Source organism: Strongylocentrotus purpuratus, unplaced genomic scaffold, assembly GCF_000002235.5.
Source record: "Strongylocentrotus purpuratus isolate Spur 01 unplaced genomic scaffold, Spur_5.0 spur5_contig_863, whole genome shotgun sequence".
Classification (NCBI taxonomy): domain Eukaryota; kingdom Metazoa; phylum Echinodermata; class Echinoidea; order Camarodonta; family Strongylocentrotidae; genus Strongylocentrotus; species Strongylocentrotus purpuratus.
The window spans coordinates 290394-362482 of NW_022145572.1; positions in this window are offsets into that span (position 1 = coordinate 290394).

Below are 72089 nucleotides of genomic sequence, written 5' to 3' on the forward strand. Positions count from 1 at the left end.
GCTGGGTTTTTTTTTTGGGGGGGGGGGGGTAACAAGAAGAATCTAAATGACTGGAAAAGTTCAAAAGTTCAAAAGTTTTAGGAAGTACATTAAAAAGTCCTAGTAAGAAACATATCATGTAAGATGTTCAATCTTTTTAGTCAAATTCTCTCCAAAAATTAAAAAAAATTACAATATGAACAATCTATAACTTCAGTGATAACCTTGACTACATAAAAAGCAGATGGTACTCAAATTGGGACAGTATATGAGCCATCAAAAGGCGCAAGAAAAAGTCTCTTTATAGTAGCAATGCACACATTTTTATTATTTGTGGCAAATTATGAACGCTTCTACCCAAAAAATTGATTGATTTAAAAAATGAGATGTCTTTGATGGATTTTTCAACAATGCCTCATCATCATTAAGCCGACTTCCTGAGTTCTAAACTAGAATAAGTACAACTGTCTTTTTGATTTTTGATAAATACCACATTTGCTGTGTTGACCCGAATCTTTAGCCATGCAGGATATTTCCATTGAGATGACGGAAGCATGAACAGTTCTTATTATTAACATCATATAGTTAGAATTTTGAATATGACTTGTTCTCTAAGATAAAAATGGGGTTTCCCGACGATACTTACCGGTAGTATGAATTCAAAGGGTTTATTATGGGAGAGCGCGCTCCAAAAATTGTGGTCAAAGAGTGACTTCAGAGAATACTAATTGACCTTCGGAGCACTTTTATGAATTCATAAAAAAAATATGCTCAGTCACATATGTTTCTCTCTCTCTCTCTCTCTCTCTTTCTCTTTCTCTTTCTCTCTTTCTTTCTCTCTCTCTCTTCTTGTGATCTGGGGCAGATAATTTGCTGGCCTTCTTTCTCAGCTGGCATATGAAATTTGTTGTTCCAAAAACCTAGAATACAACCCTGAAAATGTCAACAAAGTTCACAAGGACTGGTTCAAATCGAGAGGAAAAAATCATGGAAACACGCAAAATGAACCCTCTTTTGGCTCACTTTTATGATTAACGGAGGAAATGACGGATGAACAGCACTCCCCCCCCCCCCCCACCCTCACCCCTCGTTAACATACAGATTTGACACGAAAGTACATACAATAAGCACTTTTTTGAGACTCCATGAATTGGCAGAAAATGTGATCATAGTATACTATACAGAGAATGTACACAAATCTTGCAAATAGCTTTTTAAGGACGGAAAATTTGCATGCCGTGGAAAATAATTAACATTGAATGTGACCTGCACTTCTTGTTGGCAATTTCGACCCAACATTTGTTTCTAGTCACAAGAAAAGTGGTTATTAACTAGTCGAAACAAAAAGTTTCGTGTCTAGAAAATGTATGGACCTACAGGAGCCTATAAAGAGCAAAAAGGACATTAATTCACAATCCTTAAAAATAGAATTTATGCCCTTCTAGCGCTCAGCAAATGTTTTGTTCTTATCACATTTTTTTTTCTCGAACAAAATTTATCCTTGAATTATTTATTGTTCACCATCATAGTTTGATATCAGATTGATGTGTGGATTCCTCATTTATGAATTAACGCTCTTTTAGCTATCACCAGATATGTCCATTATCAGTTTTTGTCCAAATAAAATTTCTCCTAAACCATTCATTGTTTCACCGTTAACAATGTGAAATACATTAAATAAATGTTCAAAGGAAATAAGGGAAGCATTTTTGTAATTAAACAATCACTTTCGGAAGTGTACTTGAAAATCAAGGATGTAAAAACAATGTAGTAATACTGGTCTTAATCTGACACCATAATCAGATGTTTTAATTGGAGGGCATTAATTGGATTAATACAAATTAAGGAAAAGTCCTTGACTTCTAGATCACATTCGTTTGAATGAATGAAAAGGATGCTTTGGCAATTGAGCTATCTTGATGGGGATCTTTTGAACAGAATTAACTAAATAAGTTATTATTTCCTTACACAGGGATCATATATCATCTGCATAACAATACATTCGGTTTTAATTCCGAATATATGCTCTTCGTTAACCACATTTGTTATCTACGGCTAAGGGTTCATCTTTATTGTTGATGCTTTTAATGATGGAAGTTTGTGATATTGACATGGTTTATACTGATACATAAGTAAGCAATATCTATGCATTCATACACGAGAGACTAACAGAATATGGGTTTTTTAGTTAAGAAAGAAAGGAAAGACATGTCATGCATACAAAATAATATGTATTTTTTACAAAAATGCCAAGAAGACAAGTTTTGTATCTTATCTCTCGACAAAAGAGTCTACTTTTTCCTTTGGCTGGTGTAAAGATTTTGTTCTTTGTTTCCCAGTTTATTTGCAACTAATAATTATGTGTCTTTGCCAGAAGGGTGTCATTTATGAAACAGTTCAACACGCACATACAGATTCAATCTGCTCAGCTATGTAAATCCAAAGAGAAGATGTCATGCGTGTCTTCGTACGCCCATGTTAAATGTGATTATGCCTATAACAATTTGATTTAGCGTGATGAGTTTTTTTTAACATGATTGTCGCAAAACACAATGGCTTGATTAACCCGCTGCACCTGTGTAATACTGAGAAAGAAATACTGTGCAAATATTTTCACAGATTTGTTTATTCCATCCTACCAAATGTAGTGTGAAATTCATGGTAAGTTGATGTACTGCAAAAAAACAATTATGTCCGCAGCTTGTGCGATTATCAAACAAGAAGATATTCAATGGCAGTTTGCTTTGTGATTCGACTTGGTTGTTACTTGTGGTTTCATAACATTGCAAGGACAAAAACAGACAGGGAGAGTTCAATGTATTCAAATATCCAAGAAAACATGTTTTTCTGACACTTTTCTCCATTTTAACCTTTTTTCAAAAGGAATGATGATGATTAATGGTCAAAATATGATTTCATCTTCTTTTCTTTTCTCTTCAAAATACTAAACATGACTGTTTTTATGTTTTTGCTTTAACTTTAAAGCCTCATCTAAATGTGAAAAACAAATACATGTAGAAATGTTGTGTTATAACTTTACGGCTTTACGATTATGTGATCACACTTTTCTCACCACTTAGAAATACATCAACATTGATAATTTAAAGTGATCAACGGTGGAAGCTCAATATTTTTCTTTTCTTTTCTTTTCTTTTTCTCTCTCCCTTTATTACTATTACCATTATTAACATGATTGGTAAAAAAAAATGTTGTATGGTAAAATATAGATTTATGGGTGACCTCGATCAAGAAGTGTGATGGAACGGCCTTGTTATAAATCGTTTAGAACAAGAAATACAAAACAATCATGCACTTTTCTCCCACACAAGTACATTTGTGCAGTGTTTATTCATACAAAATGTATCCCATAATGGCCATTTCGCTTTGTGAAAATGATGCATGTATCTGTAAGTGTATTTCTATACGAATATCCCAAAATCGTTGAGAATGAGAAATACAAAACAATCATGCACTTTTCTCATAAGCAAGTACATTTGTGCAGTGTTTATTCATACAAAATGTATCCCATAACGGCCATTTTGCTTTGTGAAAATGATGCATGCATCTGTATGTGTATTTCTATACGAATATCCCAAAATCGATGAGAATGAGAAATACAAAACGATCATGCACTTTTATTCTGAGCAAGTACATTTGTGCAGTATTTATTCATACAAAATGTATCCCATAACGGCCATTTTGCTTTGTGATAATAATGCATGTATCTGTATGTGTATTTCTATACGAATATCCCAAAATCGTTGAGAATGAGAAATACAAAACAATCATGCACTTTTCTCCTAAGCAAGTACATTTATGCAGGGTTTATTCATACAAAAAGTTTTTCTATACCAATGTCCCTCTTGTGTAAACATGGCTTTTGTTCTAGCATGGACTTACCTGTATGTGTGAACCAGGCGGCAGAGGCAGAAAGATGTCCAGAGTAATGACATCAACGCACCAAGATGAGTAAGGATGGAAAAAAGAAGGAAAGGAAAAAAGAAAGAAAGACAAGGAAGTACATTAATATTAATATCAATACCAGATTATGAAAAACAATAGATTGATTATTATGACATTCTCTTAAAGGGGAAGTCCACCCTGATATTAAGTTGGTTTGAAAAGGAGCAAAAAATGAGAGGAACATGCAGGTCAGTGAAAGTTTGAGTAAAGTCTGATTAAAAAATAAGGGAGTTGTGAATTTTTTAAAGTTATCATCAGTGAAAAATAAGTTGGCAATACTGTGACGTATATTACGAGGTCCTCTCCAATTTAAAAATAGACATTTCTATTTTTTTAATACAGAGCAAATAAGAGGGAACCTCGTAAGATACGTTACAGAGTTACCAATTTGTGTCTGATTGAGAAAAAAAATCTTAACTTCCTTATTTTTAATCTGATTTCACTCAAACTTTCACGGACTTGTGCCTCTCATTTTTTTGCTTCTATTAAAACCAACTTAATAGCAAGATGGACTTCCCCTTTCATGACCACAATGTTTGTGTTCTAAAATAGAATGGATACTAGACAATTGGACAACAGGTTCAGAAATTTCACGTAATGGATGGCAAAGAGCTAGAAAAATATTGTACAGTTTACAGAGAGGTCAATTTGTCTACCGATAGGACTTTGACTTTGATGTAAAACATGAGAGTCAACCCTCTGTGGCTCTGAAAAAATATTAAATGATGTCATTGTCTTTGCTTATATGTCACATGCTGCAGTTTTATTTCATAGATCTTAAATTAGAATAAGTTAAATTATTCAAGCGTGTTATATGTCACTCTTAAATAGCTTATGTTGATCTGAAAGCCAGAGGTCACACACTCGATGCAAAATGGTCTAAAACATCTTTACAGCGACTAATATAAGGGAAATAATGAACTGAATACTGTCCCCTGATTCCCCAACATGGCAAGTAAACAAGAATTTTACATACTGGAGCGAGACAAAAATGGGGGTGCCCCCTCCCCCCCCCCCCAAACCCATCCCATTCAATCCCCTTTTGTTCGACATGAACTCTTCATCCTAATCAAGGTAACTATTTCTGTTTCCAAGATGACATGGTGAGAAAACAGAGTTCCTACAGAAAAACAAAACAAAAGTGGGGGTGACCCCCCCCCCCCACCCCTTCCTCAACCATCCATCCATCCCAATTTTCAATCAACCTTCACCTACCATAATGAGCTGTGTCAGACATGAACCCTTCATCATAATCAAGCTCACTTTGTCTGTTTCCAAGACGAGCCTCGTTAATAATAACCTACAAGGCCTTGACCTTAGTCGGCCGGGGGAATGCGTATTGTCAATAGTCATTTAATTTGCTACTCCCTGCCGTGTCCCCTGTACGGAACCACCCCCATCCCCGATATTCCTTGCCCTTTTGAAGGTTCCCTAGGAATGCGATGATAACTAAAAACAAAAGCACTCGCATACCAACTATTATATATTATGAGTTCAAATATTCCAAAATAAAAGGAATGTTTTTTAGTAGTAGTAGTAGTAGTAGTAGTAGCAGTAGTAGTAAGTGTAATAAGTGGATATCGCATGTTTCACTGCCCAGTCTGATCTAACTTCAACCAAACTGATGTATGTGTCAAAGAGCTATGCAAAAAGCATGGCCCAGATAGTTGTTAAATGCTAGGCCTACATTTAAGCATCTCTCAAGTTTCTCAAATCTTTCTTTTTCACTTGCTCGACTGAATTTAAAAAAAATGTTGTTCACTAAAGGGTTGTTCATGTCAGATGCGGTAAACTGCCAAAAAAAAATCGCCACGGTTTTCTTTCTTTATCATTGCCAGTAATCCACTTAAGTTCTTTTAGTAATACCTTTTATGTTGAGCGTCATTACATGAGTGAAATATATTAATTGTCGTACCCCTGAATATATATAAACTTTCTTATTTACTTTAGGAACTTCACTGGTATGTATAACAATCAAGTTAAGGAGCACTTGTTACTAAGTTTAGTTCAATAGTGTATCATCAAAAAATGCATTAAACAATGCATTACAGAACATTAAATGCTCAGTCACGATCACACTATTTGAGGCCTCGTAACATATGTCTAGGGCATGCCTCTTTCCACTCCCCTTCTTCCAATGCCCCCCGACCCCCTCCCCGACCCCGACCTGCTTGCCTAGACCATGCCGAGCTAATAATATTTTTGGCACTGATCTATTGTTTCTAGCCTTCCTACGATCGACACTTCATGCATCAGCCGTGATCCGATTGCCAGTTTTTGTCCTGTCAATTGGAAACGCGATACGACACAAATAAATCGCGAAGTGCAAGGAAAATCATCAGTCGACCTTGCCATCGTTAACTCGCGCTAATCCCCATCCTGCTCAGATCAGTCCAAGTGGCGGAATCGGAACAAAAAGGGAGATAAGCAATCCCGACGATCGCTTGATCCCCATCTATTTTCGCGACATCGGGTCGTAGGGGGTTCGTGAAACGGGATATTTCCTGATGCGCCTACGACTCGGGCTATTAAGCCGCTGCTCTTCTCCTTCCACATGAACAGGAAAACAAAGAGTTGAAGCGGGGTCTTTTGTCTAATTGATGCTTATTTAGGGGGAGGCGATTAGTGTGTGCAGGAAACCCAACCCAGTGTACAACAATTTGATATGTTTCGCCATGAGAGACTAACCGCAAAAATGTCTGGTTTATCCTAATCCCCTCTCTGGGTTTAATCTTCTTTCTCAACTTCCATTTCAATAGACGTCAGTAAAAATAGACTCTTCCAGCAGACGATTTTATTCATAAGCTATATTACACAAAAATGCACACTAACAACACAATATGAACTTTCACAGCACTGTAGATACTTCTCTATTGCTAGGCACACTATTCACATCACTCCAGCTTATATAATCAAAATAAAAATCCAAACAATCTTTCATAAAGTTAGCAATAATATCTGCGACTTACAAGAAAAGAATGTTACTAAAAAAGAATATTGCAAGGTCACTTCGCATAAGTGATTTCTTGATGGATTTCTGCTTACAATGTTGCATTCAATTGCAACTTCAAAAATAATTAAAAATGTAAGATATAACTATTTGCCATGGGTTGAAACTCAAGTTGTGTTTGATTTTCTGGGGTTGCGTTTAATCAGAACCTTTTATGCAATCGGAAGATGCAAGGCTGACTTTATTACAAGAGATGAAAGAGGAACATGAAAATAAAGAGAAAGAGAGAGAAGGAGAGAGAGAGAAGGAGAGCGAGAGAAGGAGAGAGAGAGAGAGAGAGAGAGAGAGAGAGAGCGAGCGAAATGGAGATCCAGGTCAACTATATCGATTGAAGATTAAAAATGATTTTAACAGAAGGCTTAAAATGGAGGCAAATAACAAAGAAGCAAATAAGAAAGAAAAGAGAAAGAGAGAGCGAAAGAGAGAGTGAGAGAGAGTGAGAGAGAGAGAGAGAGCAAAATGAAGATCCAGGTCAACTTTATTGATTGAAAATATAAAAAAAAGAAGATTTCTACAGCAGCTACACAGAGCCTAAAACAGAGGCAAAATATAACAAGGAAGCAATTAAGAGAGAGAGAGGGAGAGAGAGAGGAGGGAGAGAGAGGAGGGAGGGGGAGGGAGGGAGGGGGGAGGGTTACAAGCAACTTCAAGGTTTTTTGATACATATTACCCTACCACTTATAAATACAGATGATAAAAAAGCGGAAAAATAAATTTCTAGAATGCTATAAAAAAAATTATTAAAAAACACCTTTATAAAGTTCACCAATTGGACAGATAAAAGTACATCTCTCCCACCATTCGTTTCCCATCTATAGTGCAATTGACCTGCCCCCGAAATCGCTAACAGATTTCGGCTTCATTTAACGATTCATTTGAAAACAGATTTTCTCAGACAATGGGTATATAACATTTGTGCTTGTGCTTCAAGGTCCATCGTCTATTGTCCGCTGTGTGCCAAGTACACAAAGCACAGGCAAGACCTTGAGAACATAATTCAGAAGAAGAAAAAAGTGGAGAAGTGCACTTCTGAATGAGTAACACATATAACCTCCCTGCTAAACATCTTTTCCGGAAAGGCCTCGTTTATTATTTCAATCTTTCGCTCGGTGTTGTCGAGTTCTGCTCGGTTTCTGAGGCTAAAAAGAGACTTCCCTTAATTGTCGATTGTCAGGCAAGGGCGAAACCTTGCCACTGGCCTTGGCCCCCTCTTCTCTATTTTGCTGCCGAGGGGTCGTGACCCCTCGCGAGGTCAGACGAGAGCTTAGCAAAGTGAGAGGTCAGTGCTCTGCAACTTTTCCTGTTTCAGCTGAAGAAGAAATCTTGTCCTTTCTCTTGCTTTAACCCTTTTCCTTGCTTACGGTTGCCCTGAACAAATTTTGTATGATGAGAATAGTAACTTTTGTCTGCTTTGAGCATGTAGGCATTAAATTTGTGAAACAATTAAATTAATTAAATGAAGTAATGCCATCTAGACTCTCAGCACACAGATTCTCTCTTCCTATTCATACAAGAACAAAGTGTAAAACTGAACATCTGAGCCCCTCCTTGTATTTTTAAAGAGTTGCGATTGATCCGAATCAATCCCAAGTCCTCTAATCAATCACAAGTTTACAGTCCCCTATCTCTTATGGACAAAGATGCGCTTGTTGTCAAATTTGTATAAGACGAATCCCTGGTCACTCTGGTATAAAAAAACAGAATATAGTTATAATTGCGAATGATTAAATTTGAGATTGATCAAATCAACGATAAATGAATTATAATATTTTTCAATTTTTTTCTTCTGATGAGATGAAAACTTTTACGCACTATTTTTCATATAGCATACTGTTGACATACAAGAAGTCATCTTTCATATTTTTTCTAATTATCAAAGGTCCTTGACTCTTTGGGGCATTTCTCTAATTTACAAAGAATTTTTGGAAACTCATCAACTCAAGTGTTTTTCACATATTCAATTTTAAATTACATCTCTTTCTTTCTTTCTTCCTCCACCCCCCCCCCCCCCCCCCCCTCTCTCCCTCTAACTCTTTTTCCTTCCACTTCTCATTTTCTCTGTCTTTGTCAATATCTCTCTTTCTCTCCATCCGTTCTCTCTCTCTCCTCTCTTCTCTCTCTTACTCTTCTTTTCTCTCCATACTCCTCCAACTCTCCATCTAACCCCGTCTCTCTGCCTCTCTCTTTTTTTCTACCTCCATCTTCATTTCTTCAAATTTTTGAGAAAATACTTCAGATGGACAAGCCCATGATGGACTCGTTAAATATTGGTCCCATAATAACTAAGGGCCAAAGTCTATGGAAAACGTGTCATATCAAAATAAAATTGTATCATGTCAAAGTTATTGTACAGGACTAACAGGTTGATTTCGCTAAAATAAAGAAAGTTACTTCACAATACACTCGAATATATCTGCAAAAAGAAATTAAAGGAGAAAATAATTACCGGTAGCAACAAGTGAGAGACATCTCACTTGAGAGTTAAGGAGGACATGCTCACCTTCAAAATCAAATCAAAGAAAGTAATAGCAGCAAATCGTTTCCTGATTTTCCACTCAAGTTTTCAAGCAGTATCACCTTCAATGCATGTTTCCTTGAAAAGATGTTTAATTCTTATTTCAACGTATTCTTAATATTCTTAGCATTGAACAATACAAAGGGAAGCAATAACTATTTCACTATCCAAGGGTCAAGCTGTGCGCAGAGTGTCATATAATTTTCAATCTTGAGAGGACATAATAAAGAGATTAGTTTTTTAAAACTTTCATAAGATGGTTCATCTATAAAATGAGGTTAATTTGTGTGAAAATCACATAATAGTGCTTGTAAAATGTGCAGCTTATATTCTTGCCCCCCCCCCCCTAAAAAACACAATCTTTTGTTCAAATCTATATCATGTTTGTGATCAAGGAAACATTGATATTTGTTGAACTCCAAATAAGTACATCCTTACACAGACAATCTGTATGAGGTGTTTTAAAATACCATAAAGATGATAAGATGGAAGAACATTGAGGTTCAGAATGAAGGAAGTCCCAAAACAACTCACTACCCCAGAGGTTCCGAGGCAAGCCTAATTATAAGGTCAAGATGATTCGATTTAGACCTGCAGAAAACTGAGACAGGCCGCCGTCCGTCCGACCATTCTCTCTTTAACATTTGCTGTGCAAAATTGTGTTGACTCACAGATCTGGTGTCCAAGGTCGCAAAATTTAAAGCTCCCTCGTTGCTCCCAATCAACCCCATCCTTCTCTGTCCCTCTCTCCTCTTCTTTTTCTTCCTCTCCAAACCATCCTCCTCCTCCTTCCATTCTCACATTCATTCCATCAAACAAACTTATAAACACTATCATGAAACAAGCACTGGGCTCAAATATTCTTTTCCTTTCTAAAATTATATTTATTGATGCTTCCATCACTCTATCTGCATTTAGGCAGAAGAAGGTTAACTCATAAACTCTCACATAAAGTGAATGCATCTCTGACTCTCAATGGATGATTTAAAGAACCTAATAGGCCTAGCTGATTATTGCCTCTCTGTTTTTAAAGTTTTGGGGAGGGATATATCATTCTCCTCCCTGGCCCCACCCCTTCCTCTCCCCTTCTCACTACCCCTCCCCCTTCCTCTGGCATACATCACCTAAAAGGTCTGTTAGGAGCTGTTAGTTTAAAAAGGTAGCGTGCAAGCGGGACGAGGGCGACGTAATGATAAAATAGAGATCGCAGCCTTGAATTAGTAGTGTGCAAACGCTCAAGGACTCTCCGGAAAAAAAGTTCATCGCTCCGGTTATGCTCTCCAGATCGGCCCTCCTGTATTTTCGTGCGATGTTGAAGCGATCGAGAGCCAAATGTGATAGTCTTTCAATCTTGGAGATAAAGTTTGGAAGTGCTCATGCAGTTATACACTGTAAAAGAAACTGTGTGTAAACGATTGGGAATAATTGGTTGACTATGTAGCACGTAAGAATTTTTGTAATGAACAAAATGAAAATCAAGTTGGCTGGATCTTGCTAAAGATCACGTACACTGCAGTACTGCACACAAAAATGGGTACCTGGGACTGCCTGCAAATGTTTGGTGAAAATTTTCAGCAATTTCTCATTATACTTCAAAACATGAGGGCATTTTGAAGAGCAATCCATTTCCAAGGACATTTCTAGACTATAATGATATTTATACAAACGAACAAAGAGTGAGAATAAAAGCTCACAAGTTGATTTCTCATCCTTTCCAAGAACGCAACCTTCTCTTAACGCTTCATAAGCTGAAGTTAGCACACTCAGACACTAAACAATGACGACAAGCAAAAGCAATTTAGAACCAATGTCAAACACGAGTCAAGTCTATTGTGATGAGAACAAAATGATGAAAAACTTTTTTGTACTTTTTCCGAAGCACTCATATTACTCAGTCATATTCAAACTATCTATTCAAACTTGCACACCAAAATTTCTGATTAAATCTCCTTACTTCTTACAATGCCACCGTTTTGCTGACTTTTTCCCATAATGCATCACGTGAAATCGGTTTAACGGTGGCATCGCTAGATGGCGCTGTGAATTGTGAATCCAGCGCATTAGGATTAGGGTATTGAGATAAGTAACGTGGAGTATATTGACGACCGAGGATGGGAGACTAGAGTCAGCGATTAATTAATCACATCTATTTATAGGAATTTCTTTCTCTTTCACTAGTTTTATCAGCTCAGCTTCAATTGACATTTCTGGAAACCATCATGAGACCTTGAAGTTCTCCTGGAAAATAAATAGAACGCATCGTCTCCCGAGGGTTGATTACTTGTTTTTGTTAACCTTTAATGACGTGATAATTATATTTACGGCTCTTAGGCTAAATGGCTACGATGAATGTCAAATTAAAATAATCAAATATTCATAGTTTTCTGGGAATAGGAATTAAGGCTAGCAACATGTATTTCAGGTTTGGGGTTAATGTATTACTTTTTTTGTGTGCTGAAAAGTTGCTTGAAAATCATGACTCTGTCACAAATTTGATTTGAGTCCGGTTCCTTGTTTCAAGCATAACTTACATTCGAGGCTAGCTTTCAAGGAAATGATTTTGGCTGTGTACACGGTATTACACTTTTCTGTTTAATAAAGGATGACAAACTAAATCCTGGATGTCCAAACATACAATAGTCAAACCTGGCAACAAAGGCCATGCAAGGTAAACAACTACCTGTAGAGTTGGCCACTACAGACAAGTGGCCTTACTTAGGCATCCACGATTCAGTTTTATCGATCATGATGTATTCAGATGTCACTTTGTGAAACATTTGGATTTTCTAACTAGATCAAGAGAGACATGATTTGGAATGTGTCTCTTGAGATATCCTTTCACATTTCCTGATTTGGACGCGAGGTAAGAAATTATCAGGAAAAGAGGCACGCTACACGCACTCTGCCGGGGTCAGTCGCTGGAATCCCAAGCCAAATTGGCAACAAGTGCATTGCCAAGTTAGAGTGTGATTATCCGAAAGAGATATCCCACTCTCCAAAATGAGTTGATGGGACTATTGGATTTCCAAGGCTTGTGAGCTCTACAAGATTATTTTTTCTTTCTTCTTTCTGGATATCCTTTACACCCATCAGCATTTTGAAGTGCTCAGTTGCAAAGACCTGGAAAAATTGCAGACAAAATGATATTGAAAGCTGATTATATGTCAGGAATTTTCGGATACAGCAATTTTCCTAAAATATAGTTTTTAAATAATATAGAAAATTAATACAGCTGTGGTTTCAGACGCGGAATTACTTTGTGAAAGTTATAATTTGATTTGCGGAATGAGCAAACGCCAACATTTTTTAGGAGTTTTTTAAGGAGTTTTTCCAGAGAGTGTTGGGCAGTGTATATGGGCCTTGTATCGATGAAAGGAAGCATATACTTTGGGAGATAACCCATTAAATTTACCCCATTTCCCTAGGAATCCTAAAAATGTCACATTACTAGTAACAATAAAATGAAGTCAAATTCTCTTACTATCTCCTGCACAAAAGAGCAATAACAAGTTAGGGGAGCCTTCCAAAGTTGCGACTGTGCCCGGACGCGTCGGGGCGCGATGAATAGAACAGTGGCGTCCCAAGAGACGCATTGAGGCGCAAAGGGGCGCGAAGGGGCGCAATAGTCACCCTCACCTGATTCTTGCATATGAAAAGAAACCGTCTATTGTTAGTATAAACCCGCTCTATTCTTCTTGCGCCCTTTTGCGCCCCACCAGGCGATGGAAGATTATCTCTCCCGTCATTGTTCTCGCTCGTGATGCGCGGTACAGCTTAAACTTGATATACAGAAAGTATTTGTCGGCCAAAGCCTGTCTTCCCCTCCTCCGATTTTCGTTCTGATAAACTTTCCATTGTTTGTAAAAAAAAATGATGTATTCTTCTCGCGTCGCGATCTATTCTTCTCGCGCCGTTTTGCGTCGTAACGGGCGGGGTATTACCTTTCCAATCATTGTGGCGAAGCTTTGCGATGTACATTACTACAGCACAGCATGAACTTCTCTGGTGGGATCGTCTTTGTTTTGGGGGGCAATCAACACACTCGTTCATCTTGATCAGAATACATTATGATTTATTTTTGTTGGGTTTAATACGCCTCCTTTTAATTTTTGTGACGACTGTATGAAATGTGAAATAAAGATGACTATGTACGATTAATGGTTGTTTAATTGCGAGCTTAATTGTCCCCAACAACAAAAAATAAAAGACGAATGATGTGAACGACTACATGTATGCGGTTATAGTCGGCAAATTCATTACTGTTTGGGTCGCTTGTGTATGTTTGTAATTTGAATGATTATCAACATATTTGTATAATTCCCACATCGCGATATGATTCTAGCGTCGTATAATGGACAAAGGAATTATCTTTCTCTCTCGTCATTCATATTCACGCTACGCGTTGCACATCGCCACAGCCTGAGCTTGGAAGAATTTATATTTTGTCAGTCTAATCCTTTTTTTTTCTCCTCCCATGACTTGGTTCTAATAAATTGAAGGTTTGCTTATTAGGGATAAGAAGGATAACATCAAACAAACGATTTACTCAAGATGACGCTCTTTTCATTTCACCTCGCTGTTTGATAAAGTAGAGTTTTACGGAGCGAATACAAAAGAAAAGTTCGCTCTAAGGCCAAATAAAAGTTTTTTTTATTAGTGTCCTGTTTTTTCGAAAACTAGGAAGGAGGAGGCCCTCTCTTTTTTTTTCTTTTTCTTTCAAAATGGCCGCTCAAAATGGCCGCTCGGTACATTTTCCCTGACAGTCGGGCTATTTTTCAAAATGGCCGCCGACATCTTTTAACTTTTTAAACAAATCAGTAATAGATCCATTTTAGTATTGTTTTTCATATTATTTAACCAAAAATAAAAAATAGGAGGCGGCCCCCAAAAAGGAAGCAGGCGGGGACGCTAAACATGTATATTTTGTTAAGTGGCCTCAGGGAAAAAAAAACATAAAATGCCGTGGCAGGATTTCACGCCCGAGATATGCCTTCGAAAATTGCCCGTCCAAAATGCGTTTTAAATCATAATAATTCCATAGCTCTTTTTAAAAGTGGAATAAATAGAAAAAAGAGATTATAAAACATGTGTGTCATGAAGATGTAAACAAAAAAGTGTAGCCTGATGGTGATAAAGTTGAGCAGCAATTGGAAATGCAATACAAAACATTAATCAGTTCATGATGATAATTAATCATTCGACACAACATTCGAATCATTTATTCGTAGATTTTTATAATTAAGTGGCGAAAGTGAAATTTTGAAATCTTAATGCACAGATACAAAAAACATACCAAACATGTTTTGATTCTTATTCTAAAAAAAAAAAACCGGCAAATTTTAAACGATCTTTTTAAAAGGAGGGAGGCGCTATAGCCCAGTGGTAGAGCAGAGCAGCTCGTAACCGGGAGCTCCCTGGTTAGAAACCAAGTCGATATGCTATTGTAAGGCATAACTCAACATTACATTTCGTTCGGAGAGGATCTTAAACCCGCCGGTCCCCTGTTTGCCTAATTCAGAGCGTACACATGCTTCATATAGCAGTCAGGAAAAAAAAAGCGAACGGTACAGGAAGCTACCTTTTATGGATAGGCCTAAATTGAAGGTTTGGCTTAACTAGGGAGAAGAAGGATAACATCAAACAATAGATCTACTCATGATGACGCTCTTTTCATTTCACCTCGCTGTAAGATAAAGTAGAGTTCTATGGAGCGAATACAAAAGAAAAGTTCGCTCTAAAGGTAAAAACATAGAATGCCGTGGCAGGATTTCACGCGACTATTGTTTGATCGCTATAATTGTCCGACTTGCTATAGATTCTTGTTTAGCAACACATATGTGTGTGTGTGAGAGAGGGGGGCGGCGAAGTGAACGGCCGGACCAAAATGGCAGAGGTCAATCAGGAGGGCTCCGCTCGCTAGTTATAAGGACCGCTAATTCATTGGACAACTATTCATGAAGACCGCTATTCGTAATTTGAGAACATGGTCATTATGTATAAGGGTCATGAATTCGTAATACGACATCCCCCCCTCCCCAAAACTAAATAAATAAATAGAAAACATGAATAGATTAATAAACTTAACTAATGATACAATAACAAATAATGCCCGGTAATTGGGAATAGCCGCCTATGAGCGGAACAATGGGCGCAACAACTATTAGCTGCTCAAAGAGCTGTCTTTTGTCATTGCGTTGCAAAGACAAAGTGCTTTTAAAAGTTACATGTACTATAATATCCGTATGCTATATAACACCCAATGTGAACATGACGTGTTCAGGCCTTATAACTATATACAGTGCACGTTAAAACAAAAGACTTTACTAGCGCTAGCTAACAAATATGAAACGTCAAAACGTCACGAACATTGAAGATAACAAATTGTTAAGACAAAATACCACCAATAAAGTTTCTTCGCGAAGAAATATTCGATCGAATTTCATGTTTGGAACAGATAGGCGATTTCGAATTGTTCAATCTACCGAAACGTTTTGATGATGCAGGCTCCCGACAATACGACTATCATTAAAATATCTTTAATTTGCAGATGTTTGTTTGTTTTGTATGACATATTTATAAACGCCCTATAATCTTATTTCAAGCAGAATCATTCAATCGCTTTGATTATAAGTATCATTTTTAAAGCACGGGTATTTAAATACAATAGCTGATTTTGCGAAGATTTAGAGAACCTACGTTTCTATTCTTTAAATCGATCTTGCATGAGAAAGAACAGAGTGATGATATAGATATATGACCTATTTTGATCGGATGACAGAACAAAATAAATGTAATATGAAACAAATAATGTGTCAAAACATACAGAAGGAATACAATTATACATATCGTTTTTGTTTTGTTCGTGAAGACATTAATATAATACAAGTAGTGAACACATTAATGAACAGAAATGAACAATCATAACAACGTCAACGCCTACACAACTTCGATATTTGGGAGGAAAATAACAATCAGAACAACAATCTAAATCAATGTCTTGTACGTAAAATAATAATAAAACATATCAGTAGCCAAAGTGAAAATTTTAGAGTCAAATCTTTCAAGACGAGAGCGGACACACACGCGGGGATTACATGAATAACTAATGCGTAGGAACGGACGCGAAAGCTTTTCAAATTCACAAATTCACAATTCACAAAAAGCGCTTCGCCTTTAAGCGCACCCCCCCCCCCCCCCCCCCCCCCACCCCCGGATGAGTGTTATGTAGGGTACGCATATGCATTTTCCCTCCTTTTGAAAACAGTCCCCTAAGTCCGGTGTGTAAAGTCAATACGGTCCGGATTTGTGTGTACTAGACGAGCCGGACTTTGGTGCGTGAAAAGTACCCCTTTACCAGACAGTAACAATGAGTCTCCAAACAATAGCCAGATTTGATATTCATATTGTGAGCATGTGCTTAGTTAAATCGGGATTCCCTGGTTATATTGAAGACGTCGGCTAATATCTGTTTGCCCAGTATTTCTCGCTGATTGTTTGACCAACATTAAATTGCTATTGTCCAGCTGACTTTTCTAAAGGCTTTTCTACCCTCGGCGCTAAAGGGATTGCGGAAAATTTCAACACTATTTGTGTTTCTTGATGACCCAGTAGAAGAAGAATAAGGGCTACCCTGCCCCCCCCCCCCCCCCGAAAAAAATGTCCCAAAACAACGCAATCATTATTAATTCCGTTTACTACTTGATACCAACACGTGCATGATGGATCCCCCGGATGGATCCTTATTTAGACAGTGAGACAGTTCTGTTACGAGAAGCAATTCAACCAATTGCCATGGCTTGTATATGTTCTAGAACGCACTACGCTCTTTCGATAACACGTGGCCCCTATTCAGCACTATATATACGTATTTTAGTTATTCTTAACAATGACCTAGATCTAAAACTGGCCGCGGATGTAACCCCCCCCCCCCCCTTCGTCGCAAAGAAATATTCGATAAAATTCTTTGACACAGAATGATAAACTAATTTATTCTTGAGATATGTTTGGGGTGAAATTTCAAACATCATTTCCTGGTAACTCTCTTTTTTTTAATGCATGCTCTATTCTTACGATTTAGGCATAATTTACTATGTTGATTTGCAATTGATAATCTCCCTGGGAGTTTTGCGATATCCCCGATGATACGGGTACAGTGTATTTAATTTTCTTCGTAACATTAGTGTTTTGCAAAGAAAGAACATTCTGAAAATGAGCGTCTTCCTTCTAACGAAACATATTGATGATGTTCCCGACAATACGGATATCATTTGCATTAAAAAAATCGTAATACAGATAAAACGCTTTTTAAATCCAATTCAAGGAGAAACTATGACATTCTTGATTAAGTATCATTTTCAACATCACGGATTTTAAAATACGTTCTCTAATTTTAAGAAGATTCAAAGGATCTATGTATTGAAATAACAGACTGATGATATAATTATATGATTTATAATGATCATACGACAGAACTGTTTACAAGATGCAACAAAAATTGTTTTAAAAAAAAACAAGAAAATCGAAACATGCGATAACATCGCTATAAGGAAATATAAAATTACAATTAAAGTGTCAAAACATGCACGAGGAAAACAATGTCAGAGAGAGTGGGGTAAGTATAAAAATAAATTTGTTTTTTTCGTGAACAAATCAATTTGTATTAAAATTGATACAGTATATTGAACACAATCATGAACAGAACAGGAGGAGATGAAAAATGAACAATCATGCCAACGTTAACGCCTACAGAACTCCGATTTCGAGAGGAAAATAAACAATCAGAACAAACATTGTAACCAATGTCATGTACGTAAAATAATATTAAAACAAATCAGTAGCCAAAGTAATGCTTTTCAGAGTCAAATCTCGCAAGACGAGAGCGACACACAAGCGGGCACTACATGAATAACTAATGCGCCGGACCGGGCGCGAAAGGGCGCGAAAGCTATTCAAAGTTTAAGCTCCCATTCACAAATGTCAAGTGCTTCACCGGGGCGCGCCCCGGCGGGGTAATTTCGTAACAATGAGACTCCAAACAATAGCCAGATTTTAATGAGCTGGCAACCAACTGAAGTCCTCTCCTATCCGACGCAAAAAGGCGCTAATGGGCGCATAAAGGCGCCTCCTTTGTTCTCATATCCTGCTCTGCGCCCCGACGCGTCGCGACACAGTCGCAACTTTGGAAGGCTCCCCTTATTTGGCTTCTACCCCAGGATTTTCAAACTTGTAAACATAAAGTCTATATTCTAACAGAAATTTGCCAATAAAAAATATCACTTCAACACAAAAGATGTTATGCTGTTCCGACTACAAAGACCATGTAAGATATTTTTTAAGCTACCGGTACCGAGAAGCAATACTGGATTGCAATAATTTGACCAGTAGAGGGCCTGTTTCTTTGTGCTGTCAATTTCTTCATCATTCTATTAAACTAATTGTTTGGTTTCAAATTGGATTGTGTGTTTCCCCACATCCCCCAAGAATTCTTGTTTTTAAAACAAAATTTGGAATATTTAAGACTACTAGTCTTACCTTTATCTTTCCATCCCGTATATTAAACTTTGAAAGACTACACGGTAGACATTGTTTTGAACTTACACAAATAAGCACAGATAAGCACCTTAATATTGAGGGAAAGCCAAAACCATAACAAATTTACCAGCTTTATTTTCTGACCTTTATTTCAAATTCATTCACATTTCCACATTTGCCATTACAGAAAATTTCAATGTAGTTTTAAGCTATCCTTGCCTTACCTTCTAGTCCATAAAATTAATCAAATTTTGTAAACATGTAAATAAATTTATATAAACGTATAAGTATGATGAAGGTCTCTTGTTGTATGGCGAAGCATACGCACGTGGACGTGGCCTAGCTCGGCATCAAACAAAAATGTTCATATTTTCCCCTGCCATTCTCTTTCTCTTTTCCTTTCCCTCATAGTGACAGACATTTCTGGGTCGTTTCAAGGACGAGGTCGACTTGAAAAGCCTGGCACACAAAAATGATTTGAAAAATATGAAAGATAAATAGAAAAAGAGAGAAAAATTCATGTTGACTGGCTAAATTGGCAAAGCACCTGACGGCCACGTCGCTGTTGTCGCAGATAGACGGAGAACTGAGGGGGGCGGGGCGGGGCGATCAGAGGGGAACATTAAACAGCCTTGACCCAAATAATATGAAAAAAAGCACTCCTGTTCTATCTTTTAGTTGACATCATTAGGTATTGGGATGGAAACATAATGGGCGAATTTGACATAGATAGGGGGGGGGGAGAGAGAGAGAGAGAGAGAGAGAGGGAGAGGGGATATTTAAAGTCAAATAGTACACATTGTGTCCCATAGATATAAAATGATCTTTTCTTTCTGTCTACCTGTGACAGCTAGAGGGGGAATCGTCATCGATTATCACAGAAAATGATAAGAATTTTAGAAATCCAGAAATTAAGGACAAGGGCAAAGCCATTAAAGTGATTGATTCCTACGAACTGATCGTCTAAACTAGTACGTATTTGAGAGAAGAAAAACAACTTTATAAAAAAAAAAAATATATACAATGCCCCTATGAAATACAAAATAAAGAGGTTTTTGAACTTTAACTCTTCAGGGAAAATGTCGGTGATCTGAAGGCTGCTAAAGCCAGCATAACAATTAGTTTGATTTTTATAGCAGTAAATAAAACCTTTTCTGATTGTCATACTTTTCTTTTGAGCGTGACAGTGAACTTGACAGAGAAGGGGTGAAGGACAGGATAGGCCTAACCCACTCCTAAAAAAAGCCCTGACCCCTGGCCTAAATTCTAGGATCGGCCCTATCAAAGTTTTGGGGGCTCTGATCCGCTCCCACTTTTGTTTACAGAGCTACGCCAAGTTGTAAACATTCCCATAGAAAGAAGGAAAAGAAATGAACAGGAAGTGAGGAATAGAAGGGAAATTCATTTTTCTGTTGGACCATTCAAGGTTGAGAGGGTTACAACGTGTGAACCTGACCTACAAAGAGAGAGAGAGATATATATATAGAGAGAGAGAGAGAGAGAGAGAGAGAGAGAGAGAGAGAGATAAAGAGAGAGAGAGAGACAGCAACATAGAAAGACAGACAGACAAATAGAGAGAAAGAGAGAGAGAGAGAAAAAGAGAGAGAGGGAGAGAGAAACAGCAACAGAGAAAGACAGACAGACAGAAAGAGAGAAAGTGAGTGACAGACAGACAGATAGAGAGAGAGAGAGTGAGAGAGAGAGAGATAGACAGATAGCTAGATAGAGAGAAAGAGAGAGAGAGATAGACAGATAGATAGAGAGAAAGAGAGAAAGAGTGAGAGAGAGAGAAATAGAGAGATAGACAGACAGACAGACAGAGAGATAGAGAGAGAGAGAGTGAGTGAGAGAGAGAGAGAGAGAGAAAGCAAGGCTCTATACTAACTTTGCGCAAGAGATCCGGATAGAAATTTTAGGGCTTCTATGCCATGTGTCCTGCGTGGATTTTCACCTTTCGGGGGTTCGAGTTTAAATTTGGGGCCCCATGTGTATGCATCTGACCCCTTTGAGTCAAACATTGATAGAGAGAGAGAGAGAGAGAGAGGGGGGGGGGGGGAGGCAGTCGGAATCAAGAGATGGAAAAGTGATGATGGAAAGAGGGACCTTAACAGTTAAAGGATGAGGGCTAAAGATGAAGATAAAAAGGGAAGGGGAAGAAAGGGAGAAGGAAAGAAGAGTAAGCTAAGAATTCCAGGTGCTTTACAACGTTTTTTTAAAACAATAATTTATTGTATCTATAATCCCTTTAACACTTTATTATTCGATTGACTCTGTGCCAGAAAAATAGAAATGAAGGACTTTAACCCCATCCAGAAAGCAGGTTGCAATTGTGAACCAATCATTTTTTTTAAACCTCCTTTTTCTCTCTATCCCTCTCTCTCTCTCTTTCCCTCCCTTTCTCTCTCTTTCTCTCTCTCTTTTCTCCAAGCCCATTGACTACTCTTTTCTAACAATATATCTCACAAAAACCAGACAAAGATTCAGAACAATGAATCCCACCTTCGATTAAAAAACATAATAATAGTTCTTACTATGCTGCCATTTTCATACAAAAGAAAAGCCTAGATTTGTATTCAAACCAAAAGTCACAATTGTATCTCTCGCCTTGAAAAGTACTCAATAAAGTCTGATTCTCTGCTCCCATTGTGTTAATGCTTGTAGATTTGGAATCAAGCTTTTCATCTTGTGACTTTTTTTGAGATAAACCAACATTTATCACCCTCAAAATCACAATTGTATTTCTAGCCCTGACAAGTTGACAGCTTGTAGTTTTCCTACATGTTTGAGTTATTGTTCTATTGTGTGATTATGCTTGTCAATTTGAAAATGCAGCTACCGGTATTCATTTTTTGGCGATATTCATGGTTAAACCTTGACTTTTCACCTCCCGAAATCGTCTCTGTCCTTGAAAATCAATAACTAGAAAGATGTCTGCTGTATTGTGTCTATAATGTCTGCAAATATAGATCTAAACTTTACAGCTCATGTGAAATTAAACAAATATTTTTCAGCCCCGAAATCATAATCCATCTCTAGCCTTGAAAAGATGATAGGACTATTCAATGTCTGAATTCCAGATGCTATTGTGTGCTAATGCTTGTAAGTTTTGAAAGAAAGTTATTCAACTTGTAATATCTGGAACACCCTTGGGGATTTTGGAAACAGACATGTGATTAATTTGCAAGCACCAGAGTGGATAAACACTACTTGCTACTACTACTACTACTACTACTTCTACTACTACTACTACTACTACTACTATACTACTGCTACTGCTTCTACAGCTACTACTACTATCAACCTATACCAAGTCATTTGGGAATGCATAGAGATGTTATAAAATAATTTCTATACAAGAAATAATCTATTATTACTTTGCTAAGCAAGACGTAGGCAACAAGAAAAAAAATAGGCAAAACTCTCAAGTCTAGCTTGAAATGGCGAGGCCGGTCGTAGATGATGTAGAGAAAGATAAAAAGGAGAAGCAGTAAAGACGAAAAAGAACTAAAGTGTTTCAAGCACGGACCATTAAATATGGATGAGGAAGTACAAGGCCATGCATGATGCTCCAACGAGTCGGCCTTGAAACAAATATGGGTCGACCCAGATAAATAAATGAGTTCTCTGAATTTAATCTCTCCTTCTCTCTCTATCTCTCTCTCTCTTTCAGATTAATAAATGAGTTTTCAGACTTTAAAGGTATCGTTTGACAATGGTAAATCTGAGATGCACAGCGTGTTATCAGTGTCTGTGATATGGTGTAATATTGAAGCCCTAAACAAATCGCGCTTCAAAGCGATCAAGAAGTGCCTCAAAAAAAGTAAAAATCCTTGAGTGATCGAGTGACCGGTTTTACCATACTCATTTTCCCCAGTAGACTGTAGTGTTATGAAAACCGTTAGGGAAATGCAAAATTTGGTTTCGATTTCCAATCATAAATATCTTGATAATCAGACAGACGATCGGCTTGTAAAAGTCATGGGGTTCCTGACTGACCTAAAGGTTTATAATTATCATTGCAGCATGAGCTAAGTCCAGGATTTTGTTTCAGAATCTGAGACAAAGTTACCGGATCCCTTTAATCTCTCTTTCTCTCTGTTTCTTCCAGCATATGTTATCAATGCTTATTAGAGAACACAGAAGACATACATGTATCAAACATTGGGCATACAAGGGGCACTCGTTAAGAGGACATATTTTTAGGGGAGGGGGTGGGGGCTTAGACGAAATCAGTAGCGAGGACACCAAGATATTTAGTACAGACAAACATCAAGTGATATAATATAATACTGATGTGTTAGCAATTTTCAAAAACCCTTTTTCTAGTTACTGTTAAAACATTTATATCTAATCAAAGTTGTAGAATGACATCAGGTAATAAATTTTGGATTTTTTTTCTTTCTGATTGCTGCTCTAAAATTCAAATCCAATCGCAATAAAGTGGCATCCCAAAAGCTATATGTCAATCACAAAAAAAAAGGATGGGGAACTTCCATAATAATTGGTTTAAAAAGTGGAGTGCAATAATTTAAAATATTTAATGGAAAAAAAGACAAAAACACATCATTAATTCATGTTGATATGTTTTTTTTCTGAAATTGTTACAGAGAAGACATTAACCAACTACTGATATTAGAATCCCTTTTGGCAAGAATGCTTTTTCTCAGTAGCTGTTCTAGAGGGGGAGAGGGGCTTGGGGTGCTAAAGAGGCCCCCCCCCCCTTCCCCCAAAAAAATAATTCTCCTGGCCACCCAATTTTTCCTCTTAACAAATAAATTTAAGCGATGCACATGTGGAAGGCAGAAATTTCTTTAGTGTTGGAAATTACCACGGAGCAGTTGCTGCAGGATAAGTGTTGAACAGCCCCCAACCATGATGCTATGCAACACTGGGGAGTTCTGTCTTGATCAACGGTGCCTCAGCACTCAAGAGGTTAAATCCAATCCTGGCATTACCCCAGTATGAATCATTAATTAACCCTCCGGCTCCCATCCCCACCACTCCACGGCAAAATCAGGTCAACATCAACAACAACAACAACTCTTTGGGAGTTTAAAAAAATCCCTCCATTCAGGGCATTCTCTGCGTGCGTCCTTGCAGGCAGGGTATCTATGATTTATTAGGAAAATGAGACATTAATTTGGTACAGGGAGCCATTCTTTGGGGTGAAAAGAAACATTAACCTGGAAAGGTAATACACTCTGACCCAATTAGATTGAATGGTATTGATTTTTGAACTGTATTGATATTTGTCTTCTCTGTTCGCTGGGAGAGCTTGGGGGGGATCGAGTAAGGGTAGAGATTGACGTACGCAAACCTTTACAGCAGACAAGCTGTGTTTTGCTTCAGATCAAGGGAAATTACTGATTTCTACACATATCCCGAGATGTAGAAGTTTTATAATTAAAGCATGCCGAGTGTTTAACCCATTAGCAACTAGAGATTTTGTAAAAATGGCCTATTCCTCACTGGAAGGTGTTGCAATATTGCTCTCATTTTGACATTGTCCTGCACAATATAAAACATAAGCTATTTTTTTATGCAGAATCCAACTGTTAATGCATGTACAACATTATCCCATAGACCCCATAAACCGGATACTACGGCGTGTTGTCTGTTACCAGTGAGTAAAAGGAGGGGCATGCAGTTTCGGATGGTTTAGTTGCTAAAGGGTTAAGGACGAGTCTTGAAACCTGAACCTAAATGTCATCATCAGACATTGGATCTGATTGAATTTGATCACAGTAGATAACTAAATGAAAGGTCCATAAACAATTTTGACCTTGTCTGAGGTTTAACACTTACAAAAATAGCACAAAATAGAGTCAACAGACACTGATATAACTAGAGGTTTTGAGTCTGTTACCTTGGTTCAAGGTTTAACTATATGGTCCATGGTTTAATACCACAGAGCAAACAATTGATGCCAGATGGAATACAAGTACCTAATTTGTTTGAGGTTCTACCCAGCATAGCAACAGACGTGTGTATGTTGTTGTTTTTTCCCTAAATGGAATACAATGATTGGGCGCATATGCCTCAAGTAGTTTGTTTCTACGCCAGCACTCAAGGGCAGACAATTGAACACTGTTGTCAACAATGAGTTCAAACGCTTAATCTCGCATGCTTGCATCTGTGGGAAGAAATCATTTACAAGAAATTGTTGGAGCTTGCAAGGACGGGTAATAGCCACAAAAATACCCCACAAAAAGTACAAACAATGAGTCACATCCTACAGCTCATACATTCCACAACATTGTTCTCAGTATTCTTCTTGTTTGAGCATTAACCCAACATAGCAACAGGCACATACAGTTGTACTTCATTTAATATTTTATTTTTTCTCAGTCTAGTGTATGCATAATCTTTTATTTCTGTATATGTAATCTAGTAGAACCTACCTGCCACAAGCCTAGCTTTTAAGTAGGTTCACTTTTCAATTCCATATTTAAAGACTGTTATTCATTACTATGATTCAGGATTATCTATTTCCATAATACCTAAAGAAATGTTAATGTTTTGTAAAAAATAAGACAATCAATCAATCATTACAGAACATATTCTCATTAGGACCTTGACACACTTTCCATCCAGCTATTTTAGGGCAAAACGTTATTCAATTCTCTAAAAGAAGACAAAAAAAGTTGATCAAAAAATGTGGGTAGGATTAATTTACAAGAGAAGTAGTTCGAGCTTGAAAGGGCATATACAACCACGTGACTACGACAACAAAACAATCCCAGACAACCGCTGTAAGAAATTCCCACATAAAACAAAAGTACATAACTATTGAGTCATGCACTTTGCAGCTTACTAAAAATTATACGTCCCACGATATATTTGATTCCCGACTCTCCTTTCAAGTTCTCCTTGAATGTTATGGGTTTGTTGTTCTCGCGGTCTATCGTTTCCTTTTGTTTTGAGGAAGTTAAACTTAAAGAGGGGTTCTTATGAGTGTCGCGGAGTCCTTGGAGCTGATACATGACTGGGTTCTGATATGTTCTCACGCACGGTATTTATTCTTTGCTACACCGCAGCATCGAGCAAGCGCTGTCGATGTTATTTTGAAACGTAAAAACTATTGACTTGTGACTTGAACCTGAGGGAGAGGGATCAAGGTCTAGCATGTTTCATTAATCAGAGGATGTTTCTATTTCAATGATTTTTATTTTTCCTTGAATAATAAAACCAATGCCATCCTTGACAGAAACGCAGTCATATGTGCGGGGGAAAGAGAGGGAGAGAGGGAGAGAGAGAGAGAGAGAGGGAGGGAGAGAGGGAGAGAGAGAGAGAGAGAGAGAGGGAGATGATGATCAGTGCAGCACAATTAGCCTCAAGGTCTCGCCTCTTCGATGCCCTGTTCTGCTAATATTTATTTTGTTCTTTTTATAATTACCCTGGCCTTGCGTGTAAATCTACCATGCATTATGGCAAACGCATTCTCTGTATGCCGCTTTCCTTTTGTTTCCTTCTTTCTGCGCGTCAGGCTGAAATTGCTCCATGAATATTTGATGCCTGTTAAGATAATAAATCGGCTTTTTCTTCTTTAACGGCACAGAAGGTCATAACACAGCAACAGCATGGAGAGTTTGAGTCTCCCTCTAGTGACGACGAGCATGTTTTTTTAGTATGTGATGTAGTGGTGGGATGTGGGGTATTCCTCAGGCAAACATGCACACATGTGAGGCAGTATGAGTCTGCCCCACCCTCAGTGGCAGGAGGGCACAAGTGACAGATAGAATTTGATGAAAATTTGTTTGAAAGAATATGCCTTTAAAATGACATATTATGGATAATTATACCATGGTTAGACATTGCTGTATTGACTTTTGAGAATGTCTGAATTTTGTTCAGGGCAGTTTGAAAGTACTGATGGGAGGAGAGGCGTTCTGTGGTCTCAAGAAAAAGGGGGGGGGATCAGAAATATGTACATTCTGCTACTTTGTAAAGATGATGAAAATGATGATAGTGGTCATCGAGAGCAAATGAATGATTGAGGAGTAATTGAAATTAATAAATGAAAGCACTTAATGCTGGGAAAAGCTTTGTAACAACATAAAGTAGAAATTTGCATGTTCTGTCACTTGATTCCTTCTGCCCCTGAAGAATAATATTATGAAAATGATGATGATGATGATCAGTGATAGCAAAGTAGCACGTGATTGATGTCGGTTAGCCACACGATCAAGGCCAATAATACCCAAGGTGAACGCGGTGAGGGGGTGGGGGCACGGTGAGGGGGTTGCGGGACAATGAGAGGGGTGGGGGCGGGCTGAATAGCAATCGTGTCATGCTAGAGATAATGTGTACTTTCATGGGGTGCGTTGACACTTGACAGCCTTATGCAAGTCAAGTGCACTGATCTTCCTTTCCATAGCAATAATAAATCCTTCTTCCTAGTGAGAACAAGCACTTGGGGGAACATTCCCTTCCTGGCCGCCCCCCCCCCCCCAAAAAAAAAAAGTTTCCTACCAAATAAGACTCACCTGATCATGTGATAGATGAAAATGGCAAGATGAGGGATTGAGGCAACATGAAAGGAAAACAAGAAAAGAAAAAATTGGTTAAGGTTATATTAATTTGTACATCTTGCTATTACAATCATAAAATCAACAAATCACCACAATCATCTCGTACCATACCAACAAATAATATTCCTGAAGTAATGACTAACTATTAATAATTTTTGTTTTAATTACAATTATGTAATTAAAGCACTATGGTGCTTTTTGTTTTATCACTCATTAATTATTAATATTATCATTAATGACCTAAAAGTTCATTATATGTGCAAGTCATTTACATAAAAATATATACATACATACATCATACATATGTAATAATATAGCGCTTAGAGGCTTTGGTGGAAAGCGCTTTATAAGCACAGTTATATCATTATTATATCATAATTATATATGTATACATATTTTACAGCAGGGAAGTCACATACAGCCACACAAAGGCCTGCCTTGCAAAGGTGCTAGAGACCTTTAGAGAAATGTGGATAACTAATTTGGTTCTCCATCATTCATCTGTCATTATTCCTTTGTCAGCAGTTACCATTGAACCCTTTCCCTCCTGCATTCCATCATCCCAATAGGTCTCAACAAAGGGACCAACCCGTTTCTCCAGGCGTCGGGTTAATTTTTTTAAGAATAAAAAAAAATCATGAATTTCATAACCATAATATTTTTGCTGACGCATAACCATGTCCTTGGATAAGAAAGAGGTAAAGATGATGACTACACTACAAACAAATATTTTATTGAAAAATGAAAATAGTCGAGCATGAATAGAATTAGGCCACACGCACTGCTGAAGACAATGATTTTATTGTTTGTAAATACTTTATACGGTCTGATGGAGATATGTAATGGTTCGATACCATTCCATGATGGTACGAAATGTTGGTGTTTGAAATGGAATGAATTCAGGGGGTCAACCATCAAAATTGTTTTCTAGCTATGTGGGTTTTTGGTTTTTTTCTTCTTCAAAGGCTTGGTTATGCTTGCCTGACATAGCATCAGCAACTACCTGTTATTAATTCTAACATCATAAACCATGATGTGCTCACTGCAATAATGAAAAGGTTAACAAAGTATGTTTCCAGAATGGCCCTTTCAATGAAAAAATATTTAAAGTGATATTTATTTACAGGTAAATTGAATCGTTGGTAACCAATTATTTCAATAAGAAACATCCAAAGATTGGAATATACTATCATTAAAACTTGTCCATTTTATGTCATAGATGTGCTCGATGCAATTTTGAATAGGGTAACTACTGTTAAGTAGGTTTCCACAATAATGGCACTTAAAACAAAAAATATTGAAACTAATATTAATTAACAGGTAAAATCATATCATTGGTAAACCAATCCAAAGATTGGAATGTACTATCATCAAACTTGTCCATTTTATATCATACTGCATAGATGTGCTCCCTGCAATATTGAAAAGGTCAACAGTCACTGTATGTTTCCACAATGGCAGTTTAGTTTATGAAAATATTCAGACAGATTACAAAAAAAGAGGGAGAGGCTTTCCAACGGCCTTGGCTCTGTCATTGATTGATATGAGAATCTTGCCTCGTAGTCGAAGATGATACGGTTGACCCAATTAGAGTCTGCGGGATAAGGCAATATAATTATGTAATATTGAATGGCCTTGACTGGGACGGTACACAAAGATATAATAGCGGACAAGTTTTGTATTGGGCATGACGCACGAGTCGAAGAGTGGGTGAAATATCGTCAAAATGTTTGTGATATCGTCTGTTGAGAGCGAATTCCTCTCATTTTTTCTGCTTCTATTAAAACCAACTTAATATCAGGGTGGACTTCCCCTTTAAAAATGAATGTATCGTCTGCTCAGAGCAAGAAGGGAATTATATCTTGTGTTGCGACACCCTTCTGTCTCTCAGCAGACGGTACATCCTTGTATGGCAATATATACCCTTGTATTTATAAATAATTAAGTAAACATATGAGTAAAGATATAACTGAATAAAAAAGACGAAAATAGATCATTCATGGACAGGTTATCCAAATAAATCAAACCACAAAAATATCAAATCTGGCTAATGTTTTTGACTTTTCAAAAAAGCCCCTGAAAACAAATATCAGAAATTACAATAAATCAATAAATATACAAAAGAACAAAGAAATGATATATAATTGATTGACAGGTTATGAAACGAACTGACACCACAAAAATGTCAATACTGGTTAATTCTTTTTTTAAAATTTTCATAGGACAAGCAAGGCTACACCTTCAGGCATGTAAATTGAAATCAACAAGCATATGACGAGAAACGAGGGGACGACCCCTTTATTTTCTCATTTTCATATCTTTTTTGCACACCTATATGTACTTTCTCACTTCTGTTTTGTCTCTCCCACCTCCATGAAAAAGTACCGCGCTTAATAATAAGGGAAATTGTATAATGCGACTGAGTCAATGCCCTACCAAGGTCGCGGATGAATAATGTCCCGCTCGGTTCAGAGCCGAAGCGTGACCTTTTTTTCTTGTTTAAAGTGGAGAGTAATGAGTTTGCTTTAATGATCATCTTCGATATTGAACAGCCTAAGCTGTGGAGAAAACAGTGGCCTTGAACAAGAACTCTACAGGGTGAGCCAAGAAAAATTGGATTGTGCTGTTTACTATGAAAAGGGATGGAGTGAGTGCACTTTTGGTGAATGATAGATGAGTATGAAAATTGGCACGATTGGGATGATGGGAAAATAGGCCAAGGATTCTTTCTCGTCTCCTCCTGCATTTTGATAATGTATTTAAAAACTAATTTTCACTGTCACTGTCTGTTTCTCCACCTCCCCCTGTTACTCTGTCTCTCTCTATCTCTCTCCCTCCCTCTCTCACTTCTTTTTGTCTATTCCCTTCCCTTCCACTCTCTTCCCCTCCTCCTTTCTTCCTCTTCCTCTTCTCTCCTCTCTCTTTCTCTCCCTCTCTTCCCTCCTCTCTTTCTCTCACTCTCTCTCTCTCTCTCTCTCTCTCTCCCTCCCTCTCTCACTTCTTTTTCTCTATCCCCTCCCCTTCCACTCTCTTCCCCTCCTCCTTTCTTCCTCTTCCTCTTCTCTCCTCTCTCTTTCTCTCCCTCTCTTCCCCTCCTCCTTTCTTCTCTCCTCTCTCGCTCTCTCTCCCCTCTTTCTCTTCTCACCCCCTCCCCCTTTCTCTCCTCTTACCCCTTTCCCACTCTCCAACTCTCTCTCTCCAGTCTCTCTCCAACCCTCCCCCTTCCCCCTTCCCCTCTCCCCCTCCCACTACCCCTCTCTCTCCAACTCTTCTATTGATACACCCTGTAAGTGCTCTCCCTCCCGCAGGTTTGTATCCTTGACTATGAGTTGTCTATCAGAGACAGATTGCTGGATATTAGCTCGAGTCCTTGAGCTTCTTCGTCTCATTCTACTTTAATCAGGACATTATTTTTAGAGATTGGCTCAAACTCCCTTACCCAACATTCATCTATAAATCTAAAACAGAACAAAAAATGGAAAGAGAGAGAGATAAGAAAAATTGAGTTCATGCAGCTCTTGGCTCTAGCAGTTTCATTAAAGTGACTCAGTAAGAATACCTCAGATTCTGAAACAAAATCCTGGATTTAGCTCATGCTGCAATCATAATTATAAACTTTTAGGTCAGGAATCCCATGACTTTTACAAGCCGATCGCCTGTCTGATTATCAAAATATTTATGATTGCAATTCAAAATTTCATTTTTCGTTTTCCTAACGGTTTTTATGACACTACAGTCTATTGGGGAAAATGCGTATAGTAAAACCGGTCACTCAAAGATTTTTACTTTTTGAGGCACTTCATGATCACTTTGACCATATCACAGACACTGATAACAGGTAGGGCCATCCATGCATCTCAAATTTAGCATAGTTACATGATGCCTTTAAAGCTGCAGTTAGTGCAAGGACCAGCACTTTGAAGCTGGAGTCTGACTGTCTGACTAGCATGACAAGTGCAATCGCATAAAATCTCACTTCATAATATTCCTCTCCTTTTGTCAACTGTCTAGTCATTCATTTCATTTTGTGTCAATTTTGAAGAGTATCATATCTATGGCGCTATGACATATATGCTTTGGTGACATTTTCTCCAGGGTTAGTTTTAGGTATGAAATCGGGCTTTGGGTTAGCGGTGACGGTAGGTGTAGTGCTCGGGTTGAGGTCAAAGTTAACAATATGGTAAGTGTAGGAACTTGATAGCGGAGCATGTGTCTCTTTCACACAAACAATTACAATTTATTTCCAGTTTCACCAGTAAAATACAAAGCCAGGTTTAACCATGGTAGGGCTTTGTTGAAATGGTGTGCTATATATATATAAACCAAATCATACCATATTTAATAGATAAACAAAATCAAAATTCAAGAAAAAATCACTTCGCTTTGGAAATTCAGGACCATCCTCCCCCTCTTTATTCATAAAAATAGAGGGCAATTATTTCATACACTGACAGAAATACAGCATTGAATTTCATGTATGTAGGCTAGGGTATTATTCAATAATAACTAGATTATTTAAAGTCAACAAACCATCACATATGTTTACCCTTACTGGCTTATCTTCCATCAAATCTCTCTAAAAGGTTGAGATTATTTTTTCAGGGGGACGATGAAAGGGTCTGCCTATTCTATTCCAATAATTTTCTCTTTGTGGCGTCGGTGTCATTGAAAGGCAATTAAAAAACAAATAAACAGCATTAGAAATGCTTTGCCCGTGCCGCTGCTCCTGCCTGCCTCGTGATGCACGCAGCTCACGTTTCACGGGAAAAATTATTGAAATGGAGCTTCACCTTGCATTATTCACTCGTACTTCATGCATTATTCATGAAGGCCTCATGTTTTATGCACGTCGCCCTCTATGCATTGTCATGGGGCGGCGGCGTGGCCTTGACGATGGAGGTGAATTGACGGAGTCAATGCCCGACCATAAACAAGGCTGACCTTAGCCTAAGCCCAGCCTAAAAGCTGACCTAAATCGGTTCTAAATCCCAAGATACCGAGCCGTCCCAAATCTGGCCTTCATCCAGACCTCTGTTCTAATTTGTTTGAATCTCAAATATCCTGGGAATTATTTTGGTTTAATGAGGCATGAGGAGTGTTAGTTTCTTTTAGTTTTAGGAATAAACCTAAGCAATGAAAAGAAATTACTAAATCCAACCCGGCATTGAGCATAATAATATATTGTGTCCTCATATTGTTTTAGTGGCTATATTGGTCTGAATGAAAAATTTAGTTGTATGTAAGGAATAATGAAGAATAATATAATCCTACACAATAAAAATATAACAAAATAAATTTAAAATATATGTTTCAATAAAGAAACATCTGCAAAATGATTTTGAACAAATTGTATAGCTGCTGAAAAATAACCAAAACATACAAGGCATTGATGAAAGTATCTAGACTGCCATATTGCCAGGCTCTGTACAACACGTAACTGCAGTGTTGTCCCGTGTGTTCATCTCCATGCTACCGATTTAAAAACAAACTGATTTTAAAAACATTTCTCAAATGACAAAGCTTAACAACAAGCAGCAAAATGTGGCTTCAATGTTTACAGTGCCGCTTAAATTACAAGCATAAATGTTATGTTTGGAGTCAAATGTACTCTGTGTAAAATAACAAATACCAGTAGACGCGATTCCGGAAATAATATTGTCATGAGGCAAATTTGTAAATATGTTTCCTTACCACATCATTTATCCCGATGTGAAATTAGTTATGCGGTATCAGCCATTATTATTCATAAACCAATTTTAAATTTCATGATCAAAGACAATAATTTTCTATGATCCGGAAACCAGATGTGCATTTTAACCACCAAACTAGAATAATGCAAGGTAGGGTAAGGTAATAACACTTTCTATTTTTTAGAACACTGCATGGTTCTACATACCCAGACATTTCTTGTTACGCATATTTCGTCCGTGTTGTAGGAATTGTATACCATAATCGCAAACTTTTCAAGCAAATGGACTCTTGTGAATTTTCTTTCTTTCTATTAACCCTTCCGCAGGGTTCCTTTATCAATTATTAACATAATCATTTTTTGGATTATAATTTTTGTGGAATTATAATACCTTCTTGTGCTACCCAAAGTTAGAAATAGAAAATGATTTTATTCACCATACATAAATATTGAAATCCATGCAATAAAAAATGTCAAATAAAAAAAAGTAATGAAATCTGTTAAAGTTGCCTGTGTAGAAGGACTACCTGCTTATAAAAATTCTTTTTCTTGGCCACTCTTGCATGAAAGGTCTTTAAAAACAGGTTTCACTGTTCAGAAATTCTTTGTTTTACTATTTTTCTTTTGGAATACCACCAACAATTTGTTTGGGGCTCTGGATGCATTCCACGATGTCAATGTCCGAATCTTGACCGACTGACTGACTGGGGGGAAGATATCCAAAGCGGTCAATCTCCCAGTTCACCCCTTGACCACAAGTCTTAAATCCCCCTTGACCACTGAATAAAACCCTCTTGGTTTGACCTGGTTCTGGGGATCAGGAGCAAAACAAATTTGTTTGCCATTGAACTTGAGATGCAATGACCGCGAGGTATGGAATCCCCACCCCCCCCCCCCCAAAAAAAAAGAAGAAGATATGCAGAGAGGGAATGATGATGATGAGGAGAAGTGATTTTAAAGGCCCACCGCACTACTCTTACAGCTACTTGCGCCCTCTATATCACAATGAATGCCTAATCGATGACCATAGGTCCCCCATGATCCTCTTTTTCTTATGTTAATTGAGAGCTGATTTGATGAGATACCCACCTGTCCAGTTACCTTGCAGGGCAGTCTAATCCCTCCTATAAACTAGTACAGATCAGCTTTAAGATGGGGTAGAGTGCTGGTCATGTGATGCATTGTGATAGAAACTACACTAAAAAACTGATTGCAGAAACTTTCGAGAAATAAATTCATGGGCAAGTTCAGTAACCTGTTGTCATTGTTATAATGCCTATGGATATTGTGTTCAGATTATGTAACATGTCTTTGCAACGTTCACTAATGTCAGAAGGTGATAAATAAGGCTACTATACTGAAAATGGCTTAGTTTAATTTTGAAGGTCTTTGCTATTGCATTGCAACCAATAAATCAATAAATCAAATCAAATCAAATAAAGTCATTGGGAAAGGTTGATTATGTAATAGATAAGAATTTAAAACTATGAAAATGATATTAAATTTACTCAATCTTGCTGAAAAGCTCATACAGTGAGACGAAAAAAGTGCAAACAGGTATGGGTATTTGATAGATATCACATCAAAATTTGTTCCAAGTTTAAACTATTTCAAGTTTAATTTAGAACATGAAGGAATTTCAAGAAAGGTAATTGACATGTAAAATTAAAATGTGATAAAGATTTTAAATAAGAATATACAAAAGCTGATTCAAACTCAGGGTAGAAGAAGTAGAGCTGTTTGGGATAGTCAAGACTAAAGACTGCCTTTGCTACCAGAAAAAAATACACCATAGTATAGAACAGGTCAACTAAGTACTTATATTTAAAGAATCTTTCCTTTCAAAATTCAATTATTTGAATGTGAGGTAAGGATATAGGACCATTTGCACATTCATATTATATGAACTGGAGGCAAGAATATTTTTCTTCCATTAAATCTCCAATTGGTCTACCCTGTTCTTCCACCATTCACTCATTTCAATATCATAGCTCTGCACACTTGAAAAAAAAGAACCTTGAATATAATATAGGTGTGGAACAAACAGATTGCTGGGCACCAGGTCAGTGACCCCTCACTCTAGAGGTCAAGGGTCGGGTGGTAACCTTGCTCTAGATGCTACAAGGATGAAAGAGAGAGAGAGAGAGAGAGAGAGAGAGAGAAACTATAAGCCCTCAGGGAGCAGCATGTGACCTCAAAGAGAGATGGGCTTTAAATATCTGGGTTAAATGGGAGTTAAATTACTCTTGTTTTATTAAGAGAGAACCTACAAAAACATACAGGCCCACACACACAGCCAGCAGAAAAAGAAAAGGTGTTTGATTAGAAGGTGACCTTACCAAAAGGGGGATATCCCTTTTAGGGGAGAGAGAGTGCAAGAGGAAAAGAGAGAGAGAGAGAGAGAGAGAGAGAGAGAGAGAGAGAGAGAGAGAGAGAGGAAGAGGGAGAGGGAGAGAGGGAGGGGAAAGGAGAGCACCTTTGTCACAGACACATGGGCAAGACTAGTCTTATAGAGAAGTAAAGGAGGAAGATAGACAAATGATTGAGAAGAAATATGGAATATAATCAGTGAGGGAGGAGAGAGTGAAAGATAGAGAGAAAGAGAGAGAGAGAAAGAGAGAGAGAGAAGAGAGGAAGGAAGACACAGAGATGAAGAAAATATTCAGTTTACATAGTTTTTAAACATGCAAACCAGCTACAATCATAAAGAGAGAAACTTACAACAACTAAAAGGTCATGAAGAATGAATACTGGTATTCACTGGCACATTTAAACTCCAGATAGAGGCACAGAGAGCAAGAAATACAGAAGTGAGGCCAGGAAGACAAGTGAAGGGTCAGGTGAGCAAGAGAAGAGAGAGAGAGAGAGAGGGGGGGGGGTGAGAGAGACTGAGAGAGAGAGAGAGAGAGAGAGAGAGAGAGAGAGAGAGGACCTTATACAAGGTCTGTCCCTGACTCCTCATTAGGTGTGGTCAAGCCAAGGTCCAGCCTGGGCAAATCCAATCACCAAAACACTCCCCTGAGGGCTAGACCCAGAGCCAGGCCATGCAGACCAGACACTAGTCTAAGCGTACAGACCCTTGTCAGTCGTAAAGCATAATGAAGGGCCTGAGCCACAAGACTACAGAGACTACAATCCATAGGCCATGTGCAGTAGCTGCTACAGAGGACTGAAACAACTATCGGTATTAAAAATATGATTAGACTTATCTTAAAACAGAATATTAATTTTCTTGTAACAGAGTCCATTTCAGGGACCAGTAAGGTGCCTGTACTTGCAGACTATACCCAACCAGACACTGGTCAAGATTTAGAATGGCCATCCATTGACCTCACTCAGGGCATGTTGTGATTCTAAGAGGTCACCTAAGGACAAGGTAAGTTTGTGGAACAGGGTCAGTTAAGGACTCACAGTCAGGGTTTCCAGACCCTGATTTGCAAGATTTTGTAAACAAACCATTACAGAACAGTTGCTGAGTGATCATTGGAATTAAATGTATGATCTTGCATTCATTTTATTTCTACAAATTTCACCAATGATGTTATTTCAGTCTAAAAACTGTTTACATTTCAATTCCAGCAGAATCGATGTTGAATAGTTGTTTTGAAAATGGATTCTAATTTTCTCATTCATTAATGTACCAAGTATTATAACATACCGGTATCTGTTTAAATATCTATTCCTACACCATTCATAGAATGATTTATAAAAAAAACACTTTGCTTCTTTGATTAGAAAAATGTGTGAAAGTTAAAGATGATTTGTATCAATGAATTTGAGACTATATAATATACACTACAGTGTAATTCAATCACCATTGATCCCCTATAAGATGATCTGAACCAGGCGTTTTAATCAGTTCAACAAGTTTTCTTTATTTATAGGTCAAGTGTATAAAGCCTTTCACTCAACTAACAAAATCTAAAGAATTGACAATTTAGACACAGCGCTACAAGGGTCTCTGTCTAAAGACTAACCACCAGGGGGTTAATATCATTATGCAATCACAACATAGCGCACAAACCCTGTTACAAATGCTATTTACATCAAGACTAACTAAAAGTACATAAAATAATGTTTTACAGCAAACAGGTGGCCCTACACTGATGCCAGACAAAACCATCACCCAAACTACCGTACCATAAATCGCGCCTATATATAGAAAAGAACAACCGCTATTTGGCTTTGAACTTGCTGTTTACCAAAAGCTCACCCTGAAAAAACAAAACTCCAGAGACCAATAGGAAATAAAGTGGAGAATTACTCAACAGGCCTACTACAACAAACAAAATACACTGGTGTCGTAAATTAGGGACTATAATTAGAATCAAACAGATGACCGACTGTAGGGACTGTAGGAGTCGAGCTATTTTGGAGTTTGCACCTCGGGAGACTACCAATAAAATTGGAAGGAAGAGAGGGAATGGTTGTGGACTACATTCTTGGTACTTGCGCTGTTCAGACTTCATTGTAGAGTTTTAGAACACCTTATTCCTATAAAGTTTATTGTTTTTATTTTGGTTTTTACTAGTCTGAGCATCATTTAAATGGTAATTATGACCAAAAGTCATTAGCAAAATGGAGGCATCGTTTTTGAATGAAAATTCAATACGAGAAGCAGGGTCTACTTCTCATGTGATTGTAATATTATACAAAAAAAACTCGCAACTGGGCGGGGCTTATCATGAGCGAGTACTCATGATTGGTCAGCTGGCTTCTAAGCCAACACAAAAACAAGACACCTTTCTCTCCTTTTTTTCCCATGTGTTTGCCCGTTTTGCTATAACGATGATTTGCCATACAACATTTCTATATTTTAAGTTTGGTACAAATTTTCCTCAAGTGTATTACAGGTCGTTTGACTACCAGCAATTCTTTTCTCATTGTCTTCATACGCCGAATTCCAAACCGTCGGGAGGCCAATATGGTGATAATTTCACTATTAATCAAATCATTATTCGAAAATGGAACGTTAAAGTAACTGTCGTCACCTCGATTTTGTTTTATTTGGCCATTAGTAAAAAGTTGACTATGACTATTTATTATTTGCCACAAAATTACTTGAATTTGTATAAAAAATATATCCATAAATGACCATAAATGTCACTTTCTTCCCTTTCCAAGGATCTGTCTCGAGGCAGAAGAATAAATATATTTCATATATTTCCGGATCATTTAATACAAATTGTCATTATTGTATATTTATTATTATTTGTTTGTTTTTAGGGGGGAAAAACTGCCCGCATCCCCTGCCTACTTAACTTTTCCCCTAATGTTTTAGGGTTAACATCTTAAAGTGAGATTACTGAAACACAATCAAGAAACTTCCTTTTGAACTCTATTCCAAAGGAAGGTATTTCATTACTGTTTTAACAATGAAACACTAAGCTCTAAGCCAAAACAACTTCAACAATTTGAAAGTTCATTTGAGACAATTGTTCAAAAACTTGGTGTCACAGAAAGGGTTATGAAGGCAAGAAAAATCGGTAACCGCAAGACATGAAGACACAATTTAAAACTATCGGCAACAACAAGACATAAAGACAAACATGAAAATTAGCAACAACAACAAAAAAAGACATGAAAAGCATGAAAATTAGCAGGAAACTGAGCACACCTGTGTGCTACCCGCCCCATAGAGCTTTCATTAATACTGAATTCTCTTTATCATTACGGGGCGTAAACACCAGCTGCCCACAGTCCTATGTCATAACAAATAACAGAACTATAAAACATAGATATAGGTGTTCTGAGAAGCAGAAAGAGGTAAAGCTACATTTGAGATACAAGTAAAAGTTCCTAAAAGTTGTTTATTCAAAATTGCTTTTGATGATTAACTTGCTCTGTTCACATTAATGTAGGTCTGTATTTCATATGTATTGTAATTTGTAGGGGGCAGGATAGAAAGCGTCTGTTAGTCTCTGCTTGATTTGATTCAGTACCCTTTGGTATGAGAAATATGAGGAATATGAAATATACCGGTACTTCAAAACATCATTTGAACCGTTCACACAAGATAAGAGTACAGTCCGCACTATCTATAGCATCATGACGACTGTATCCACAGAATTGCCCTTTACATCCTACTGGCACTCAGTGTATGGAACACAAGGCAGGGACTCGCTACGGAGCTCGAGGGTGAAAAGGTTGCATAATAATTGGCAAAGATCGACCTTGGCAATGAGGAGGGAGTTTCGAAACATCAGACCTCGGGGAGTGATAAAATATGGTGAAAACAAGCATCCCAGCTGTTTCTACATTGTTGTTGTTCTCATAAGAGAATATATAAAAAGGAAAACAATCATAGAAAAAATGCACTGAGGCTGAAGGACGTTTTTGAGTATTTTTGTTGGCATACGTTCCATCTGCATTGTGACATTGTAGTTTCATAACAAAATCAACAAAATCAATCATTTTTACCAACACCAACAATACAATCAAGGTCAATTGAATAACATATTCAGGAAGAATAAACTCATATATATGCATTTATCCTTCAATATTTCTATTTTTGTTTCATTTCATGTTATTTGAAGGTCTGCATGCACAAAAGGTCTTTACATAATATTGGGATAAAATGAAGGATGATGTATGCTGACATAAAAGTCTACTCTATGAGTGGTAGTGATGGCAGTGGTGGTGGTGGTGGTGGTGGTGGTGGTGGTGGTGGTGGTGGTGGTGGTGGTGGTGGTGGTGGTGGTTGTCGTAGTGGTAGTGGTGGTAGTGGTATAGTGATGGTGGGTGGTATAGTGATGGTGGGTGGTAGTGAAATTGGGGGATGACAGTTGACTAAGAATGCTGATGATGATATTGCTACTTCTGCTGATGATGATAGCGATGGTGATGATGTTGATGATGTTGATGATGATGATGATGATGATGATGATGTTGATGATGATGATAGCAATGGTGATGATAGTGATGATGATGATGATGATGTTGATGATGATAGCAATGGTGATGATGATAGTGATGATGATGATGATGTTGATGATGATAGCAATGGCGATGATGATAGAAAAGTGATGATAGTGATGATGATGATGATGATGATGATGATGATGGTGGTGGTGGGGGTTGTTGTTGTGGCGATGATGATGATGATAATAACGAAGATGACAATGATTATGCTACTCATATAGAAAATTGTTTTAATTGTGTAACAGTGATACATATCAAACCAAACTCACTTATTTAAATCAAGATAATAATCATATTCAGGTGATATACTTACAATGAATATGAAAATAGAAATGACCAATAAATCCATATTTAATGTGGGTTCTTCATGACCAATCATTATACAAAACAGAGGAGCAACTTATGTTCCTATTTTGTAAAAGCTACTAGTTCTACAATGGTTATAATTAGTCATTAAGAAATGTCTCTTACCTGAGTTATAAACAGAACAACAGAGCCACAGCAGGAATATGCAAAAGAAAAAAAAGGGGGAGAAAGAAAGGAAAATGTTTTAATATAACACATTGTCTAAAATCATCTTCATAAAGTCAGGTAGGATACACAAATGCAGAATACAATTTACAAATTATCTATTTAAAGATGATACGATTCCAGCAAGGACATTCAGTTTCAGAGGAAGTTCATGTTAGCTTACTCGTTAAACATGAGCAGATCATCGGTCATGTGCAAATGTAATAACTCCCTCTCTTGTTCATTTAATGTAAGTGTCACTAGTTGAGCTGCATCAATTATCACAAGATGAGATGAAAAACAGAGAAAGAGGAATTGAGAAAGGGGAGGTTTGGGGTTGGGGTCTGCTGGAGGAGGGGGCAATATATGGCTTAGCCTCCCTTCCCATGTAGCTAGTATTTTATTGATTATTCCTGTGAAGGAAAAGTAATTCATGTCCACTGTAACAATCAAAAGTTGAACCTGCACATAAATTATCGGTGTACACAAATAGTAATTTCTAGTGAATAATTATTTTTCTTTTGATAAATACACTATGAAAGTTATCAAGAAAAGGGACAATTCTTAAATAAGTGTATTGCCAGTAAAAGTGTTAACAGAGAACTACCAAGAAAGCCAGTCTTCAATAATTCCTGTAAAATTATGCAAAACAGTGAACCATGTACAAATATATAAAGAATGCTATAATACATCCCCCGCTCAGAGGCAAAAGGGTGTTAATTCTTTATCATTATTATTCCAAATAGAATCAATACCCTTTCGACCCTCAACATGACATTGCTGTCCAGCTACTTTTAGTCGGATATATTCCTGTCCCATCAAATATTCCAATAGAAATACCTCATGTATTTTGCCATTTATGCAAGTGAAAAATGTTATGGGATGCAATTTTTGAAAGAGCAGGTCCCAAAGAATCCAGCTCAGGTTTATCTATGAGTACTAACTCCCTCTCTTGTTCATCTAATGTAAGTGATACAAGTTGAGTGACAACGGGTTAATGTGATGGATTATTTCAGACGAATTGAGTGTTAAAGGGTTAAAGAGAAGGTCGAGTTCTTGGAAGAGGTAAAAAATAATTTGTGAGTGTTATCACTGTATTATGTAAGTGTCGATCAGATAAAAAATGTTCCCTGTTAAGCATGGCTTTTCAAGTGCCTTAATATTCCAAATATGGTATGTAACATCATAAAAATTGGGACGAATCAATTTCAAAACGTTTCTTTCACAATGCAATCCCATGACCAGAACTAAACTGAATCTTTAAATCTATTTGATTTGCAGCATTGTCTACAACAAAGCACAGAGACTCATGTTCTGAAACTATCCACTGATGGGATATGAAACAATTATACAATGCTCACATGTCTTTTATTTCATCCCCATTGGTCGGAAAACACAACTGGGGGCTCCGTCTAGACAACGCATTATCTGGAATAGTGATCAGACATGTTTATGGTGTCTGTAAATTGTAATTATAAATCTATTTCATTTTTATCATGGTATCTCGTGAGAAAAAAAAGGAAACTAAATATACCACGTGCTCAATAAACACTGTCTGTCTTTATTCAAAAAGGCATTCAGTATCAAGGCTTTCTTGGCTCTTATCAGATTATATATCATTACTTATGAATTTTGAATTATATAAATTTAAATCATATTATTATTAAAGACATCTGTCCACAGCCAAATAAATCAGTTCAAATTTGTATGCATGATTTATACCTCCAATGAGAGTTCCTCTTTTATTACAACTTTATTTTTTAACAGTTTGTATCTGTCAATGATTTGTATGTCATTTATGAAATGGACCTTGTGGCCGATTAGCCTTGTGTCAAATAAGCTGTGCGATAAAGTCTACTACTGCTCCTACTACTACTACTACTACTACTACTACTACTACTACTACTACTACTACTGTACTTCTAATAAGGTTTCTATTGCAAACCCCTAATATTGCCTGGCACAGCAAAAGCTATGGTAGACATCCAGAATTTTTGGAAATTCAAAACCTGATACCTTGAAACTGGATAATTAAACAGCTCAAAGCAACAAGGGCATAACCTCCTACCATTAAAGTAAATACCGAGTTACACCCTTCTGGCACTCAGCAGTCAATATCACCAGATACTAGGAAGACAAGCATATATTAAACTTTGAATACATTTGTTAACTTGCCGATCTATTTAAATTTATTTCAGCAAATAACTCTTGTGATTTGGCTGGAAGTGAAAAGTGACATTACACTTGGTGCAAGCAATTACTGTCATTCTCATGTCAAGTCATACTTTGCTCAGCGTTGCTATTCAAACACACCTCTATCAAGGCCTTGCCGCCGTTGTCACGAAAGATACACATTTTATGCACGCTAAAAAGCGATTCATTATGGATGTTTCTTGGAAAAAAACACTCTCCTGACAGCTAAATTGCACCATGTTTGTGACTGTCATGCACAGCATCGAGCACTCAAAAAAAGATATGATATACTGGTGTTTGCAGATTGAAGGGCAAGCTCGTCGTTATTTAGCAAAGTAATATAGTCTCACGTAATATGCACGCAAAATATCCTAATGGACAGTGCGTTTCATCATCACATGTAATTTGTCTGAAATCTCATCTACCTTACTTCAATCATAATCATACAGAATGAAGCGTGATACGAAAAGTACGATCTGTCTTTGATATTGTCAAGTTTGATTCACGTTTCGGAGCAACAAGTTTGCCAAACGCTGAATGATCATGAGTGATTGGAACGGCTCCGGTACGTGACATTTGACCGCGTTTGTTTCCGGGTTGCCCATTCTTTCCTTCTATAAATTTACACAGCGCCATCCAATTACGTCGGCAATTGTCAGTGCATCATTTTCATATCCGTGTACGTGCCGTTTTGAATGTTCGCTTTGGCTGTTATGGCGTGTATTCATGATGGAAGAATGGCATATGGGACCCTTTGAATATCAAAATGACATCAATTATTATTTGCCAATAGATCATCCATCTAGGAGCAGATTCAAGATTCTGTAAAGGGTGGGGGGGGGGGGGCACAATTCTCTGACAAACAATGCGAAAGGCGAAAAAATCATAGTCATGTCTAAGGTGGCTTTAGGATCAGTCAAAAATTGGGGTCTCAAATTTGAAATGGGGGGGGGGGCAGAGGGGCGCCACATTTTATGGCTGTGTACTAAAGTATTCTACTTGTTTTTTTTAAGGGGGTGGGCTGATTGAGCCCCCTCTCGTATCTAAACTTCAATTTCAAAGGGAAAATTCTTACTAGCAGTCTGGGAATATTTGACTAAATAAAATTTAACCCTATATTTCTATAATTCCATGTTTTTAACTGCATATGCAATACATCTGGATGGAGTAATCATTGGGCTAAACAGACCAAAAAGTCATAATCAAATCATTTTTAGTTTTTGAGTCTTTTCAAATCATCTTGCCACTCAGTTACCATGGCACCATCCAACTTTTTTTATTATCAATTCGAGTGAATCACCCCTAATATTATTTTATTTTAAAGCATATCTCAATAAAACATTCAAGGACACAAAATGATCCATTTAATCACAGACAAAGTCACAAATGAATCCAAAGCTAAAGTGGAAAGGCAATCGTCAATCGAGTGTACACTGTGAAACGATTTAGATCGATCCATACTGTTTGCACAATGACATATGTCGCCTCCTTTCTCAAACAGAAAAATTCCCTTCCCCAAATTGATTGAGTGTTGGCCGACCGTGTGGGGGTTGCATTGTGGGAGCACAGGGATGTATGGCCTAGGTGATAATGGGGTGCTCTGCGACATAAATTTGCGACTTACGCGTATAGCTTTCAGACTAATGAGCTGCGCTCCCTACGTACGTAAGAAGGGCCCTGGCTGTTTGCTCGACTAAAAATAACGGGCGACGTGGGCCCTAGTCTCAAGCCTAGCCTTCAGGTTTGGTCGTTGACGTGGTCTTAAAAGTAATGATAGTATACCGTACTCATATAGCGCATATCACGATATGTCTCTATGCGCTTGCAGATATATTGATGATTATAATGTTCCATATTTTTCACGTTGGACGTCTTTATGCACATCCAAATTTATTCCAGCTTATAGCACTGCTGCCATCACACACAGGTTACTTTTGAGTCAGGATATATATATGGAAGGCGAAATTAAAGTGTAGATGCTTGAAAGCGAATGAATTCTCCAAGGGAAATCAATTTTTTAAATCGCAATATCTTAGAAGGGTTAAGTAAAATACATTGTCTGAATATCTGCTGAGAGCAAGAAGGCTATTAAATCACAGGACTTTATGGTGCTAACGTCCTTCTGACTTTCAAGAAACATTAACAAATAGGCCTATTTACAAATTGAAAACCCAGCAATATATATATATACATAGAAGTATATGTACTTCTATTAGGGAGGAAGTATCCTTATGCTCTATCTTCATAAGTGTGATTCTTGGAAAAATTACATAATAGAAGGTACAGCTAAACTAAATCTACACTAGCCTACGCTGCAAACCATTGATATATCCTTGGTCCCCATGGCCTGCCTGCAAGGGGTCTGATATCGCAGACTAGGCCTCACCTTAATGTTGAGTGAACGACCATGACCCCAGCTGACTTGCGGGCTCAGTGGGCGGGGCTTACATAGCACGCTGGCCCACTAATCTGAATAAGTAACTCGTCTCCTGATGGCTCCCGTTCCGACTGACGTTCCCTTGTTCCCCTCATACCGGCGCTTTACTGCCGCGGTAAAGTGGCTTTCAAATCGTCTGCACTGAATATCAACCAGAAATCCCCCTTGATACTATCGTATTCTTAACGCTGTACTAACAGATTCCCATCGCCCACTTTATACAGATTAACATAGACTCACGGGGCAAAACATGAGAGAAATTTATCAACACACAGTTTTACTGAATATACACACACCCAATTTCAATTGCTTTTAGGGAATTAAGCTCGATTGCACACCCCCCCCCCCCCCCTCCACCCCCATCTCTCGCAGCTTTGCATTGTGGGATAGGGTTCATAGCCGTAATATCTAGAACACTGATTTATTGCTGACCCCTTTTCGTCAAGGACGATTTTGGCCTGATCCATTCTTGGCCAAGAGGTGAGGCCAGGTTCAAGTTCACTGGAGGGACTGGCTGTGGAGGGTTACTACGTCAAGCTCTGACTTTGATCTGTATCATTAGTGAAGAAAACAAATTATGGTAGTTGACGACCAACATCCTTAAAACAGATTGAACCCTCGCTCGCTATCGTCCGACTTCAGCCTTAAACCGGCAGGAATCTTGCTCCCAGAGTTTCCAAGAAGTGGAGCCCTTCTGATGAATGCATTTTCTAATATTACATTCCACCTACGTGCAATTCAACCTACATTTGTGCAAAACACTACATGTGAAAGCCAACTTCCATTCTCTGTACAACATTATTTCACTGTATTATAAGACATAACATATTTTTGAAGCCATAGAGCGATAACCCAAATAATTTAACATTGAATTAGAACCCTTTTGCCGCTAAACTGACGATATCAATATCAACATTTTGGTAGGAAATATTGTACATGTATTATTGTGATGGGTATTGTGTATTTCAAATACATTTGCTATTTATTATGGTTATTCAAATATTGGTATACCTTCTTCTTCCATACTTTCTTCTTTTTTTAATCAAAAAGACTGCAATAAAACTATTTATTTTGTATTCAACTAACAAGATCCTCAACCCTGCTTTGATTAAAATGTGACAAATCTTTCAGTCCTCTTTCTCTTATTCCTAAAAATACAAAAAAATGAATACATGTATGTCTAAGTTCAGACTAGAACAAACTTAACACCTTATTTCGATATCAAAATATATTGTAAATGTATCTACATGTTTGAATATCAATTGAATGGTTCTAATTCATAATGTAGATTTTACATCGTATCTGAAAATGCCTCATTGTTTGTTTCAGTGATATGATATTTTGTGCCTTTGTGATAATTAATGTTAATAAATTGCCCCATAGAAATATTATCATTGATTGACAGCAAGAAAGGTCTCAACTCTTTGTAAGTGTGAAGGAGTTACCGGTAATGTCATTTCAGCTCTCCAGCAAAGATATCAACATCGCAATCAATCAGTCTTTTGCATGATTTTCATTTTAAAGAATTAGCAGAAAGCCTTCCCAGTAATAAGATATTTTTTTATATTTTGATAATTAATGTTAAAAACATGCCCCATAGAAAAATTATCATTTATAAGTGTAAAGGAGTTAATGTCATTTTAGCTCTCCAGCAAAGATATCAACATCACAACCAATCATTCTTCTGCATGATTTTCATTTTAAAGAATTAGCAGAAAGCCTTCCCAGTAATAAGATATTTTTTTATATTGTGATAATTAATGTTAATAAATTGCCCCATAGAAAAATTATCATTTGTTGACAGCAAGAAGGGTCTTAGCTCTTATAGATGTATAGGAGTTTTAATGTCATTTTAGCTCTCAGTCTAAGATATAAACATCCCTATCAATCATTGTATTGCACGATTTTCATTTTAAAGGATTAGCGGAAAAAACCTCCCCCCCCCCCCCCCCTCCTCCTTCTCCCTTCTTGAGATATTAAACCAGATGCAGCTGCACACAGATGGAGAGGATCAGCTGCATATATTCATGAATGACACGTCCGTCCATCCGCACATAATGAGCATCTACTATAAACATTGGGAGTACACTGGATGACAGAGAGTTTCAAAGATGCCTAGCTGCAAGCACGCTTAGTTTCTTCAGGGAGATAGTTTCTTCAGGGAGATGGTTTCTTCATCATCCATTTGTATTATGGTGTATGTCTTTATATTTTCTTTATATTTTGACTGTCATTTGTTTACTTCACATGTAATTTTGATATTTTTGATATTATGGTATTCCATTTTTATCTTTGTATATAATGTGACGCAGACTGAAATAGATATGTAAATTTAATTTAATTCAATTGAATTCACCATCTCAGTTATGTAAATGCAAAGATTGGGTGGGATATATTATGTAATACTAATGATGATGGTGATGATTGATGATTACAATAATTATAATAATAATAACAACAACCCCATGAAAATGAAAAAAAGGGGGAAGAAGAACAGGAGGGAGAAAAAGAAGAAGAAGAAAAAAAAAAAAGAAGAAGAAGAAAAAAGAAGGAAAATGAAAAAGCACCAATAACAACAATAATAATAACATAGTAACTTTTTCTCAGGGTAGCCTCATCAATATAAACTCCTGAGGGACTTGCAAATATTACTACCCTAGATATGATATGATAGATATATGTTACTAGCTTTGTCTGCAATATTTTCAGCAAGATGTTTTACAACATACGAGAGAGAGTCGGAGAGTTTCCTAAAAAAGACTCTGATCTCAATACCTTTTTCTGCGAAATCGGGCAAAATGAGTCGCCTCTCCCTCGTCACGTCGCATGACGCCGCGGGGAGGGCAGTGTACAACCACGGCGGAATCGCAATTTCCCCAACATTTAATGCATATTTTCTCCAACTCTCCCCTTGCTCCTTGTTGTTTCCGTAGTTTGCTACAAATTCCCTACCTCCCAGATGCTCACAGCATCATTGCATAGTGGAGCATTCAGAGTCGACTCGAAAACCGTTCGCCGGGGGAAAGACATGTCCTCCTGCATCTGACGGCCATGGCCATTTCTCTTTATATTATGCAACAACATCATTCCCATTTCCCTTCTCGCAAAACACATCGACAATAAAATCACAAAATCCTTGAATAATTTAGCAATCTCGCGCGACGGGGAGAGACTTTCCATTTATCTATGGAAGCAATTTAGCCAAAACGTAATTGCGTTTTAGCCAGCCAAATCAATAAAGATACTTGCGTGTGCCCTTCACATCAATGCGGCCGACAATATTGATCATTATCAAGTCAAGGGCATGCATAATTTCAATATTAATGAAAGTGAAACGGTACATGGTCATAATCGCGCAATTTAGATATTGGCTCATTTTTATAAATATAAACTGGTGATAGCAAGGAGATAGCTTTCTACATCCTTGACCGAATCATGGCGAACAAACAAACTTGGAATCGAACAAATTGAATTTGCTCATTATCTCATCAACTTTGTGATTAGTGGACGTGATCCTGCGCGTAGGACTGTTTTTGAGCCGACATCAAGTTAATCTAGCGTGTCCTTGGCTTTGATAGTGGGGCTCGCTCAGGACATTGACATTAGAGTCACTCAGCTTAGTCTTAACGAACGAACCTCACGCAAATCACTCTCATCTAAACCATCGAAAGTTAGGTAAAAAGACACTTCTCAGAAAACGGAACGCATCAGTGTACCTCCCCCATAAACTAGTTGCCAATATGTGTGACTAACTTTGCAAAATATGCAACAAATCTCCTATTTTTCTCAACAATGGAACAAAATATCAAGAAATGAGAGTATTAGGGTCTGCAGTTTCAGACTATTCGCAACCACTGTTCATCTCATATACAAATCATAAAGCGACATGAAAACACAAAAGCTCGCAGGCTTATTGAGCAAGTGAATAAAAGGCAGTGTGTTCATACGGTTGGCACATGGAACAGTGACTTCACGATTTGGAATCTAAAAAGAAGTTTGCATGTTGTTAGTATTTTTAGAAATGTAATTCTACTGGGTATAGCCTTACAGAGGAAACTGCTTTTTTTTTTGCTATCATATCTTAGGAAAGCTGTTAGTCTCTTAAAGCGTATATCTACAGAAGATGTCAAATTAGAGAAATAGATATGGATTTTACCGATATAATGAAACCTCAGCGATATACAGCCAACAAATTTAAAAGCTGGTAAGAAATTAAAAAGCTGGTAAGGAATGAAAAAAAAGTTATTATTTGATTAAGGCATAACATAATTCACAAAGAATATCAAGCCTATATAAAAAGCTAGTCGCAGACACTTGCATATGTTGAAGTCATTGTACTCATGAAAGGTAAGGCTTTAATTTAAACTTTCTTTTTATTCTTTCTCTGCTTCATCCAGGTAACAGGGTTTGTGGTCCTTGGTAAGACATTCATCTACATTTGCCATTCTATACCCAGGTTTAGTATTTGGCGATTGGTAGGAACTTATTTCTTGAAAGCTTTCAGTGTCTTTCATGTAGAGCAGCTGTGAGGGCTAAAGCCAGTGTACAAATAGAATTGATTGGTGCCTTGAAGATCCTTTGGGGTGGATACATGAACATTATAAATGTCGCTGTTATTGTTGCTATTGTTCAAACTCTATAGTTTGTATTCTATTGCTTCAGTTAAAGCTGACCCTGAGTCTCAAATCAAGATTAACAGAAGGAAACTTAGACTTCAGACTGACTTCTATTGTTAGACCTGATTTTGAAACTAAATAATAAATAATGATAATAATAACAATAAATAAAAACAATCCTTATAAAACGCTTTCCACCGAAGTCTTTAAGTGCTAAAGCCTAATTAAATTCCATTCTGTGTTAAATTTTTAAAAAATGCAGGCCTATACGTTAATCCAAGCTCAAATTTGTCCTCCTTCGAAATATCAATATATATCCTCGCCTCAACACAAATACAATAGGCTAATCCTGATCTGCCCAGCCGCATCCACCCGTCCGAACACACACCTGAGTCTAGCCAGCGGGCAGTGGAGGTAGCCTTGACCTCTGGTGATATTCCTGCTCAACTTCCAGCACAACAAATTAAGCCCCACTGCAAGTTCAGACGGTCTAGTCTTACACTCAGGTGTACGCCAGGGCTATTCAGCCGAGCATTCGCTCTCACAGAGGGACTGAACTTGAGGGACTCCATGTGAAGTTGAACTTGAGCAACACTCCTTTCAAGAAAATTGGTGATTCTAAGGAAGTGCACACTCATTAAAGCATCTACAAAATTTCATATCCAGAGACTTGCTTTTCAATACAGTTGTCTTACTTTTTGTCCGAGTGCTAGAGTTTGTTTTTTTAAGTTGAAATATTGCTCTTTTGGCTTTCAATAACAAAATATCTTCAATTATTGCTAACAGATAAGCATCTAGGTATCATTTGTTTATAGGTTTGTATTTCAATGGATTTATTGACGATTGAAAAAATACCCCTTAAGATGAGCTAACAGTGAATTGTAGTTCTAAGATTACTTTCACACACAAAAAAGAACTTCCTAGAACTTGTCGGAGGCTGAATCATGAAAAATGTTACATGTGGAACTCACCAAGAAGGCATTCCACATGCAAGAAAATTTGGTAAATTAAGTTATTTCACACATGTATTTAATTTTAAAATCCACAATAAAAACATATACTCTTTTATGTTAATATCTTTATTTTCATGGATTTCCCAATATTTAAAAAAAAGTTCTTGCCTCAAATTAGTGATCCCTGTGAGTAGAGAATCACTATAGAATATATCAATTATGAAATGTAGGTCACAAAGCATGTCCCAGTTATTGCTCAAAGTTATAAACGTTTTGTTGGTTCCAAGAACAAAAGGAAATCCAGACAGTCACACTTCCGCTTAATGTTTTGCTGATATCTTAGCCATTAATAAAGGATACTAATTTGTCCTTGGCTGAAAACTGTATGCCCATTTATAATGATTTTACAGTTTGTTTGTTCCTGAAAGGTTTTGCAATGGATGATTAAAACATACTAATGACTTCAAATATATCGAATGTCAACTTAGCAAAATCTTACTTCCTTCAGGTGTTAGTATCAAATTGGTTTTAATCTATTTTGCTGTCAAAATGGTGGATTTTTAAAATGGTGTTTTATATTTGAGGCTCAATTTCTATCGCTCTTTTTTTGGTTAAATATCTGTACTTGCTAAATGGAGTTCCATCCCATCCCTGATGAAATATTAAAATGCTTCTTGCTAGATGTAAATTTGCACATGTGGCCTGGCTACTAAAACTTGCTAACAGACAATTATTGAAATTCAATTCCTATATTCTCAGTTAGGTGTACAAAGCAGTCATATTTGGGGGTCTATAGTCCTAAAAAAAAAACCAGACAATAGGCCTATTTACACAGCCCAAAAAACATTTTGAAAAACTTATTTTGTTTATTTTTTTATTTTTTTATTTATTTATTTTTTTTTTTTTGGGGGGGGGGCTGCCAATTTCACTACTGGAAGAACCCATTAAAAAACATTGGTGTTTGCTCATTATGTTTTGGGGGTTAGCAGTGTGCATGCACGACTTGTTGCTGCTCTGCATGCGATCGCACAAAATTGAGGTGAGCAACGTGACTAAAAACCGTTTCAATGTTTTGAGAGCGAGCATTTACACTACAAAAATCGGTGAAATACCTGAAAGCGTTAAAAAAAAACACACTCCAGAGGTGAATTTTTCAATGTTGGGATTTTTCGTCATGTTAACTTGTAGTTGCCTAGCAACTTCCGACAAAACACCAGAATGTGAGGGAAAAAATCAATAATCTTTACTTGCAGTGTGAATGCAGCTCATTTTAATGTTTATGCAGATGTTGTGATAACTTCTTTATAAAGCATGACTCAACACTTATATACAGGTGAACGCCCTTTTGGCCCTCCCCAAATGATGTATTGTAATTCCTCCCAGATCCATAAAAATACCTCAACAATTTGTTTCTCACAAGATCATTTTAAAAAATCCAAGTAATTGTAATACTGGTCCAGATGGCAAGGATTATCAATGAAAGATTCAGAATGAAAACATAAACAGAGCGATTAATATCTTGACCTTGACCATTAAATTCAGCAAATATTCAAATTTTCTTTCTTCTTTGTTATAATGCTAAAGCGCGATGCCATATGGACAGGCATGGAAGTGAAGAAAGCCATCTGCAAATCAATTACATACATAAGATGAATATCTGATAGAATAGGCCTAAGTGTAATTAGTATGATAGGTTATCGGTTGGGTCAGTTTTTCTAAGGGCATCTCATTTATGACTACTCCAACTATACTTGCTTCTTCCTACCTCCGTATATATTTTTTCTTTCTCTGTCTCTCTTTTTCTCTTCCTCCTCTGTATATTTCTAATGGCATTTCACTTCTGACCACTCTCTAACTTCCGCGTCTTGCTTCTTCCTCTCTCCCTTTATAGTTTTGCTTTCTTTCTTTCTTTCTTTCTCTCTCTCTCTCTCTCTCTCTCTGTCTCTTCCTCCTCTGTATATGTTTGTCTCTCCTTTTCTCTTTCCTTCTTTGTCTCCCGCTCTCTCCCTCTTCATTCCTCTCAATCTATCCTCTGTCCTCCTTTCTCTCCCTCTACCTTTCCAGCTTAAAAACAAAAACACAAAAAAGTTTCTTACCTGAATACATCAAGACAGCAGAGCCAAAACAGGAACATGAAAAAGAAAAAGAAAAAGAAAAAGAAAAGAAAAGTTCATTAACATAACATAATATTTAGGTCAAGTATGAGATCCGTTTAAAATGCATCAATATTTCTGAAAAGTTTGAGGAAAATGTCATCATCTCAAGGATGTTGAAATAATAAATTGAACCAATGACTTATTTTTTTTTTTTTTTAAATAGATAAATGCAATAGAATTTAAATAGACAAATACAAATAACAAATTTATCTCTGCAGTGTAGTAGCTTGCTTTCTAAATTCATCCTCAATGTGTCCTCGCCCACTCATCTCTCTCTCTCTCTCTCTCTCTCTCTCTCTCTCTCTCTCTCTCTCTCTCTCTCTCTTCTCTCTCTCTCTCTCTCTCTCTCTCCACATCTCTCCCTCTCTTTCCCTCTTTCCTCCTCCCAGCCACTTGGTAGAGTTGTTTTGTGTATTTCTAGGACAAACTGTTTGGATAAAAGGAGAGGTCATTTCTGAGTCACCGGCTTCGGTTACGTCCCGTTCGTTCCGAGCCTGGGGCGTTACCCTTGACCGATAGAGGGGTTAAGAATACTGGATCAAACTTGGCCACCAGCTTTCGGTCAAGATGCCTCTCGCTGACCGCCTTCACCAGATCTGGTACAACACAAGCCCGAAGGTGAACCGATGCTAGGCTCAGTTTACCAGACCCTGGTTGAGAGCGTATGATACAGACGAGGTAGTGCTCTGCGGATGATTTTCAAAACTAACTTCAAAACCTGAATCCAGCATCATATCTAATCCTAACCCTACCCCTAATATCAAAACCTGACTCGATAACTTCAGCCTTAATCTTACATCTTTGACGAAACAAATTCTGGAGCAAATGTCGCCCGAACAGATGTCAAATTACCTGTATTTGACTAGATAATAACAAATGTCTGAGAGAATGAGGAAAAACTAAACCACATGATGAACATTCAATACAAGTCAAAGAAGTTGGCCTTAAGGTTGTCCTCATTAGCGATTACTCGTGTGAGATGAAATGGTAACCCTTGACAACCAAGAAAAGGCATCCTTTAAATTTACTCAGATGATGATGATGGTGGCAACAGCAAATAGTTTACCGACAAAAAGAACCAGAGCGCAGACTAGCCCATCACTGGTATTTGTTAGTTTAGCATGTCGAGGTGAGAAGTAAAGAAGGCATCAAGAAGAGAAAGAGAAAAAAAAGGGGAAAGATTATTAAACGCTTCCTGGCGAGGGCTCGCAATGATTTAAACACGACTCGGTGAATGATCTCAATTTCCGCGCAAACGAACCTCGTGGTCAAGGTGTGAGCTAGATTAGATTTCGGGGGATGCCAAAGAGAGCAGGTCAGAGAAAGAGAGAGAGAGAGAGAGAGAGAGAGAGAGAGAGAGAGAGCAGGGGAGGAGAAATGATTCCACAAATAACTGTCTACCTAACCGTGATTTGCTTCTGTATTTCCTAATTGCGTTATAAAAGGGACAGTTGTAATGCATTGTGCATAATCGCTACAGCTTCAACTTTAACTCACTGAATACCCAAGAATGAGATGTCAATTATAATAATAATAATAATATTTTGTTCTTATATAGCGCTTTTCAGGACTGCAGGCCCTCTCAAAGCACGTTACAGAATACAGATATATATCATTCATTAAACTCAGCATAAAGGAATGCTACATAAACATGAAGGTATCCCACAATGGTTGTTCCTTCTTTTTGCTATAAAGTCATGATCATAGATTATGACCTACAAAATATACATAACCATCTCTGCTTAGAGGCGAAAGGGTGTTACTCACAACATTTGCAAACAACAAATATAGAGAATGGAAAGGGTTATATCATTGAATCGCATCGATAAATGTAAGACTAAAAATACAGGTTCCAAAGACAAGAGGGAGAGAGAGAGAGCGGAAGAGAAAAAGGAAAGGTAGAAAGAGAGAGACAGAGACAGAGACAGAAATAGAGAAAGAGAAATAGAGAAAAAAAAGGAGAGATAAAACAGATGCAAACAAAAATTGCATTAACAGTTGTTCCGATTGGCAAGTAATTTGCCAAGAATTGTTTTTGTGAACATCGTGCCGTTGGCCATCCCCTGTTCAGGTGTGTAGGTAATTACAGCTGCCGTGATTCCGGTGTACCGAATTGTTTACCGATTTCCTAGTCGAATTGTTTCAAATTAAACCTGTGATTGGATCACTGGTCGTCTGCGTTCAGACGGGAGAAGAAGCGTCTGGCTGCAATTTACACTCACTGATCTGGTGCATTGTGACAAATTCAATTAAATGATAAAAAAGTTATATAATGAATGTACACACACAACAAATAATTGTTCACATTTGAAAATTAACCCTTATAAATACTAAGTCTGATATTCCTGGTATAAAGTCTTGGAAATCAACTCGTATCAAAATTAGGCTTTAAATATACTTAATCATCTGCTTAATTAATGTCCCATCACTTATCATTCATTTCATATATTGTTTTTAAGCACAGGGACCTACCTCAGCCTGAGGTCTTTTATTCCGTAGGTCCATGCATTGCATTGTATTGCATTACTTTTGCTTGAGGGTTTAAAGGGCATGATAATATTCAGTACAAGAAACTTTTTCAGTCAAGTTATATATATGACATTTCAAACAAAAGCATGCATGAATTAATTTCCGATTATAAAAAAATACCATTCCTACTTGTCTACTGTAGCCTGAATTGCATATCAACAAGTTTTAAATGATTTACAAGTCATAGCAACATTGCAAGTGCTGAGAGCCAGAAGGGAATTTCCCCATCTCCTTTTTTCTACCTCTTATACTTGAACAAAGCCTTAATTCCTGGCTCTGAATTTTAAAAGATATATAATCCAGATATGTATTTCCATGGCAACACCATGACAACAAAAAATGTACAAGTACAGATGACACCCAGACACTTGAAAGATCCATAATCATCGTCTTGTCACGCACACAAAGCTATAAGTAATTCATTTTAACTCCGTGCCCCTTAGAAACTAATAAGGTGCAATTAAGCGTGTACATGTACTCAGCAGAGTTAGGTTGAACTTGATGGAGAAAGTACAGAGTGCTATTGTAATGGCAATGCACTGACTTGACAGATAAGAGAATATGTGCTTGCTTTTTTCTCTCTTCAAAATGCAATATGTATAAACCCATTCTTAGAAAAGGTTTATCTATTTTATGTTTAAAATTATGGATATAAGTGATAAAGAGGAGTAGAGAGAGAAGAAAAAGTTTTGAAAAAAGGGATGAAAGGAAACAGATATGGAGATAAAAAGGAAGAAAATAAAGAAAATGATGAAGAAATCAAATGTGGAGAAAAAGAAGAAGAAGAAAAACAAAAAGAACAAGAAGGAGAAAAAGAAAAAGAAGAAAAAGAACAAGAAGAAGGAGAAGAAGAAGAAAAAGAAGAACAAGAACAAGAAGAAGAAGGAGGAGGAGGAGGAGAAGAAGAAGATCTTATGTCAAAAGAAAAATGCTAACAACATAAAACTTTCACAAATGATTAACATTGCCATTTAAACAGAAAGAAACATTGACAAATTGCAAAAATTCAGTGTCAGTTTCAGTTTTGTTTCTCAGCATGAAATTTTTCATAAATCTAAAATATTCCTGAGAAATGAAGAAGTTTAATCCGAAGCAAGGGTCCCTGGTTTTTCCAGCTTCTCTTATGACGCAACTTCATAAAATTAGCACAATGATATCCGACCCTTTTTTATCTCCTGGTAACAAGGGATTTCCAAGATGAACTCAATACCTAACTTCTTTCTCAGCACCGCAGGAAACCGCAGCCCACCACAATTTATGCAGAGGGGAGTTTGCCTATCACTGTTCACCTACTTTCCCTGGCCTTTTCCCTCTCTTTCTTCTCTCTCTTTCGACTTTAAAGGCATCGTTTAACCATGTTAAATCTGAGATGCATGGCCCTATGTGTCATCAGTGTCTGTGATATGGTGTAATATTGAAGCCCAACAAATATTGCGCTTCAAAATGATCATGAAGTGCCTCAAAGAAGTAAAATATCTTTGAGTGACCGGTTTTACCATACTCATTTTCCCCAATAGACTGTAGTGAGGAAAAAAAAAATATATATTTTGATTTCCAATAATAAATATCTTGATAATCAGACAGGTAATCGGCTTGTAATAGTCATGGGATTCCTGACTGACCAAAAGGTTTATAATTATGGTTGTAGCATGAGCTAAATCCAGGATTTTGTTTCAGAATCTGAGACAAAGATACCCAATCCCTTTAAAGGGAAACCAACCCTGATAACCACTATGCAACTCTATTAATTTCCTTGTGAGCAGCTCTCAACTTGTATTGTTTAAAGGTTTACCAAAAGCATTCATTTTCTTGGTTCTTGCTGTCTCCAATTACTAACCTGTATTTAGGGCAGGGACATGATAAAGTATTCCCTTAGGAGAAAGCTTGAAATTTGAGAATGACCAATATTACATTACAAATATCGGACTTTCATTATGCTCCATTAGATTTTCTTTACGATTTCACTGATTGTGTTATATAATCTTTTGTTGCCATCAGTAAAGCCAACTAAATCCAGGGCACTCTCCACCTTTATAACTAATCTTGAATTATGGAAGTGGAGTTGAATTTCAAGGGAAACAGGTTGAATTTAACTCTAAATTGTTTATCATGAAGATGTATTGTTTAGACAACACGATCACAACTATTTTAGAAAAATCCACTCTAGGGCATTGTCAATACCCCATTTTACATCCAATAATGTTCGGATTACAAAAATACCTCAATAGGCCTGTCCTCATTAGCTTGACTCAGGATATTATTCTGAAGCCTCGAAATTGCATCTTCACCAGACCAATACGCTCATCACAAACAAGCTCGGACGGGTGAAAATTAGCCTGCTATTTCCCAAATAGCAGGATATTTTGGAAACAAGACCAAATTTCTCGGGATAGTTTCTCGACCAAATAGCCCGCTTATTGCAACTGCGGGCTGATGAGGACGCAAATTAGCTGGCTAATTTGAGATGGGGTTAGTTAAAATATCGGGCTATTTTGCATGGCTTTGGTCTGATGAAGCCAGGCCTCATGTCTATCAAGACATTGAACTTGATTTCCTTCTGCTTCTATTTCCTTGATGATTATTACTCAGCTATTATAGATTTTCTTCCAAATTCATCCTGCGGGTATTTATATAAAAAAATCTTTAGTCTCATAAATTCAGTGTAAATTTGGTTTGATTCTGTAAGAATTTGTTTTCCTTCATAACCGGAGCTCAACCAGATCATTGCATGTATTTTCAAAACACATACCTGCAAAGTCATTGATAAGGAAGCAAGCAAGAATTCCTAGAAAATACTCCCCATCCTTTTGTTTTCGACAAGATTGTTATTTCCCTTCAGGAGGTATTGAAGATTTGGTGAGAAGTCAAGGGCGGCTAGAGACATAACTTTTGAATAAAATTGGAGTTGATTTTTTTTTATATTTAAAAAATGTAGGTCAGTGACTAATTTTTCAAATCATCGAATCCGCTTTCAATAATAATGATAAATATATCCCCCAAAAAATCCAGAGGATACAAAGTAATGATTACTGTTATGGAACTGTATCTGGCGGCTCTACACAGGTTGACATTATAGTCATATACAGACCACCAGGATACCAGTCTTTCACTCAGTTTCTTATCGACTTCTCTGTGCTTCTTGATGAGAGGTTGTGCAAACCATACCCACTTTTGATCACCGGAGATTTAAACATCCATCTAGATAACACTTCATCCCAGCATACACTCAGGTTTGTGGACCTTATTAACAGTCATGGCCTATCCCAATTGGTTACATCTCCGACTCACGACAAAGATCACATTCTGGACGTCGTTCTGGTTCGCAATTCAGACAATTTGTCAATTTCGAAGCCAAGTATCGTTCCAGGTATATCAGATCATGCTGCTATCACTTGTGTACTTCGCTTCACTAAGCCTGCACGCAGCGACAGAACATTTGCTTCCCGTAATATTAAAGACATAAACAGGATAGCCTTCGCGAAGGATGTTGCTGAGAGCGACATTATGCCCTTAACGTCAGAGAGTGTCAACACAGCTACTAGTCGCTACAACACCATTCTTTCTTCGCTCCTCGATATTCACGCTCCTGCCAAGATCCGCAAGGTTCGAGACCGTCAGGACAATCCCTGGTACAACGGGGAGATTACTGCTGAGAAACGTAAACGTAGGCAGCTTGAGCGGAGATGGCGATCTAACGGCAAGCTTCACATTGACAAAGAGATGTTCCGTGCGCAACGAGATTTCACGAACTCTCTCGTCGAACGAGCCAAACGTTCGTACTTTGTCGGGCTAATCGATAAATGTGGACATGACTCTAAGAAACTCTTCTCTACGGCCAATCGTCTCTTGAATCGGAAACAGAACTCTCCACTTCCAAGACATTCTGGTAGTAAAGAACTGGCTCAAAGATTTATTCAGTTCTTCCGCTCCAAGGTTCAGAAGATCCAGGACAGTCTCACTCCTGACTTAACTCCACCTGATCCTGTCACGTCAGCATCCCTCGAGACGATTCAACCTACCACCTCCGATGAGATACAATCACTGCTTCATAGATTGCCAGCTAAGTCGTGTAAACTAGACCCTGTCTATACTGTTCTCGTTAAGGATTGCTCCTCTTCATTTGCATCTGTTATCTCACAGATTGTCAACTTAAGTATTGTTCAGGCATGCGTACCTTCTGTTCTTAAAACGGCACACATTCTTCCTTTACTGAAGAAACCCAATCTTGATTCTGAATTACTAAGTAATTACCGTCCAGTTTCTAATCTCCCGTTTTTATTTAAAATACTTGAGAGGGTGGTGTTCTCTAGATTAAATGATTACTGTCTCGATAATGACCTCCTTGACCCATTTCAATCTGCATACCGTCCCCACCACAGTGTAGAAACCCTCCTTGTTAATGTATCCAACTTTATACTCCAGGAGATGGATGGCGGAAAAGTAATTGCTATGGTACTCCTTGATTTGTCTTCCGCCTTTGACACTGTTAACCACACTGTTCTGGTGAATACCCTCATGTCACTCGGTATTAAAGGTCAAGCCCTGGAATGGTTTAAATCATACCTGTTATGCCATTCTCAAGCTGTCTTGATAAACGGCTACCTTTCAGATTTTGTACCACTTACATGCGGAGTTCCACAAGGCTCTGTGGGCGGGCCCACGCTTTTTTCGTTATATTTAACGGGTTTGAAGAGTATTTTTCATCGCCATTCTCTCTCTTATCATGTTTATGCTGATGATATTCAAATATATACTTCTTTCAAACCCAATCAGAGCAATGCAGCCAGCGCTATCCATAACATTGAGACTTGTGTACAAGATGTTCATAATTGGTTAAACTCACATTCACTGAAATTAAATCTCGCCAAATGCGAATTTATAATGTATGGTTCTGAGACTCAGTTAGAGAAGATTTCTTCCATCACTTCAATTACTCTTGCTGGACATGAAATTACCCTATCTAATGTATGTCGCAACCTTGGTGTGTTTCTCGACTCAAACATGAAAATGTCTACTCAAATTCAATATGTCTCAAAATCAGTACGTTATCAGTTACGCAATTTGGGTTTTATTCGTAAATATCTTAACCGTGGTGCCACCGAGAAAATTACTCATGCTTTGATTTCTTCTCGCTTGGATTTTGGTAATGGCCTTTTGTTTAGTTCGCCTCACAACCTACTCGCAAAATTACAAAGATTACAGAATGCTGCTGCTCGTGTCGTGACCCTGTCCAACAAGTACAGTCACATCACACCAGTCCTCAAATCACTCCATTGGTTGCCCGTAGAAAAACGTGTTGTTTTCAAGATTATTTTGCTATTATTTCACTGTATACATGGCTCTGCTCCGCAGTATAACATCGGCTTGATTAAGCATTACTTTCCTTCTAGACAGCTACGTTCTCAAAACTCTGGCTTACTTGTTACTCCTAGGGTTAAAACAAAGTGGGGGGAACGAACCTTCGCTCATGCTGGGCCTTCGTTATGGAATACTCTCCCTCAATGGGTTAAGAATAGCAGTTCTGCTGAGGTGTTAAAAAACAATCTTAAGAAATATCTGTTTAATTTAGCTTATAATTGATTACCATTACCTTTCATGTCTGTACCTTTCTTATCGCACTTTGTATAAATGTATCAAGTATGTATTTCATCTTTTGCACAAGCTGCGCCTTGAGCATTTGACTGTCAAGTGGATTTGGCGCCTTATAAATCATATGTATTATTATTATTATTATTATCCTGACATTACATCAATTACTTGTATGTTGGTTGCCCCTATACAGGCAGACAGGCAAATGGATTTCAAGCAAAAATGTAACTAAGACGTAAGAGGCCATATTTCTTAAATAGTAATACAATATTTCAATGGCCTTAAATAGTAAATCATGTTGTTTAATGAAACTTATCTTGAATAATTGCTACTCAGTACTGGCCACTCACTTTGTTAATAATTTTCTTACTAGCTACAAATTCTACCTTTTTTCACATTGCATCTTTACGTGCGATTTCTAAGTTCATCAAATACTTTAACAGGAAGAAAATTAATATAATCCAAATGCAGATACAGTATCTTTAGAGCACTATGTGATTCCGCAAGATGCTCTCGATCTGCTTGCGGGAATCAACTCTGCTCAGGCTGGTATCCCACGAACCATACATTGGACCCTCCTACGGTGCGTTCGATGATGATTCCGCTTCTGACAGTCTCAGGGTTAAACCATGGTTAAACTGTCGAGATCGCTTGTGTAATGGGAGGAACCCGATATGTCCTCAGATAACCTATTCTCTCTCTCCATCGGCCTTGAGGCTTCGGGAAGAACTTCTTAGAAATCGTGACCTCCACTTCACCGCCATGCAGACCCCAGCTTCTGAAAATCCAAATGAGGCCTGTCATCATTAGCTCTAGTTTGCCAAATGGCCTGCTATTTCTGATTCGGGAATTTAGCCTGATCACAAAATAGCGGGCTATTTGGCAGGTGAAGACGTAAATAGCAGGATTATTGCTCAGGAAATCTTCCCCAGATAACTTGGACTAGTTTGCAAAATAGCCCGCTATTTGTCTGGTCCGTCTTCACCAGCCCGAAGACTCGCACTATGCACAAATACTGAGCAAATTTTTTGAGCTAATTTCTCGAGCTTGAGATTCGAGCTGATGAGGACAGGCCTTTATACTCCGATTCAGACTACCCAAATTCTTTGTAGAGCTACACAAGAATCATACAGCTACAATACTAATAGTTACATCATGGACCTAGTAGATCCATGGTTACATGTAGTTATCGATTTTTTGTATTACGGTACTTCAAACGTGATATGAAGAAACCTCATATAGCAAAATGCATGTTTGCAGATCATATCATATGAAAACTCCATGAGAAAATTGAAAAAAAATAGACTAGTTTTCTAGGAAAAACCATAAAAATATAAAGAAAATAGCAACAAAAAGAATATCTTTTTGCATGTGAAAAATAATCAGAGTCATGTCTTTTACTGCCCCTCAGTCTTGACTTTACCCTCCCCTCGAAAAAGAAATATACAGAATTTTGCAGAGGCAGAGAAGGGTCATGATTCTCAATTAACATTTTCTTAATTTCTGTAATAAGTTGCTTCCAATATCTGGTCTCATGCAGTTTACAAATATATTGACATTTCTGTCTCCAGATATGAGATATGAAAGAGCAAATATTTAACTTGTTTACAATGCAGTAGTATACATCCTAAAGTCCTTAAGAACTGAATACATTTACCAGGGGGAAACAAAAAATTAAAATTTGGGGGGCAACATTTTAAGCTTGCTTGCATGAAAATAACACTCTTTATTTGTTTTTGCATTAAAATCTATGCACATTTTTGGGGGCTCTTTTTGGCATTTCGGGGGCTAATTCGCCCGAGCCTTCGTGTATTTTTTCACTGACATTTACATACAGAATACAGTATGGTTTCATTTCTGCTGTTGGGAGCACCAAAACAAATTATATGAGCTGTAAGCAAATTACAGCAGCTCCGGGAAGCTCCAAAGAGCCCTTGCAAAAAGAAATGAAATACATAAAAATCTTTGGAGAAATATCACAATTTCATTCCATCAAATTCTGAAGGAGATCCTGGGAACAGAAAGTACCCGCATCTTGACACTGTCTGGCTGTTTGGTCTTGAAACGAGACTATCCTTGGAATCCGTGGAAGTAGGCCAAGGGTAGGTATGCAGAAATTCATTAAACAAACAGAACTCATGCTTTTTTATTTTGTCAGAGGGGGGATGCGGGACCGACTTTTTAATCAGGCTGTTTCCTAATGAGCAGCTCGCACGAATGTGACGTCCTTGGCTGAGGAGTGCCCTTATCGCACCTCCACACGCCGCGCTATCTCGGGGTCATATTTAGGACTACGTTCAGGGCTACAAAGTACCATCTTGGGACCCGTGCCTTTATCTGGGACTATAAACGTTAGAGAAGAAAAAACGATCATCGTGGAACTTGAATCCCCCAAGCTGCAAGATAAAGCATCAAAGTTTAATAGTTCACAAGGTTTGAGGATTTTTTTGTAATTCTGAACTGTGCTTCGACTAATCATCACTTAACTGAAATACCAAAATAAAGCATCAAAGTTTACAGGTTCACAGAAAGTTTCAGGACTTTGTCCCCTGAAGTGTGCTGTATCAAATCATCGTCTTACGGAAATAGACAAAGAAAGCAACTGAGGTAAACAGAAATGCTCATTTTGAGAATCCAGTTATATTACATACTACACCGACACTAAAGGTATCAATTTGTTTAAGGAAATAATTACAGATTTCTATTCAAACATACATGCCCCTCTTGTGTATATCGACCCGGATGAGATTGCAAATGATCTTCCTCATCATTTTTTGGTTGAATTTTCCGTTATTTTGTGGGTGATATAACAAAAAGATGGGGGTCGAGGTAAGATTGGTTTTCAGAGTTGAAACAATGTGTTCATGATATCAGCTACAACCTTGAAGGCAACATATCTTTTGCTCGTCAACCCTCAACATTTGCTCGCTCCTCGGCAAGTTCATGAAGGAAACATTAAACAGAAACGGGGATCTCGAGTTTCACCGGAGCCGAGGTTACTCATGTTCAACAAACCCATAAATAGTCTCTTCCTTTTTCCCCTTTTTTTTATTTCTTCTTGTATATTGATTTCATAGAAAAACAATCATGAAATTTAACTGCCTTGCTATTAAAAAGCTTCAAGTACACACATTTTATGTCTATGAGTTTGCATAAAATAATTTTCTTTATGTTACAAAAATGTTACTCATACTGCCACTAAAGACTCTCCCTCCCCCCCCCCCCCCCTCTCTCTCTCTCTCTCTCTCTCGTTCCCCCCACCCCCTCTCCCTCTCTCTCTTACAAAAAAACAATAAGGCTGCAATTACATTTTAAAGTTTTGTGTTCAGTTTCTATAAGTTTTGTGAGGGATAAAAACGTTCCTTCAGTAAATTTGTCTCCATTGCAACACCATGGTGTGATTTGCTATCTTGAATCTTTTTAGCATTCAAATAATAACTGCAATATGCCATAAATGTCTCTGGTGGTACAAAGCACAATTCTTCCCTGTGTACTTTACATATTTACAAAAAATAATACTATCAATGAAACACAGTAACATATATATATATATCTTTCCCACAAGCAAGGCCTCATGTGTCCATTCATCGTATTCTGTTCTTTGAAATATTTCAAACAAGGACTTTACAGCACCACACTCATAATGAGAAGTTATTTTTAAATGTACTTGACATACAGTCAACAACTAAATCATTTACCCCCCCCCCCCCCCTTTATAATTTGTGTGTTTTTCATAATTAAAGAATGGAGGTGGACTGGTTGAATGAGGGCCTTACATCTTTGAATTCTTTTAGATGTAAGCTTTATTATTTCACATTCTCAAGAGACATAACTCGGGGGAAAATCAAATTTTCACATACTTAATAAATTACGTAAGTGTATGAAACAATCGGTTGTTAATTAAACATGTATAATGTATTGTGTGATCAGAAGAATTTAGCTCATGCTGTAATGATAATTATAAACTTTAGGTCAGTCAGGGATCCCATGTCTATTACAAGCCGATCGCCTGTCTGATTATCAAGATATTTATGATTGGAAATCAAAATCAGATTTTGCGATTTCATAACACTAGTCTATTAGGGAAAACAAGTAGGGTAAAACTGGTCACTTAAATATACTTTACTTTTTTGAGGCGCTTCATGATCATTTTGAGGCACAATTTTTTAGGGCTTCAATATTACAACATAACAAAGACACTGATAACACGTAGGGCCATGCATCTCAGATTAACCATTGTTAAACGATGCCTTTAATATAAGAAGTTATAGTCGGCTAAAAACAGACGATATCTCTTTCTGCTTTCTCATGTATATACATTTCAGTCGGTGGGATGCAAAAATGCACAAAATTGGCAACAATTTGGCAGCTAATGGGTTAGCCATCGAGGCAGCCTTGACGCTGGGATTCAATAGCCAATAGCGGCTCTAATTTGCTACCGAATCCTGTAGATTGGCTTTCAGCGCCGTAGCAGCAATGTGTTCATGATATCAGCGTCGACCTTGGAGGCAGCATATTCTTTGCTCGTCAACCCTCAACATTCGCTCGCTCGCTCCCTCCTTCGCAAGTTCATGAGGGAAACATAGAACAGAACCGGGGATCTCGAGTTTCTTCCGAGCCGAGGTTACTCATGTTCAGCAAACCCATAAATAGTCTCTTCCCTTTTCCCCTTTTTTTCTTTATTCTTATTTTTTGTTTTATAGCAAAACAATCATGAAATTTAACTGCCATGCAATTAAAAGCTTCAAGTACACACATTTTATGTCTATGAGAGTGCATGAAATCGTCCTTGTTTTCACGAAGTGACGGTAGTGAGGAAAATCGTAACGCAAAGTGAATGCAATTTTTTTTCACTACCGTCACTTCGTGAAAACAGCGACGAAATGTGTCCTTTATGTTACAAAAATGTTACTCATACTGCCACTAAAGACTCTCCCCCCCCCCATCTCTCTCTCTCTCTCTCTCGCTCTCTCTCTCTCTCTCTCTCTCTCTCGCTCTTTCTCTCTCTCTCTCTCTCTCTCTCTCTCTCTCTTTCTCTCCATGACATGAAACATTAAATCCCATTTTTCTTCCTATTTCCCTCCTCTTTTTTGTGTCTTGCTCTTTCTCTCAATGTCTATTTCTACACTCTCTCCATAGTCTCCATAGTTATATTCTCTCTCTCTCTCACTCTCTCTCTCCCTCGTTCTCTTCCTTTCTCACCATCTCTGCTCCATCTCCCCCTATTTCAATCACCTCTCCACCTTCAATCACCTCTCTCCTCCTCTCCTGTGTACTCTCCTCTCATTAACCATGATGCCTGTCATCCAAGTCATCCTCCCAAATCCCTTTGTCTCCATCTCTTCTCCCCGCATCTCCCCCCTCCCCCTCCGGAGTCTCATCGTCAAGGCTACCCTGTATCTATTTGCAATACATCTTTGAATTCTGGTCTCTCTCGGTGCTTCTCTGAATGACCTCCGGGAGTCTGAAGTCCAAGGTTATCCTCGTCCTTATTTGTGATGTATTGGTGATGTATTTGTCCCAGCCGTGATGTATTTATTTGTCCACCAATCTCCCCTGACACGCACACATGCACGCCAAATGCCAGGTTCATTCGTGGGACTCGCATCAGAGCTGTCCTATTCCCTCTTTGCAGTTTATTATTCAAAACATCTATCTGCCCCTCCCCTCCCCTTCTCTCTCTCTTTCTCTCTTTCTCTGCTTTTATCTGTGGCATCTCATCTCATGTCTGAAGTCCAAGGTTGCTTTTTCCATTATGATGTACAATTTTGATCTATGATATTGACAGGAGAGAGCCTGAAGGGTGCTCTGTATGGACATCTTTGTGGCTCTCGAAAGATTGTGCTTGCCCCTCTCCCATCCTAACACACAGACCAACTGCATTCCCTCCCCACTACCCCCCTCCAACCCTCTCTCTCTCTCTCTCTCTCTCTCTCCCCCCTTCTCTCTCTCACCTTCTCTCTCTCTCCCTCTCTCTCTCTCTCATTATGTCTGAAGTCCAAGGATAGCATTCTTATATCAACATAACATTCTGATCCAAGATATTGGCTGTTCAGATAAAAAAAAAGGTTTTCAGAAAATCTTTGCGGGTCTCACTGGAAGATTACGTTTGTCTTTCTTGTTTATTAACAACATACACACCAACTCCTGTGCACATTCAAGATGATGATCTCAACAAAGTTCCCTGTCTTTTTAAACACTCAAGTTGCATTTGGATCAACAAATTATGAAGTGAAAGAGGCCAAAAGTTCTTGGGAGAGCTAGATTATGTACAGCCCATGAAAATGGTAGCTTGCAACAAAAAAAGAAGATAATTATGAAATGCTCTGCAGGCAAAGATGAGCATATTACGGGACAACACAAACGGGTGAGGCATCACAATTTAGTCCAAAGTTTCGAACTATTTCTAATTCATATTTGGAATATGAGGGTATTTTAAGATAAAAATCCTTTGTGTGACATTGTTATTAATATATTGAGTAAATAATAAAAAAGCATTAAGTCTAATGTTTCCTGTAGACTCAAGGTCCTTCCGATCTATCGCATGGGAATAAAAACAAAGAGAAAAATTACAGTAATTTCATCTTAAACAGGGCACAGAACCCTCTCTGTATCAGTCTGAATACTGCAGCTTATCTTAGGTATGAAGTTCAAGGTCGAACTCTTTAGATGTTGATGTGTTTACCAAGCTATGATATATTTATCGCATAACTCAAATTCAAGGTTGCTTTATAAATTCCCCTTTCAGTTGCACTTAATTATCCCATATTTTCCTGCCTTAGTATTATCTCTCGCCCTCTTTTTCTCTCTCTTTCTCTCTCTCTCTCTCTCTCTCTATCTCTCGACTCCTCATCTCTCTTATTCTCTCCCTCTCTTTACATATATATATATATATATATATCTTCCTCTCCTTCTCTCTCTCTCACTCACTTACTCTGTCGTATCTCTCTCTCTCTCTCTCTCTCTCTCTCTCTCTCTCTCCTCCCTCTTTTTCTCCCTTCGTCATTCCTAGGTTGTTTCTGGAGAGTCAGAAGGGCGCTAATTCCAATTTTAAAAAAATTAAAAGATGTTCTGGATCTTAGCAGATGAGATATAGGTCCATCTCCAATCTCCATCAAAATCCCCCCCCCCCCCACATTACCTCATAAGAATAAACATTGCTTACCTGAATACCGCAAGAAGAGCAGAGCCAAAACAGGAAAAAGAAAAGAAAGAGATAAGAAAACACAGATTAGTTATCATACATATATTACACAATGAAAGAGAATATGCCAAACATTATAATCTGACACATTTATTTCTTACAGAGAATAAAGATTTCATAATTCAAATGAATAAATATATCATAAAGTAATAAATTGATTTATAAATCAAGAACAATAAATTCTTGTCTTCCCCCCCCCCCCTCTCTCTCTCTCTCTCTCACCCTCTCTCTCTTTTGCTCTCTTCTTCACTCTATCTCCCTTTTCTCCTGTATTTCATGTCTCATGTCCAAGGTTGAAATATTCTTATATTTTTATTATTCCTCCAACCCCAGATGAATTTGTCCATCTAGCCTCCCTACAGGCACACACAAAGCAAATTCACACGACTCATTTTCAAGGTCGTTCTATTCCCCCTTGCCATTTGTTATTCAACAAACATCTCATCACTTCCAATCGCTAACCCCTCCTCTCCATATTTGAGATATCCATATCCACTATTCCCCTCATATCTCTTTCTTACCTCATCAAGTTATCTCTCCTTTGGATTTCCTCTCATGTCTCCCTTTTTTTTCTATTTAACCCTATGACTACCAAGCCCCAGATGACTCAAGCCGGGCTAGGGAAAATGTGTGCATCATCGAAGCCATATCATAAAATAATTACAACTTACAATTTACTTTCTCTCTCAAAATCATCTTTTAAATGCACCCCCCCCCCCCCATCCCCTTTCTCTCTCTCTTTCTGATTATTCACCTCCTTCATCTTCATATCACCCCCTTACTACTCTTCCTCCTTAAAAAAATAGTTATCTTCATCTTTATGTCTACTCTTTCTTTCTCCCCCTCCTTTCTCATTTTCTCCCCTCTTTCCCACTCTCTCCAATTCCCTCCCTTTGCTATCTCTCTCCCTCTCTTTCTCTCCTTTTTTTCTCTCTCTCACTCCTCTCTCTCTCTCTCTCTCTCTCTCTATCTCTCCCTCCCTCTCTCTCCCTCTCTCTTCTCGCAGCCCACGATATTTAGCACAACACCTCTATATTTCCTCATTCACAGCTACCCCCCCCCCACCCTTCCACCCCTCCCCCACCACCAATTCCTCTCTTTCTCACTCCTCTGTATACAGTCCAGCAACATGTTATGCATATCAGAGTCCCAAGTCCCTCCTCCCCCCCCCCACCACCCCCACCACCCCACCACCACCAATTCCTCTCTTTCCCACTCCTCTGTATACAGTCCAGCAACATGTTATGCATATCAGAGTCCCAAGTCCCTCCTCCCCCCCCCCCCCCCCCACCACCCCCCCACCACCCCACCACCACCAATTCCTCTCTTTCCCACTCCTCTGTATACAGTCCAGCAACATGTTATGCATATCAGAGTCCCAAGTCCAAGGCTGGGCAATGTCTATTTACATTCCTTCCAAACATCATGCAATCAGAATTCCTAACTCTTTCTCATCAGCGACTCCTCAACGTTTGACAGTCGTGAAAGCCTCCAAGCAATGCAGAGTTTAATTTTGCAATTTTTCATTTTTGTGCAATCTTCCATCAGATGATTGTTTCTCAATAATTAAAGTCATGCCTTTGTGGCTCAAGTGTATGTGGAACTTCTGGAGGCAAAAATAGAAGAAACTCAAGAAAGGACATCCTGTATACAAACATATCTTTATGTTTAAGTCCCACAAACTCAAATATTTTATACAAGGTGTATTTGCCACTATTTCATTGTTTGTTTAATGTGTTTGACCTGAGAATATCAGTGTTTTTTGTTGATTTTTCTTCTTCAATAAACATAAAACAGGTCTGTACTGTGAGGTAAATTCCTATGAAAGATATTTCATTTTTGTGCCAAATTTATCAAACATGGCAAATAAGATAACTAAAACCACATGTATGTCTATTGAATGTTCAGGTAAGATGGTTGTAAACCTCAGTGGCAGATTTAGACATTTTGCAACCTCTCCAAAAATAAGAGGGTTTGCACATTTTCATTTTGAGGCACCAATGTAGTCCAAGATTTTTACTATGGGAGGCAGGCACAGGAACACAACTTTGCAGGTGTTATTTTCTCTGTTTGTGTACTTAATGCCAGATTTGGTTTTGCAGAGGGGGCATTAACCCCTCTCCCCACCCCTCCCCCCTCAAATCCGCCATTGAACCTGGTTGAGTGATAGAGGTGGAATCCAAGGTAGGCCCTAATCTATATGATTTTCCTTTCATTGGTAGGTACCACTCAGCTATGTAACCTTCACACCTGTTTCTGATAACTGAACTGAAATTCCATTCCCTAATGTCAGGGGTTTACATTATCAAAACTGTTGGGTGGTGGATATGTTGGAATATTTCTTACTCTCACAACATAATTTGGTTTTAAGTAAGAGACAAGGGGGGAGAGAGGGGTAGAGAGTTGCTGATGAAGGTGGTGCAAGAAAAATAGAGATTGGGGAAAGAGAGAGAAGAATGAGAAGGACAGAGAGGGAAAGAGAGAAAAATAGAGGGGGAGAGAGAGAGAGAGAGAGAGAAAGAGAGAGAGAAAGAGAGGGAGAGAGGAAGAGAGAGAGAGAGAGAGAGAGAGTAAGAAAAGAATGAGGGAGAAAGAAAGAGAGAGTAAGAGAAGAAAGTGGGAAAAGTGTGGATAGGTTCATATCTTCTGAAGATCGAATGTTGAACAAATATCTCCTCTTTTTCTTCTATCCCTCTCTTTCTCCTTCTCCTCCTCCTTCTCATTCTCCTTCTCATTCTCCTTCTCCTTCTTATTCTCCTCCTTCTTCTCCTCCTTCTTTTTCCTTCTTCTTCTTCTCCTTATTCTTCTCCTCCTTCTCCTTCTTCTCCTTCTCTTCCTACTTCTCTCCTCCTCCTTCTCCTCCTCCTCCTCTTCCTCCTCCTCCTTATTCATCACACTGTACCACTGTATTTCAACACAAACAAGCAATGTTATATGTGTATATATTATTCCTTTTCTCTTGCTTTCCAAGTCTCATTATCCTTTCACAAGTCACAACCTTATCAAATATACATCACTTCTCACATCCAGCACAGTTCATTTGAGATGTAACATGCATCATCCTGCCCAACTCTACTAACACCAACATGAATATATGGTAATCCATGCCAGAAGGCGTCAATTACAAGACAGCCCGACATCCAAATACATCTCGCTTTCGCGGCTTTGTCCTGTTCAAACGGACAGATAACAGCGCCCAGGATCATCGGCTTTACCTCTGCGGATGAAATCAGTGTCACAGACAAGACTCAAATTGGCAAATCAATTAAATTTCCGAGGGGATACAGTTCATAAGCTTAACCAAATGTCCATTAGTCATAATTAGTTATGGATAACAGATGTAATTTGGTGAGGATCTTTCCTTTCGAGATGAAGACGTAAAACTTTCTTAACACATGATAATCAACCCCTTGCCCTGTTTTTCTGGATCACAAATCAATGGTTCACAACCTTTCATCAAATAATATCATTTGCATCTCTAAATTTGTTTTCCTCATTCTGTGTCAAATTAAGAACAGTATCATGAACATAAGGAAAGAAAATAAATACACAAGTATATGATTAAACTACTTTGAATTGTTCCTCAGAGTGGGACTGTTAATATTACATAAGCAAAGTTTTTGTGCGCTAGAACAATCTAGAAGCTTTTGATACACAACGATTCTGATGAAAAATGCTCATTGAATGAATACCTTGCTTGCAAGAAGGGCAATAACTCATATCATTTGGAATCTTTCTAGGTTTTAGCATACAATAATTTAGC